The sequence below is a fragment of the Prinia subflava genome, chromosome 27 (assembly GCF_021018805.1).
Source record: "Prinia subflava isolate CZ2003 ecotype Zambia chromosome 27, Cam_Psub_1.2, whole genome shotgun sequence".
NCBI lineage: Eukaryota > Metazoa > Chordata > Aves > Passeriformes > Cisticolidae > Prinia > Prinia subflava.
Genome location: NC_086273.1, coordinates 1,100,376 through 1,171,125, shown reverse-complemented (window position 1 = coordinate 1,171,125; position 70,750 = coordinate 1,100,376). Strand labels below are relative to the sequence as shown.

Here is a 70,750-nt window from a genome sequence, read left to right as displayed (position 1 = left end):
TTTGCTGCCTTGATGACACCTCAGAGGTGGCAGCAACAGGTTTGCTTCCTTTGTGCCCTCCCAGATTTAGCAGCCTCAGCGTTGGTCTATTAGGTACACCAGAGAGGTGGCAGCCACAGCTTTGCTGCCTTGGTGACACCACAGAGGTGGCAGCCCTATCTTTGCTCCCTTTTTGACACCACAGAGGTGGCAGCACCAGCTTTCAACCCTTTGTGACCTGAGAGATTTTGCAGCCGCAGCTTTGGTCTATTTGTGACACCACAGAGGTGGCAGGCCTGGCTTTAGTCCCTTGGTGACACAACAGATGTGGCAGCCCAATGTTTGCTCCCTTTGTGACTCCACAGATTCTGCAGCCCCAGGTTTGCTCCCTTGGTGACACCAGAGAGGTGGCAGCCCCAGCTTTCTACCCTTTGTGACCTGAGAGATTTTGCAGCCCCAGCTTTGCTCTATTTGTGCCACCAGGGAGGTGGCAGCCACAGCTTTGAAGCCTTGGTGACCTCACAGAGGTGGCAGCCCCAGCTTCGCTCCCTAGGTTGACACCACAGTGGTGGCAGCAGCATCTCTGATTCCTCTGTGACACGACAGAGCTCCATGCCCCAGCTTTCAACCTTTTTTGACCTTACAGATTTGGCAGCCCCAGCTTTGGTCTATTTGAGACACCACAGAGGTGGTAGGCCTGGCTTTAGTCCCTTGGTGACACAACAGATGTGGTCGCCCAACATTTACTCCCTTTGTGACACCACAGATTTTGCAGCCCCAGGTTTGCTCCCTTTGTGACACCACAGATTTTGCAGCCCCAGATTTGGTCTATTTGTGACACCACAGAGGTGGCAGCCACAGCTTTGCTGCCTTGGTGACCTCACAGAGGTGGCAGCCCCAGCTTCGCTCCCTAGGTGACACCACATTGGTGGTACCACCATCTCTGATTCCTCTGTGACACGACAGAGCTCCATGCCCCAGCTTTCAACATTTTTTGACCTTACAGATTTGGCAGCCCCAGCTTTGGTCTATTTTTGACACCACAGAGGTGGCAGGCCCGGCATTTCACCGTGTGTGACACCACTGATGTGGCAGCCCCAGCTTTGGTCTATTTGTGACACCACAGAGGTGGCAGGCCTGGCTTTAGTCCCTTGGTGACACAACAGATGTGGTCGCCCAACATTTACTCCCTTTGTGACACCATAGATTTTGCAGCCCCAGGTTTGCTCCCTTTGTGACACCACAGATTTTGCAGCCCCAGCTTTGCTCCCTTTGTGACACCAGAGAGGTGGCAGCCACAGCTTTGAAGCCTTGGTGACCTCACAGAGGTGGCAGCCCCAGCTTCGCTCCTTAGGTGACACCACATTGGTGGTACCACCATTTCTGATTCCTCTGTGACATGAAAGAGCTCCATGCCCCAGCTTTCAACCTTTTTTGACCTTACAGATTTGGCAGCCCCAGATTTGATCTATTTGTGACACCACAGAGGTGGCAGGCCCGGCATTTCTCCGTGTGTGACACCACTGATGTGGCAGCCCCAACTTTGGTCTATTTGTGACACCACAGAGGTGGCAGCTGCACCCTTGCTCCCTTGGTGACACCACAATGGAGTGCAGCTCCATCTTTGATCCCTTCATGACACAACAGAGCTCCATTCCCCAGCTTTCAACCTTTTTTGACCTTACAGATTTGGCAGCCCCAGCTTTGGTCTATTTGTGACACCACAGAGGTGGCAGGCTCGGCATTTCTTTGTGTGTGACACCACAGAGGTGGCAGCCCCAATTTTGCTCCCTTGGTGACACTACAGAAGTGGCAGCCCCATCATTAATCCCTTTGTGACACGACGGAGCTGCATTCCCCAGCTTTCAACCCTTTGTGACACCACAGAGGTGGCAGTCCCAGCTTTGCTGCCTTTTTGACACCATAGAGGAGCCGGCCCAGGCTTTCCTCTTTTTGTGCTACAAACGAGAGGGCAGCCCCGACATTCCCTCCCACGACACTCCCCAAGGAAGCGTCCAGGGCTCTCTAAAGTCAACACAACTGAGCCTTACCGGACTGCCTTCACCCTGGGCTCATCTGGATTCCTCTGCACTCTGCTCGGAGAAGGACCCTTTGGCCAGCTCCACTCTCCCACACGCAAGTGTCACATGCAGTAACAGAGCTCTGCCCAGAGCTGACGCGGAAAATTCAAGAAACGAAACACCACAGCCCACCAAGAAACACACCACAAGGAACACCCAGCAGAGCTGCTCCCAACTTCAGGAATTTCACCTGTAAATACACAGCACCTGAGAATGCAAGCAATCAGCATTTATGAGGAACATGTGCAGCTAAAGGAGTTTGACGACAGCCTTTTCTCAAAAAGAAAAGAGCACTTTTGGCAGCCCTGTGAAAAAGGCCCCTTGGCAGGGAGCTGGAGAGCCCTTGAAAAGGGCTAGGCTCATTGACACTACAGCACTGGAATCCCCAGCAATCCTCCCATTTGGACACTGTAGTGGTGGCAGCCCCAGTTTTGCTGCCTTGATGACACCTCAGAGGTGGCAGCAACAGGTTGCTTCCTTTGTGCCCTCACAGATTTAGCAGCCTCAGCGTTGGTCTATTAGGTACACCAGAGAGGTGGCAGCCACAGCTTTGCTGCCTTGGTGACACCACAGAGGTGGCAGCCCTATCTTTGCTCCCTTTGTGACACCACAGAGGTGGCAGCACCAAGTTTGCTCCCTTTTTGACACCACAGAGGTGGCAGCACCAGCTTTCAACCCTTTGTGACCTGAGAGATTTTGCAGCCGCAGCTTTGGTCTATTTGTGACACCACAGAGGTGGCAGGCCTGGCTTTAGTCCCTTGGTGACACAACAGATGTGGCAGCCCAAGGTTTGCTCCCTTTGTGACTCCACAGATTCTGCAGCCCCAGGTTTGCTCCCTTGGTGACACCACAGAGGTGGCAGGCCCGGCATTTCTCCGTGTGTGACACCACTGATGTGGCAGCCCCAGCTTTGGTCTATTTGTGACACCACAGAGGTGGTAGGCCTGGCTTTAGTCCCTTGGTGACACAACAGATGTGGTCGCCCAACATTTACTCCCTTTGTGACACCACAGATTTTGCAGCCCCAGGTTTGCTCCCTTTGTGACACCACAGATTTTGCAGCCCCAGATTTGGTCTATTTGTGACACCACAGAGGTGGCAGCCACAGCTTTGCTGCTTTGGTGACCTCACAGAGGTGGCAGCCCCAGCTTCGCTCCCTAGGTGACACCACATTGGTGGTACCACCATCTCTGATTCCTCTGTGACACGACAGAGCTCCATGCCCCAGCTTTCAACATTTTTTGACCTTACAGATTTGGCAGCCCCAGCTTTGGTCTATTTTTGACACCACAGAGGTGGCAGGCCCGGAATTTCACCGTGTGTGACACCACTGATGTGGCAGCCCCCAGCTTTGGTCTATTTGTGACACCACAGAGGTGGCAGGCCTGGCTTTAGTCCCTTGGTGACACAACAGATGTGGTCGCCCAACATTTACTCCCTTTGTGACACCATAGATTTTGCAGCCCCAGGTTTGCTCCCTTTGTGACACCACAGATTTTGCAGCCCCAGCTTTGCTCCCTTTGTGACACCAGAGAGGTGGCAGCCACAGCTTTGAAGCCTTGGTGACCTCACAGAGGTGGCAGCCCCAGCTTCGCTCCTTAGGTGACACCACATTGGTGGTACCACCATTTCTGATTCCTCTGTGACACGACAGAGCTCCATTCCCCAGCTTTCAACCTTTTTTGACCTTACAGATTTGGCAGCCCCAGCTTTGGTCTATTTGTGACACCACAGAGGTGGCAGGCTCGGCATTTCTTTGTGTGTGACACCACAGAGGTGGCAGCCCCAACTTTGCTCCCTTGGTGACACCACAGAAGTGGCAGCCCCATCATTAATCCCTTTGTGACACGATGGAGCTGCATTCCCCAGCTTTCAACCCTTTGTGACACCACAGAGGTGGCAGTCCCAGCTTTGCTGCCTTTTTGACACCATAGAGGAGCCGGCCCAGGCTTTCCTCTTTTTGTGCTACAAACGAGAGGGCAGCCCAGACATTCCCTCCCACGACACTCCCCAAGGAAGCGTCCAGGGCTCTCTAAAGTCAACACAACTGAGCCTTACCTGACTGCCTTCACCCTGGGCTCATCTGGATTCCTCTGCACTCTGCTCGGAGAAGGACCCTTTGGCCAGCTCCACTCTCCCACATGCAAGTGTCACATGCAGTAACAGAGCTCTGCCCAGAGCTGACGCGGAAAATTCAAGAAACGAAACACCACAGCCCACCAAGAAACACACCACAAGGAACACCCAGCAGAGCTGCTCCCAACTTCAGGAATTTCACCTGTAAACACACAGCACCTGAGAATGCAAGCAATCAGCGTTTATGAGGAACATGTGCAGCTAAAGGAGTTTGACGACAGCCTTTTCTCAAAAAGAAAAGAGCACTTTTGGCAGCCCTGTGAAAAAGGCCCCTTGGCAGGGAGCTGGAGAGCCCTTGAAAAGGGCTAGGCTCATTGACACTACAGCACTGGAATCCCCAGCAATCCTCCCATTTGGACACTGTAGTGGTGGCAGCCCCAGTTTTGCTGCCTTGATGACACCTCAGAGGTGGCAGCAACAGGTTGCTTCCTTTGTGCCCTCACAGATTTAGCAGCCTCAGCGTTGGTCTATTAGGTACACCAGAGAGGTGGCAGCCACAGCTTTGCTGCCTTGGTGACACCACAGAGGTGGCAGCCCTATCTTTGCTCCCTTTTTGACACCACAGAGGTGGCAGCACCAGCTTTCAACCCTTTGTGACCTGAGAGATTTTGCAGCCGCAGCTTTGGTCTATTTGTGACACCACAGAGGTGGCAGGCCTGGCTTTAGTCCCTTGGTGACACAACAGATGTGGCAGCCCAAGGTTTGCTCCCTTTGTGACTCCACAGATTCTGCAGCCCCAGGTTTGCTCCCTTGGTGACACCAGAGAGGTGGCAGCCCCAGCTTTCTACCCTAGGTTGACACCACAGTGGTGGCAGCAGCATCTCTGATTCCTCTGTGACACTACAGAGTTCCATGCCCCAGCTTTCAACCTTTTTTGACCTTACAGATTTGGCAGCCCCAGCTTTGGTCTATTTTTGACACCAAAGAGGTGGCAGGCCCGGAATTTCTCCGTGTGTGACACCACTGATGTGGCAGCCCCAGCTTTGGTCTATTTGTGACACCACAGAGGTGGTAGGCCTGGCTTTAGTCCCTTGGTGACACAACAGATGTGGTCGCCCAACATTTACTCCCTTTGTGACACCACAGATTTTGCAGCCCCAGGTTTGCTCCCTTTGTGACACCACAGATTTTGCAGCCCCAGATTTGGTCTATTTGTGACACCACAGAGGTGGCAGCCACAGCTTTGCTGCCTTGGTGACCTCACAGAGGTGGCAGCCCCAGCTTCGCTCCCTAGGTGACACCACATTGGTGGTACCACCATCTCTGATTCCTCTGTGACACGACAGAGCTCCATGCCCCAGCTTTCAACATTTTTTGACCTTACAGATTTGGCAGCCCCAGCTTTGGTCTATTTTTGACACCACAGAGGTGGCAGGCCCGGCATTTCACCGTGTGTGACACCACTGATGTGGCAGCCCCAGCTTTGGTCTATTTGTGACACCACAGAGGTGGCAGGCCTGGCTTTAGTCCCTTGGTGACACAACAGATGTGGTCGCCCAACATTTACTCCCTTTGTGACACCATAGATTTTGCAGCCCCAGGTTTGCTCCCTTTGTGACACCACAGATTTTGCAGCCCCAGCTTTGCTCCCTTTGTGACACCAGAGAGGTGGCAGCCACAGCTTTGAAGCCTTGGTGACCTAACAGAGGTGGCAGCCCCAGCTTCGCTCCTTAGGTGACACCACATTGGTGGTACCACCATTTCTGATTCCTCTGTGACATGACAGAGCTCCATGCCCCAGCTTTCAACCTTTTTTGACCTTACAGATTTGGCAGCCCCAGATTTGATCTATTTGTGACACCACAGAGGTGGCAGGCCCGGCATTTCTCCGTGTGTGACACCACTGATGTGGCAGCCCCAACTTTGGTCTATTTGTGACACCACAGAGGTGGCAGCTGCACCCTTGCTCCCTTGGTGACACCACAATGGAGTGCAGCTCCATCTTTGATCCCTTCATGACACAACAGAGCTCCATTCCCCAGCTTTCAACCTTTTTTGACCTTACAGATTTGGCAGCCCCAGCTTTGGTCTATTTGTGACACCACAGAGGTGGCAGGCTCGGCATTTCTTTGTGTGTGACACCACAGAGGTGGCAGCCCAAACTTTGCTCCCTTGGTGACACCACAGAAGTGGCAGCCCCATCATTAATCCCTTTGTGACACGATGGAGCTGCATTCCCCAGCTTTCAACCCTTTGTGACACCACAGAGGTGGCAGTCCCAGCTTTGCTGTCTTTTTGACACCATAGAGGAGCCGGCCCAGGCTTTCCTCTTTTTGTGCTACAAACGAGAGGGCAGCCCCGACATTCCCTCCCACGACACTCCCCAAGGAAGCGTCCAGGGCTCTCTAAAGTCAACACAACTGAGCCTTACCTGACTGCCTTCACCCTGGGCTCATCTAGATTCCTCTGCACTCTGCTCGGAGAAGGACCCTTTGGCCAGCTCCACTCTCCCACACGCAAGTGTCACATGCAGTAACAGAGCTCTGCCCAGAGCTGACGCGGAAAATTCAAGAAACGAAACACCACAGCCCACCAAGAAACACACCACAAGGAACACCCAGCAGAGCTGCTCCCAACTTCAGGAATTTCACCTGTAAACACACAGCACCTGAGAATGCAAGCAATCAGCGTTTATGAGGAACATGTGCAGCTAAAGGAGTTTGACGACAGCATTTTCTCAAAAAGAAAAGAGCACTTTTGGCAGCCCTGTGAAAAAGGCCCCTTGGCAGGGAGCTGGAGAGCCCTTGAAAAGGGCTAGGCTCATTGACACTACAGCACTGGAATCCCCAGCAATCCTCCCATTTGGACACTGTAGTGGTGGCAGCCCCAGTTTTGCTGCCTTGATGACACCTCAGAGGTGGCAGCAACAGGTTGCTTCCTTTGTGCCCTCACAGATTTAGCAGCCTCAGCGTTGGTCTATTAGGTACACCAGAGAGGTGGCAGCCACAGCTTTGCTGCCTTGGTGACACCACAGAGGTGGCAGCCCTATCTTTGCTCCCTTTTTGACACCACAGAGGTGGCAGATCCAGCTTTCAACCCTTTGTGACCTGAGAGATTTTGCAGCCGCAGCTTTGGTCTATTTGTGACACCACAGAGGTGGCAGGCCTGGCTTTAGTCCCTTGGTGACACAACAGATGTGGAAGCCCAACATTTGCTCCCTTTGTGACTCCACAGATTCTGCAGCCCCAGGTTTGCTCCCTTGGTGACACCAGAGAGGTGGCAGCCCCAGCTTTCTACCCTTTGTGACCTGAGAGATTTTGCAGCCCCAGCTTTGCTCTATTTGTGCCACCAGGGAGGTGGCAGCCACAGCTTTGAAGCCTTGGTGACCTCACAGAGGTGGCAGCCCCAGCTTTGCTTCCTAGGTTGACACCACAGTGGTGGCAGCAGCATCTTTGATTCCTCTGTGACACGACAACGCTCCATGCCCCAGCTTTCAACCTTTTTTTGACCTTACAGATTTGGCAGCCCCACCTTTGGTCTATTTGAGAAACCACAGAGGTGGCAGGCCCGGCATTTCTCCGTGTGTGACACCACTGATGTGGCAGCCCCAACTTTGGTCTATTTGTGACACCACAGAGGTGGCAGCTCCAGCCTTGCTCCATTGGTGACACCACAATGGAGTGCAGCTCCATCTTTGATCCCTTCATGATTTGACAGAGCTCCATTCCCCAGCTTTCAACCTTTTTTGACCTTACAGATTTGGCAGCCCCAGCTTTGGTCTATTTGTGACACCACAGAGGTGGCAGGCTCGGCATTTCTCTGTGTGTGACACCACAGAGGTGGCAGCCCAAACTTTGCTCCCTTGGTGACACCACAGAACTGGCAGCCCCATCATTAATCCCTTTGTGACACGACGGAGCTGCATTCCCCAGCTTTCAACCCTTTGTGACACCACAGAGGTGGCAGTCCCAGCTTTGCTGCCTTTTTGACACCACAGAGGAGCCGGCCCAGGCTTTCCTCTTTTTGTGCTACAAACGAGAGGGCAGCCCCGACATTCCCTCCCACGACACTCCCCAAGGAAGCGTCCAGGGCTCTCTAAAGTCAACACAACTGAGCCTTACCTGACTGCCTTCACCCTGGGCTCATCTGGATTCCTCTGCACTCTGCTCGGAGAAGGACCCTTTGGCCAGCTCCACTCTCCCACACGCAAGTGTCACATGCAGTAACAGAGCTCTGCCCAGAGCTGACGCGGAAAATTCAAGAAACGAAACACCACAGCCCACCAAGAAACACACCACAAGGAACACCCAGCAGAGCTGCTCCCAACTTCAGGAATTTCACCTGTAAACACCACAGCACCTGAGAATGCAAGCAATCAGCGTTTATGAGGAACATGTGCAGCTAAAGGAGTTTGATGACAGCCTTTTCTCAAAAAGAAAAGAGCACTTTTGGCAGCCCTGTGAAAAAGGCCCCTTGGCAGGGAGCTGGAGAGCCCTTGAAAAGGGCTAGGCTCATTGACACTACAGCACAGGAATCCCCAGCAATCCTCCCATTTGGACACTGTAGTGGTGGCAGCCCCAGTTTTGCTGCCTTGATGACACCTCAGAGGTGGCAGCAACAGGTTTGCTTCCTTTGTGCCCTCCCAGATTTAGCAGCCTCAGCGTTGGTCTATTAGGTACACCAGAGAGGTGGCAGCCACAGCTTTGCTGCCTTGGTGACACCACAGAGGTGGCAGCCCTATCTTTGCTCCCTTTTTGACACCACAGAGGTGGCAGCACCAGCTTTCAACCCTTTGTGACCTGAGAGATTTTGCAGCCGCAGCTTTGGTCTATTTGTGACACCACAGAGGTGGCAGGCCTGGCTTTAGTCCCTTGGTGACACAACAGATGTGGCAGCCCAAGGTTTGCTCCCTTTGTGACTCACAGATTCTGCAGCCCCAGGTTTGCTCCCTTGGTGACACCAGAGAGGTGGCAGCCCCAGCTTTCTACCCTTTGTGACCTGAGAGATTTTGCAGCCCCAGCTTTGCTCTATTTGTGCCACCAGGGAGGTGGCAGCCACAGCTTTGAAGCCTTGGTGACCTCACAGAGGTGGCAGCCCCAGCTTTGCTCCCTAGGTTGACACCACAGTGGTGGCAGCAGCATCTCTGATTCCTCTGTGACACGACAGAGCTCCATGCCCCAGCTTTCAACCTTTTTTGACCTTACAGATTTGGCAGCCCCAGCTTTGGTCTATTTGAGACACCACAGAGGTGGTAGGCCTGGCTTTAGTCCCTTGGTGACACAACAGATGTGGTCGCCCAACATTTACTCCCTTTGTGACACCACAGATTTTGCAGCCCCAGGTTTGCTCCCTTTGTGACACCACAGATTTTGCAGCCCCAGATTTGGTCTATTTGTGACACCAGAGAGGTGGCAGCCACAGCTTTGCTGCCTTGGTGACCTCACAGAGGTGGCAGCCCCAGCTTCGCTCCCTAGGTGACACCACATTGGTGGTACCACCATCTCTGATTCCTCTGTGACACGACAGAGCTCCATGCCCCAGCTTTCAACATTTTTTGACCTTACAGATTTGGCAGCCCCAGCTTTGGTCTATTTTTGACACCACAGAGGTGGCAGGCCCGGCATTTCACCGTGTGTGACACCACTGATGTGGCAGCCCCAGCTTTGGTCTATTTGTGACACCACAGAGGTGGCAGGCTGGCTTTAGTCCCTTGGTGACACAACAGATGTGGTCGCCCAACATTTACTCCCTTTGTGACACCATAGATTTTGCAGCCCCAGGTTTGCTCCCTTTGTGACACCACAGAGGTGGCAGCCCCAGCTTTGCTCCCTTTGTGACACCAGAGAGGTGGCAGCCACAGCTTTGAAGCCTTGGTGACCTCACAGAGGTGGCAGCCCCAGCTTCGCTCCTTAGGTGACACCACATTGGTGGTACCACCATTTCTGATTCCTCTGTGACATGAAAGAGCTCCATGCCCCAGCTTTCAACCTTTTTTGACCTTACAGATTTGGCAGCCCCAGATTTGATCTATTTGTGACACCACAGAGGTGGCAGGCCCGGCATTTCTCCGTGTGTGACACCACTGATGTGGCAGCCCCAACTTTGGTCTATTTGTGACACCACAGAGGTGGCAGCTGCACCCTTGCTCCCTTGGTGACACCACAATGGAGTGCAGCTCCATCTTTGATCCCTTCATGACACAACAGAGCTCCATTCCCCAGCTTTCAACCTTTTTTGACCTTACAGATTTGGCAGCCCCAGCTTTGGTCTATTTGTGACACCACAGAGGTGGCAGGCTCGGCATTTCTTTGTGTGTGACACCACAGAGGTGGCAGCCCCAATTTTGCTCCCTTGGTGACACTACAGAAGTGGCAGCCCCATCATTAATCCCTTTGTGACACGACGGAGCTGCATTCCCCAGCTTTCAACCCTTTGTGACACCACAGAGGTGGCAGTCCCAGCTTTGCTGCCTTTTTGACACCATAGAGGAGCCGGCCCAGGCTTTCCTCTTTTTGTGCTACAAACGAGAGGGCAGCCCCGATATTCCCTCCCACGACACTCCCCAAGGAAGCGTCCAGGGCTCTCTAAAGTCAACACAACTGAGCCTTACCGGACTGCCTTCACCCTGGGCTCATCTGGATTCCTCTGCACTCTGCTCGGAGAAGGACCCTTTGGCCAGCTCCACTCTCCCACACGCAAGTGTCACATGCAGTAACAGAGCTCTGCCCAGAGCTGACGCGGAAAATTCAAGAAACGAAACACCACAGCCCACCAAGAAACACACCACAAGGAACACCCAGCAGAGCTGCTCCCAACTTCAGGAATTTCACCTGTAAATACACAGCACCTGAGAATGCAAGCAATCAGCATTTATGAGGAACATGTGCAGCTAAAGGAGTTTGACGACAGCATTTTCTCAAAAAGAAAAGAGCACTTTTGGCAGCCCTGTGAAAAAGGCCCCTTGGCAGGGAGCTGGAGAGCCCTTGAAAAGGGCTAGGCTCATTGACACTACAGCACTGGAATCCCCAGCAATCCTCCCATTTGGACACTGTAGTGGTGGCAGCCCCAGTTTTGCTGCCTTGATGACACCTCAGAGGTGGCAGCAACAGGTTGCTTCCTTTGTGCCCTCACAGATTTAGCAGCCTCAGCGTTGGTCTATTAGGTACACCAGAGAGGTGGCAGCCACAGCTTTGCTGCCTTGGTGACACCACAGAGGTGGCAGCCCTATCTTTGCTCCCTTTGTGACACCACAGAGGTGGCAGCACCAAGTTTGCTCCCTTTTTGACACCACAGAGGTGGCAGCACCAGCTTTCAACCCTTTGTGACCTGAGAGATTTTGCAGCCGCAGCTTTGGTCTATTTGTGACACCACAGAGGTGGCAGGCCTGGCTTTAGTCCCTTGGTGACACAACAGATGTGGCAGCCCAAGGTTTGCTCCCTTTGTGACTCCACAGATTCTGCAGCCCCAGGTTTGCTCCCTTGGTGACACCACAGAGGTGGCAGGCCCGGAATTTCTCCGTGTGTGACACCACTGATGTGGCAGCCCCAGCTTTGGTCTATTTGTGACACCACAGAGGTGGTAGGCCTGGCTTTAGTCCCTTGGTGACACAACAGATTGTGGTCGCCCAAGGTTTGCTCCCTTTGTGACTCCACAGATTCTGCAGCCCCAGGTTTGCTCCTTGGTGACACCAGAGAGGTGGCAGCCCCAGCTTTCTACCCCAGGTTGACACCACAGTGGTGGCAGCAGCATCTCTGATTCCTCTGTGACACTACAGAGTTCCATGCCCCAGCTTTCAACCTTTTTTGACCTTACAGATTTTTCTGCCCCAGCTTTGGTCTATTTTTGACACCACAGAGGTGGCAGGCCCGGCATTTCTCCGTGTGTGACACCACTGATGTGGCAGCCCCAGCTTTGGTCTATTTGTGACACCACAGAGGTGGTAGGCCTGCTTTAGTCCCTTGGTGACACAACAGATGTGGTCGCCCAACATTTACTCCCTTTGTGACACCACAGATTTTGCAGCCCCAGGTTTGCTCCCTTTGTGACACCACAGATTTTGCAGCCCCAATTTTGGTCTATTTGTGACACCACAGAGGTGGCAGCCACAGCTTTGCTGCCTTGGTGACCTCACAGAGGTGGCAGCCCCAGCTTAGCTCCCTAGGTGACACCACATTGGTGGTACCCACCATCTCTGATTCCTCTGTGACACGACAGAGCTCCATGCCCCAGCTTTCAACATTTTTTGACCTTACAGATTTGGCAGCCCCAGCTTTGGTCTATTTTTGACACCACAGAGGTGGCAGGCCCGGCATTTCACCGTGTGTGACACCACTGATGTGGCAGCCCCAGCTTTGGTCTATTTGTGACACCACAGAGGTGGCAGGCCTGGCTTTAGTCCCTTGGTGACACAACAGATGTGGTCGCCCAACATTTACTCCCTTTGTGACACCATAGATTTTGCAGCCCCAGGTTTGCTCCCTTTGTGACACCACAGATTTTGCAGCCCCAGCTTTGCTCCCTTTGTGACACCAGAGAGGTGGCAGCCACAGCTTTGAAGCCTTGGTGACCTCACAGAGGTGGCAGCCCCAGCTTCGCTCCTTAGGTGACACCACATTGGTGGTACCACCATTTCTGATTCCTCTGTGACACGACAGAGCTCCATTCCCCAGCTTTCAACCTTTTTTGACCTTACAGATTTGGCAGCCCCAGCTTTGGTCTATTTGTGACACCACAGAGGTGGCAGGCTCGGCATTTCTTTGTGTGTGACACCACAGAGGTGGCAGCCCCAACTTTGCTCCCTTGGTGACACCACAGAAGTGGCAGACCCATCATTAATCCCTTTGTGACACGATGGAGCTGCATTCCCCAGCTTTCAACCCTTTGTGACACCACAGAGGTGGCAGTCCCAGCTTTGCTGCCTTTTTGACACCATAGAGGAGCCGGCCCAGGCTTTCCTCTTTTTGTGCTACAAACGAGAGGGCAGCCCAGACATTCCCTCCCACGACACTCCCCAAGGAAGCGTCCAGGGCTCTCTAAAGTCAACACAACTGAGCCTTACCTGACTGCCTTCACCCTGGGCTCATCTGGATTCTCTGCACTCTGCTCGGAGAAGGACCCTTTGGCCAGCTCCACTCTCCCACACGCAAGTGTCACATGCAGTAACAGAGCTCTGCCCAGAGCTGACGCGGAAATTCAAGAAACGAAACACCCACAGCCCACCAAGAAACACACCACAAGGAACACCAGCAGAGCTGCTCCCAACTTCAGGAATTTCACCTGTAAACTCACAGCACCTGAGAATGCAAGCAATCAGCGTTTATGAGGAACATGTGCAGCTAAAGGAGTTTGACGACAGCATTTTCTCAAAAGAAAAGAGCACTTTTGGCAGCCCTGTGAAAAAGGCCCCTTGGCAGGGAGCTGGAGAGCCCTTGAAAAGGGCTAGGCTCATTGACACTACAGCACTGGAATCCCCAGCAATCCTCCCATTTGGACACTGTAGTGGTGGCAGCCCCAGTTTTGCTGCCTTGATGACACCTCAGAGGTGGCAGCAACAGGTTGCTTCCTTTGTGCCCTCACAGATTTAGCAGCCTCAGCGTTGGTCTATTAGGTACACCAGAGAGGTGGCAGCCACAGCTTTGCTGCCTTGGTGACACCACAGAGGTGGCAGCCCTATCTTTGCTCCCTTTGTGACACCACAGAGGTGGCAGCACCAAGTTTGCTCCCTTTTTGACACCACAGAGGTGGCAGCACCAGCTTTCAACCCTTTGTGACCTGAGAGATTTTGCAGCCGCAGCTTTGGTCTATTTGTGACACCACAGAGGTGGCAGGCCTGGCTTTAGTCCCTTGGTGACACAACAGATGTGGCAGCCCAAGGTTTGCTCCCTTTGTGACTCCACAGATTCTGCAGCCCCAGGTTTGCTCCCTTGGTGACACCAGAGAGGTGGCAGCCCCAGCTTTCTACCCTAGGTTGACACCACAGTGGTGGCAGCAGCATCTCTGATTCCTCTGTGACACTACAGAGTTCCATGCCCCAGCTTTCAACCTTTTTTGACCTTACAGATTTTTCTGCCCCAGCTTTGGTCTATTTTTGACACCACAGAGGTGGCAGGCCGGCATTTCTCCGTGTGTGACACCCACTGATGTGGCAGCCCCAGCTTTGGTCTATTTGTGACACCACAGAGGTGGTAGGCCTGGCTTTAGTCCTTGGTGACACAACAGATGTGGTCGCCCAACATTTACTCCCTTTGTGACACCACAGATTTTGCAGCCCCAGGTTTGCTCCCTTTGTGACACCACAGATTTTGCAGCCCCAATTTTGGTCTATTTGTGACACCACAGAGGTGGCAGCCACAGCTTTGCTGCCTTGGTGACCTCACAGAGGTGGCAGCCCCAGCTTAGCTCCCTAGGTGACACCACATTGGTGGTACCACCATCTCTGATTCCTCTGTGACACGACAGAGCTCCATGCCCCAGCTTTCAACATTTTTTGACCTTACAGATTTGGCAGCCCCAGCTTTGGTCTATTTTTGACACCACAGAGGTGGCAGGCCCGGCATTTCACCGTGTGTGACACCACTGATGTGGCAGCCCCAGCTTTGGTCTATTTGTGACACCACAGAGTGGCAGGCCTGGCTTTAGTCCCTTGGTGACACAACAGATGTGGTCGCCCAACATTTACTCCCTTTGTGACACCATAGATTTTGCAGCCCCAGGTTTGCTCCCTTGTGACACCACAGATTTTGCAGCCCCAGCTTTGCTCCCTTTGTGACACCAGAGAGGTGGCAGCCACAGCTTTGAAGCCTTGGTGACCTCACAGAGGTGGCAGCCCCAGCTTCGCTCCTTAGGTGACACCACATTGGTGGTACCACCATTTCTGATTCCTCTGTGACACGACAGAGCTCCATTCCCCAGCTTTCAACCTTTTTGACCTTACAGATTTGGCAGCCCCTCCCCACTTGTCTTTGTGACACCACAGAGGTGGCAGGCTCGGCATTTCTTTGTGTGTGACACCACAGAGGTGGCAGCCACAGCTTTGCTGCCTTGGTGACCTCACAGAGGTGGCAGCCCCAGCTTAGCTCCCTAGGTGACACCACATTGGTGGTACCACCATCTCTGATTCCTCTGTGACACGACAGAGCTCCATGCCCCAGCTTTCAACATTTTTTGACCTTACAGATTTGGCAGCCCCAGCTTTGGTCTTTTTTGACACCACAGAGGTGGCAGGCCCGGCATTTCACCGTGTGTGACACCACTGATGTGGCAGCCCCAGCTTTGGTCTATTTGTGACACCACAGAGGTGGCAGGCCTGGCTTTAGTCCCTTGGTGACACAACAGATGTGGTCGCCCAACATTTACTCCCTTTGTGACACCATAGATTTTGCAGCCCCAGGTTTGCTCCCTTTGTGACACCACAGATTTTGCAGCCCCAGCTTTGCTCCCTTTGTGACACCAGAGAGGTGCAGCCACAGCTTTGAAGCCTTGGTGACCTCACAGAGGTGGCAGCCCCAGCTTCGCTCCTTAGGTGACACCACATTGGTGGTATTGGTGGTACCACCATTTCTGATTCCTCTGTGACACGACAGAGCTCCATTCCCCAGCTTTCAACCTTTTTTGACCTTACAGATTTGGCAGCCCCAGCTTTGGTCTATTTGTGACACCACAGAGGTGGCAGGCTCGGCATTTCTTTGTGTGTGACACCACAGAGGTGGCAGCCCCAACTTTGCTCCCTTGGTGACACCACAGAAGTGGCAGCCCCATCATTAATCCCTTTGTGACACGATGGAGCTGCATTCCCCAGCTTTCAACCCTTTGTGACACCACAGAGGTGGCAGTCCCAGCTTTGCTGCCTTTTTGACACCATAGAGGAGCCGGCCCAGGCTTTCCTCTTTTTGTGCTACAAACGAGAGGGCAGCCCAGACATTCCCTCCCACGACACTCCCCAAGGAAGCGTCCAGGGCTCTCTAAAGTCAACACAACTGAGCCTTACCTGACTGCCTTCACCCTGGGCTCATCTGGATTCCTCTGCACTCTGCTCGGAGAAGGACCCTTTGGCCAGCTCCACTCTCCCACATGCAAGTGTCACATGCAGTAACAGAGCTCTGCCCAGAGCTGACGCGGAAAATTCAAGAAACGAAACACCACAGCCCACCAAGAAACACACCACAAGGAACACCCAGCAGAGCTGCTCCCAACTTCAGGAATTTCACCTGTAAACACACAGCACCTGAGAATGCAAGCAATCAGCGTTTATGAGGAACATGTGCAGCTAAAGGAGTTTGACGACAGCCTTTTCTCAAAAAGAAAAGAGCACTTTTGGCAGCCCTGTGAAAAAGGCCCCTTGGCAGGGAGCTGGAGAGCCCTTGAAAGGGCTAGGCTCATTGACACTACAGCACTGGAATCCCCAGCAATCCTCCCATTTGGACACTGTAGTGGTGGCAGCCCCAGTTTTGCTGCCTTGATGACACCTCAGAGGTGGCAGCAACAGGTTGCTTCCTTTGTGCCCTCACAGATTTAGCAGCCTCAGCGTTGGTCTATTAGGTACACCAGAGAGGTGGCAGCCACAGCTTTGCTGCCTTGGTGACACCACAGAGGTGGCAGCCCTATCTTTGCTCCCTTTTTGACACCACAGAGGTGGCAGCACCAGCTTTCAACCCTTTGTGACCTGAGAGATTTTGCAGCCGCAGCTTTGGTCTATTTGTGACACCACAGAGGTGGCAGGCCTGGCTTTAGTCCCTTGGTGACACAACAGATGTGGCAGCCCAAGGTTTGCTCCCTTTGTGACTCCACAGATTCTGCAGCCCCCAGGTTTGCTCCCTTGGTGACACCAGAGAGGTGGCAGCCCCAGCTTTCTACCCTAGGTTGACACCACAGTGGTGGCAGCAGCATCTCTGATTCCTCTGTGACACTACAGAGTTCCATGCCCCAGCTTTCAACCTTTTTTGACCTTACAGATTTGGCAGCCCCAGCTTTGGTCTATTTTTGACACCAAAGAGGTGGCAGGCCCGGAATTTCTCCGTGTGTGACACCACTGATGTGGCAGCCCCAGCTTTGGTCTATTTGTGACACCACAGAGGTGGTAGGCCTGGCTTTAGTCCCTTGGTGACACAACAGATGTGGTCGCCCAACATTTACTCCCTTTGTGACACCACAGATTTTGCAGCCCCCAGGTTTGCTCCCTTTGTGACACCACAGATTTTGCAGCCCCAGATTTGGTCTATTTGTGACACCACAGAGGTGGCAGCCACAGCTTTGCTGCCTTGGTGACCTCACAGAGGTGGCAGCCCCAGCTTCGCTCCCTAGGTGACACCACATTGGTGGTACCACCATCTCTGATTCCTCTGTGACACGACAGAGCTCCATGCCCCAGCTTTCAACATTTTTTGACCTTACAGATTTGGCAGCCCCAGCTTTGGTCTATTTTGACACCACAGAGGTGGCAGGCCCGGCATTTCACCGTGTGTGACACCACTGATGTGGCAGCCCCAGCTTTGGTCTATTTGTGACACCACAGAGGTGGCAGGCCTGGCTTTAGTCCCTTGGTGACACAACAGATGTGGTCGCCCAACATTTACTCCCTTTGTGACACCATAGATTTTGCAGCCCCAGGTTTGCTCCCTTTGTGACACCACAGATTTTGCAGCCCCAGCTTTGCTCCCTTTGTGACACCCAGAGAGGTGGCAGCCACAGCTTTGAAGCCTTGGTGACCTAACAGAGGTGGCAGCCCCAGCTTCGCTCCTTAGGTGACACCACATTGGTGGTACCACCATTTCTGATTCCTCTGTGAAATGACAGAGCTCCATGCCCCAGCTTTCAACCTTTTTTGACCTTACAGATTTGGCAGCCCCAGATTTGATCTATTTGTGACACCACAGAGGTGGCAGGCCCGGCATTTCTCCGTGTGTGACACCACTGATGTGGCAGCCCCAACTTTGGTCTATTTGTGACACCACAGAGGTGGCAGCTGCACCCTTGCTCCCTTGGTGACACCACAATGGAGTGCAGCTCCATCTTTGATCCCTTCATGACACAACAGAGCTCCATTCCCCAGCTTTCAACCTTTTTTGACCTTACAGATTTGGCAGCCCCAGCTTTGGTCTATTTGTGACACCACAGAGGTGGCAGGCTCGGCATTTCTTTGTGTGTGACACCACAGAAGGTGGCAGCCCAAACTTTGCTCCCTTGGTGACACCACAGAAGTGGCAGCCCCATCATTAATCCCTTTGTGACACGATGGAGCTGCATTCCCCAGCTTTCAACCCTTTGTGACACCACAGAGGTGGCAGTCCCAGCTTTGCTGTCTTTTTGACACCATAGAGGAGCCGGCCAGGCTTTCCTCTTTTTGTGCTACAAACGAGAGGGCAGCCCCGACATTCCCTCCCACGACACTCCCCAAGGAAGCGTCCAGGGCTCTCTAAAGTCAACACAACTGAGCCTTACCTGACTGCCTTCACCCTGGGCTCATCTAGATTCCTCTGCACTCTGCTCGGAGAAGGACCCTTTGGCCAGCTCCACTCTCCCACACGCAAGTGTCACATGCAGTAACAGAGCTCTGCCCAGAGCTGACGCGGAAAATTCAAGAAACGAAACACCACAGCCCACCAAGAAACACACCACAAGGAACACCCAGCAGAGCTGCTCCCAACTTCAGGAATTTCACCTGTAAACACACAGCACCTGAGAATGCAAGCAATCAGCGTTTATGAGGAACATGTGCAGCTAAAGGAGTTTGACGACAGCATTTTCTCAAAAAAGAAAAGAGCACTTTTGGCAGCCCTGTGAAAAAGGCCCCTTGGCAGGGAGCTGGAGAGCCCTTGAAAAGGCTAGGCTCATTGACACTACAGCACTGGAATCCCCAGCAATCCTCCCATTTGGACACTGTAGTGGTGGCAGCCCCAGTTTTGCTGTCCTTGATGACACCTCAGAGGTGGCAGCAACAGGTTGCTTCCTTTGTGCCCTCACAGATTTAGCAGCCTCAGCGTTGGTCTATTAGGTTACACCAGAGAGGTGGCAGCCACAGCTTTGCTGCCTTGGTGACACCACAGAGGTGGCAGCCCTATCTTTGCTCCCTTTTTGACACCACAGAGGTGGCAGATCCAGCTTTCAACCCTTTGTGACCTGAGAGATTTTGCAGCCGCAGCTTTGGTCTATTTGTGACACCACAGAGGTGGCAGGCCTGGCTTTAGTCCCTTGGTGACACAACAGATGTGGAAGCCCAACATTTGCTCCCTTTGTGACTCCACAGATTCTGCAGCCCAGGTTTGCTCCCTTGTGACACCAGAGAGGTGGCAGCCCCAGCTTTCTACCCTTTGTGACCTGAGAGATTTTGCAGCCCCAGCTTTGCTCTATTTGTGCCACCAGGGAGGTGGCAGCCACAGCTTTGAAGCCTTGGTGACCTCACAGAGGTGGCAGCCCCAGCTTTGCTTCCTAGGTTGACACCACAGTGGTGGCAGCAGCATCTTTGATTCCTCTGTGACACGACAACGCTCCATGCCCCAGCTTTCAACCTTTTTTGACCTTACAGATTTGGCAGCCCCACCTTTGGTCTATTTGAGAAACCACAGAGGTGGCAGGCCCGGCATTTCTCCGTGTGTGACACCACTGATGTGGCAGCCCCAACTTTGGTCTATTTGTGACACCACAGAGGTGGCAGCTCCAGCCTTGCTCCATTGGTGACACCACAATGGAGTGCAGCTCCATCTTTGATCCCTTCATGATTTGACAGAGCTCCATTCCCCAGCTTTCAACCTTTTTTGACCTTACAGATTTGGCAGCCCCAGCTTTGGTCTATTTGTGACACCACAGAGGTGGCAGGCTCGGCATTTCTCTGTGTGTGACACCACAGAGGTGGCAGCCCAAACTTTGCTCCCTTGGTGACACCACAGAACTGGCAGCCCCATCATTAATCCCTTTGTGACACGACGGAGCTGCATTCCCCAGCTTTCAACCCTTTGTGACACCACAGAGGTGGCAGTCCCAGCTTTGCTGCCTTTTTGACACCACAGAGGAGCCGGCCCAGGCTTTCCTCTTTTTGTGCTACAAACGAGAGGGCAGCCCCGACATTCCCTCCCACGACACTCCCCAAGGAAGCGTCCAGGGCTCTCTAAAGTCAACACAACTGAGCCTTACCTGACTGCCTTCACCCTGGGCTCATCTGGATTCCTCTGCACTCTGCTCGGAGAAGGACCCTTTGGCCAGCTCCACTCTCCCACACGCAAGTGTCACATGCAGTAACAGAGCTCTGCCCAGAGCTGACGCGGAAAATTCAAGAAACGAAACACCACAGCCCACCAAGAAACACACCACAAGGAACACCCAGCAGAGCTGCTCCCAACTTCAGGAATTTCACCTGTAAACACACAGCACCTGAGAATGCAAGCAATCAGCGTTTATGAGGAAACATGTGCAGCTAAAGGAGTTTGATGACAGCCTTTTCTCAAAAAGAAAAGAGCACTTTTGGCAGCCCTGTGAAAAAGGCCCCTTGGCAGGGAGCTGGAGAGCCCTTGAAAAGGGCTAGGCTCATTGACACTACAGCACAGGAATCCCCAGCAATCCTCCCATTTGGACACTGTAGTGGTGGCAGCCCCAGTTTTGCTGCCTTGATGACACCTCAGAGGTGGCAGCAACAGGTTTGCTTCCTTTGTGCCCTCCCAGATTTAGCAGCCTCAGCGTTGGTCTATTAGGTACACCAGAGAGGTGGCAGCCACAGCTTTGCTGCCTTGGTGACACCACAGAGGTGGCAGCCCTATCTTTGCTCCCTTTTTGACACCACAGAGGTGGCAGCACCAGCTTTCAACCCTTTGTGACCTGAGAGATTTTGCAGCCGCAGCTTTGGTCTATTTGTGACACCACAGAGGTGGCAGGCCTGGCTTTAGTCCCTTGGTGACACAACAGATGTGGCAGCCCAATGTTTGCTCCCTTTGTGACTCCACAGATTCTGCAGCCCCAGGTTTGCTCCCTTGGTGACACCAGAGAGGTGGCAGCCCCAGCTTTCTACCCTTTGTGACCTGAGAGATTTTGCAGCCCCAGCTTTGCTCTATTTGTGCCACCAGGGAGGTGGCAGCCACAGCTTTGAAGCCTTGGTGACCTCACAGAGGTGGCAGCCCCAGCTTTGCTCCCTAGGTTGACACCACAGTGGTGGCAGCAGCATCTCTGATTCCTCTGTGACACGACAGAGCTCCATGCCCCAGCTTTCAACCTTTTTTGACCTTACAGATTTGGCAGCCCCAGCTTTGGTCTATTTGAGACACCACAGAGGTGGTAGGCCTGGCTTTAGTCCCTTGGTGACACAACAGATGTGGTCGCCCAACATTTACTCCCTTTGTGACACCACAGATTTTGCAGCCCCAGGTTTGCTCCCTTTGTGACACCACAGATTTTGCAGCCCCAGATTTGGTCTATTTGTGACACCAGAGAGGTGGCAGCCACAGCTTTGCTGCCTTGGTGACCTCACAGAGGTGGCAGCCCCAGCTTCGCTCCCTAGGTGACACCACATTGGTGGTACCACCATCTCTGATTCCTCTGTGACACGACAGAGCTCCATGCCCCAGCTTTCAACATTTTTTGACCTTACAGATTTGGCAGCCCCAGCTTTGGTCTATTTTTGACACCACAGAGGTGGCAGGCCCGGCATTTCACCGTGTGTGACACCACTGATGTGGCAGCCCCAGCTTTGGTCTATTTGTGACACCACAGAGGTGGCAGGCCTGGCTTTAGTCCCTTGGTGACACAACAGATGTGGTCGCCCAACATTTACTCCCTTTGTGACACCATAGATTTTGCAGCCCCAGGTTTGCTCCCTTTGTGACACCACAGAGGTGGCAGCCCCAGCTTTGCTCCCTTTGTGACACCAGAGAGGTGGCAGCCACAGCTTTGAAGCCTTGGTGACCTCACAGAGGTGGCAGCCCCAGCTTCGCTCCTTAGGTGACACCACATTGGTGGTACCACCATTTCTGATTCCTCTGTGACATGAAAGAGCTCCATGCCCCAGCTTTCAACCTTTTTTGACCTTACAGATTTGGCAGCCCCAGATTTGATCTATTTGTGACACCACAGAGGTGGCAGGCCCGGCATTTCTCCGTGTGTGACACCACTGATGTGGCAGCCCCAACTTTGGTCTATTTGTGACACCACAGAGGTGGCAGCTGCACCCTTGCTCCCTTGGTGACACCACAATGGAGTGCAGCTCCATCTTTGATCCCTTCATGACACAACAGAGCTCCATTCCCCAGCTTTCAACCTTTTTTGACCTTACAGATTTGGCAGCCCCAGCTTTGGTCTATTTGTGACACCACAGAGGTGGCAGGCTCGGCATTTCTTTGTGTGTGACACCACAGAGGTGGCAGCCCCAATTTTGCTCCCTTGGTGACACTACAGAAGTGGCAGCCCCATCATTAATCCCTTTGTGACACGACGGAGCTGCATTCCCCAGCTTTCAACCCTTTGTGACACCACAGAGGTGGCAGTCCCAGCTTTGCTGCCTTTTTGACACCATAGAGGAGCCGGCCCAGGCTTTCCTCTTTTTGTGCTACAAACGAGAGGGCAGCCCCGATATTCCCTCCCACGACACTCCCCAAGGAAGCGTCCAGGGCTCTCTAAAGTCAACACAACTGAGCCTTACCGGACTGCCTTCACCCTGGGCTCATCTGGATTCCTCTGCACTCTGCTCGGAGAAGGACCCTTTGGCCAGCTCCACTCTCCCACACGCAAGTGTCACATGCAGTAACAGAGCTCTGCCCAGAGCTGACGCGGAAAATTCAAGAAACGAAACACCACAGCCCACCAAGAAACACACCACAAGGAACACCCAGCAGAGCTGCTCCCAACTTCAGGAATTTCACCTGTAAATACACAGCACCTGAGAATGCAAGCAATCAGCATTTATGAGGAACATGTGCAGCTAAAGGAGTTTGACGACAGCATTTTCTCAAAAAGAAAAGAGCACTTTTGGCAGCCCTGTGAAAAAGGCCCCTTGGCAGGGAGCTGGAGAGCCCTTGAAAAGGGCTAGGCTCATTGACACTACAGCACTGGAATCCCCAGCAATCCTCCCATTTGGACACTGTAGTGGTGGCAGCCCCAGTTTTGCTGCCTTGATGACACCTCAGAGGTGGCAGCAACAGGTTGCTTCCTTTGTGCCCTCACAGATTTAGCAGCCTCAGCGTTGGTCTATTAGGTACACCAGAGAGGTGGCAGCCACAGCTTTGCTGCCTTGGTGACACCACAGAGGTGGCAGCCCTATCTTTGCTCCCTTTGTGACACCACAGAGGTGGCAGCACCAAGTTTGCTCCCTTTTTGACACCACAGAGGTGGCAGCACCAGCTTTCAACCCTTTGTGACCTGAGAGATTTTGCAGCCGCAGCTTTGGTCTATTTGTGACACCACAGAGGTGGCAGGCCTGGCTTTAGTCCCTTGGTGACACAACAGATGTGGCAGCCCAAGGTTTGCTCCCTTTGTGACTCCACAGATTCTGCAGCCCCAGGTTTGCTCCCTTGGTGACACCACAGAGGTGGCAGGCCCGGAATTTCTCCGTGTGTGACACCACTGATGTGGCAGCCCCAGCTTTGGTCTATTTGTGACACCACAGAGGTGGTAGGCCTGGCTTTAGTCCCTTGGTGACACAACAGATGTGGTCGCCCAAGGTTTGCTCCCTTTGTGACTCCACAGATTCTGCAGCCCCAGGTTTGCTCCCTTGGTGACACCAGAGAGGTGGCAGCCCCAGCTTTCTACCCCAGGTTGACACCACAGTGGTGGCAGCAGCATCTCTGATTCCTCTGTGACACTACAGAGTTCCATGCCCCAGCTTTCAACCTTTTTTGACCTTACAGATTTTTCTGCCCCAGCTTTGGTCTATTTTTGACACCACAGAGGTGGCAGGCCCGGCATTTCTCCGTGTGTGACACCACTGATGTGGCAGCCCCAGCTTTGGTCTATTTGTGACACCACAGAGGTGGTAGGCCTGGCTTTAGTCCCTTGGTGACACAACAGATGTGGTCGCCCAACATTTACTCCCTTTGTGACACCACAGATTTTGCAGCCCCAGGTTTGCTCCCTTTGTGACACCACAGATTTTGCAGCCCCAATTTTGGTCTATTTGTGACACCACAGAGGTGGCAGCCACAGCTTTGCTGCCTTGGTGACCTCACAGAGGTGGCAGCCCCAGCTTAGCTCCCTAGGTGACACCACATTGGTGGTACCACCATCTCTGATTCCTCTGTGACACGACAGAGCTCCATGCCCCAGCTTTCAACATTTTTTGACCTTACAGATTTGGCAGCCCCAGCTTTGGTCTATTTTTGACACCACAGAGGTGGCAGGCCCGGCATTTCACCGTGTGTGACACCACTGATGTGGCAGCCCCAGCTTTGGTCTATTTGTGACACCACAGAGGTGGCAGGCCTGGCTTTAGTCCCTTGGTGACACAACAGATGTGGTCGCCCAACATTTACTCCCTTTGTGACACCATAGATTTTGCAGCCCCAGGTTTGCTCCCTTTGTGACACCACAGATTTTGCAGCCCCAGCTTTGCTCCCTTTGTGACACCAGAGAGGTGGCAGCCACAGCTTTGAAGCCTTGGTGACCTCACAGAGGTGGCAGCCCCAGCTTCGCTCCTTAGGTGACACCACATTGGTGGTACCACCATTTCTGATTCCTCTGTGACACGACAGAGCTCCATTCCCCAGCTTTCAACCTTTTTTGACCTTACAGATTTGGCAGCCCCAGCTTTGGTCTATTTGTGACACCACAGAGGTGGCAGGCTCGGCATTTCTTTGTGTGTGACACCACAGAGGTGGCAGCCCCAACTTTGCTCCCTTGGTGACACCACAGAAGTGGCAGACCCATCATTAATCCCTTTGTGACACGATGGAGCTGCATTCCCCAGCTTTCAACCCTTTGTGACACCACAGAGGTGGCAGTCCCAGCTTTGCTGCCTTTTTGACACCATAGAGGAGCCGGCCCAGGCTTTCCTCTTTTTGTGCTACAAACGAGAGGGCAGCCCAGACATTCCCTCCCACGACACTCCCCAAGGAAGCGTCCAGGGCTCTCTAAAGTCAACACAACTGAGCCTTACCTGACTGCCTTCACCCTGGGCTCATCTGGATTCCTCTGCACTCTGCTCGGAGAAGGACCCTTTGGCCAGCTCCACTCTCCCACACGCAAGTGTCACATGCAGTAACAGAGCTCTGCCCAGAGCTGACGCGGAAAATTCAAGAAACGAAACACCACAGCCCACCAAGAAACACACCACAAGGAACACCCAGCAGAGCTGCTCCCAACTTCAGGAATTTCACCTGTAAACTCACAGCACCTGAGAATGCAAGCAATCAGCGTTTATGAGGAACATGTGCAGCTAAAGGAGTTTGACGACAGCATTTTCTCAAAAAGAAAAGAGCACTTTTGGCAGCCCTGTGAAAAAGGCCCCTTGGCAGGGAGCTGGAGAGCCCTTGAAAAGGGCTAGGCTCATTGACACTACAGCACTGGAATCCCCAGCAATCCTCCCATTTGGACACTGTAGTGGTGGCAGCCCCAGTTTTGCTGCCTTGATGACACCTCAGAGGTGGCAGCAACAGGTTGCTTCCTTTGTGCCCTCACAGATTTAGCAGCCTCAGCGTTGGTCTATTAGGTACACCAGAGAGGTGGCAGCCACAGCTTTGCTGCCTTGGTGACACCACAGAGGTGGCAGCCCTATCTTTGCTCCCTTTGTGACACCACAGAGGTGGCAGCACCAAGTTTGCTCCCTTTTTGACACCACAGAGGTGGCAGCACCAGCTTTCAACCCTTTGTGACCTGAGAGATTTTGCAGCCGCAGCTTTGGTCTATTTGTGACACCACAGAGGTGGCAGGCCTGGCTTTAGTCCCTTGGTGACACAACAGATGTGGCAGCCCAAGGTTTGCTCCCTTTGTGACTCCACAGATTCTGCAGCCCCAGGTTTGCTCCCTTGGTGACACCAGAGAGGTGGCAGCCCCAGCTTTCTACCCTAGGTTGACACCACAGTGGTGGCAGCAGCATCTCTGATTCCTCTGTGACACTACAGAGTTCCATGCCCCAGCTTTCAACCTTTTTTGACCTTACAGATTTTTCTGCCCCAGCTTTGGTCTATTTTTGACACCACAGAGGTGGCAGGCCCGGCATTTCTCCGTGTGTGACACCACTGATGTGGCAGCCCCAGCTTTGGTCTATTTGTGACACCACAGAGGTGGTAGGCCTGGCTTTAGTCCCTTGGTGACACAACAGATGTGGTCGCCCAACATTTACTCCCTTTGTGACACCACAGATTTTGCAGCCCCAGGTTTGCTCCCTTTGTGACACCACAGATTTTGCAGCCCCAATTTTGGTCTATTTGTGACACCACAGAGGTGGCAGCCACAGCTTTGCTGCCTTGGTGACCTCACAGAGGTGGCAGCCCCAGCTTCGCTCCCTAGGTGACACCACATTGGTGGTACCACCATCTCTGATTCCTCTGTGACACGACAGAGCTCCATGCCCCAGCTTTCAACATTTTTTGACCTTACAGATTTGGCAGCCCCAGCTTTGGTCTATTTTTGACACCACAGAGGTGGCAGGCCCGGCATTTCACCGTGTGTGACACCACTGATGTGGCAGCCCCAGCTTTGGTCTATTTGTGACACCACAGAGGTGGCAGGCCTGGCTTTAGTCCCTTGGTGACACAACAGATGTGGTCGCCCAACATTTACTCCCTTTGTGACACCATAGATTTTGCAGCCCCAGGTTTGCTCCCTTTGTGACACCACAGATTTTGCAGCCCCAGCTTTGCTCCCTTTGTGACACCAGAGAGGTGGCAGCCACAGCTTTGAAGCCTTGGTGACCTCACAGAGGTGGCAGCCCCAGCTTCGCTCCTTAGGTGACACCACATTGGTGGTACCACCATTTCTGATTCCTCTGTGACACGACAGAGCTCCATTCCCCAGCTTTCAACCTTTTTTGACCTTACAGATTTGGCAGCCCCAGCTTTGGTCTATTTGTGACACCACAGAGGTGGCAGGCTCGGCATTTCTTTGTGTGTGACACCACAGAGGTGGCAGCCCCAACTTTGCTCCCTTGGTGACACCACAGAAGTGGCAGCCCCATCATTAATCCCTTTGTGACACGATGGAGCTGCATTCCCCAGCTTTCAACCCTTTGTGACACCACAGAGGTGGCAGTCCCAGCTTTGCTGCCTTTTTGACACCATAGAGGAGCCGGCCCAGGCTTTCCTCTTTTTGTGCTACAAACGAGAGGGCAGCCCAGACATTCCCTCCCACGACACTCCCCAAGGAAGCGTCCAGGGCTCTCTAAAGTCAACACAACTGAGCCTTACCTGACTGCCTTCACCCTGGGCTCATCTGGATTCCTCTGCACTCTGCTCGGAGAAGGACCCTTTGGCCAGCTCCACTCTCCCACACGCAAGTGTCACATGCAGTAACAGAGCTCTGCCCAGAGCTGACGCGGAAAATTCAAGAAACGAAACACCACAGCCCACCAAGAAACACACCACAAGGAACACCCAGCAGAGCTGCTCCCAACTTCAGGAATTTCACCTGTAAACACACAGCACCTGAGAATGCAAGCAATCAGCGTTTATGAGGAACATGTGCAGCTAAAGGAGTTTGACGACAGCATTTTCTCAAAAAGAAAAGAGCACTTTTGGCAGCCCTGTGAAAAAGGCCCCTTGGCAGGGAGCTGGAGAGCCCTTGAAAAGGGCTAGGCTCATTGACACTACAGCACTGGAATCCCCAGCAATCCTCCCATTTGGACACTGTAGTGGTGGCAGCCCCAGTTTTGCTGCCTTGATGACACCTCAGAGGTGGCAGCAACAGGTTGCTTCCTTTGTGCCCTCACAGATTTAGCAGCCTCAGCGTTGGTCTATTAGGTACACCAGAGAGGTGGCAGCCACAGCTTTGCTGCCTTGGTGACACCACAGAGGTGGCAGCCCTATCTTTGCTCCCTTTGTGACACCACAGAGGTGGCAGCACCAAGTTTGCTCCCTTTTTGACACCACAGAGGTGGCAGCACCAGCTTTCAACCCTTTGTGACCTGAGAGATTTTGCAGCCGCAGCTTTGGTCTATTTGTGACACCACAGAGGTGGCAGGCCTGGCTTTAGTCCCTTGGTGACACAACAGATGTGGCAGCCCAAGGTTTGCTCCCTTTGTGACTCCACAGATTCTGCAGCCCCAGGTTTGCTCCCTTGGTGACACCAGAGAGGTGGCAGCCCCAGCTTTCTACCCTAGGTTGACACCACAGTGGTGGCAGCAGCATCTCTGATTCCTCTGTGACACTACAGAGTTCCATGCCCCAGCTTTCAACCTTTTTTGACCTTACAGATTTGGCAGCCCCAGCTTTGGTCTATTTTTGACACCACAGAGGTGGCAGGCCCGGAATTTCTCCGTGTGTGACACCACTGATGTGGCAGCCCCAGCTTTGGTCTATTTGTGACACCACAGAGGTGGTAGGCCTGGCTTTAGTCCCTTGGTGACACAACAGATGTGGTCGCCCAACATTTACTCCCTTTGTGACACCACAGATTTTGCAGCCCCAGGTTTGCTCCCTTTGTGACACCACAGATTTTGCAGCCCCAGATTTGGTCTATTTGTGACACCACAGAGGTGGCAGCCACAGCTTTGCTGCCTTGGTGACCTCACAGAGGTGGCAGCCCCAGCTTCGCTCCCTAGGTGACACCACATTGGTGGTACCACCATCTCTGATTCCTCTGTGACACGACAGAGCTCCATGCCCCAGCTTTCAACATTTTTTGACCTTACAGATTTGGCAGCCCCAGCTTTGGTCTATTTTTGACACCACAGAGGTGGCAGGCCCGGCATTTCACCGTGTGTGACACCACTGATGTGGCAGCCCCAGCTTTGGTCTATTTGTGACACCACAGAGGTGGCAGGCCTGGCTTTAGTCCCTTGGTGACACAACAGATGTGGTCGCCCAACATTTACTCCCTTTGTGACACCATAGATTTTGCAGCCCCAGGTTTGCTCCCTTTGTGACACCACAGATTTTGCAGCCCCAGCTTTGCTCCCTTTGTGACACCAGAGAGGTGGCAGCCACAGCTTTGAAGCCTTGGTGACCTCACAGAGGTGGCAGCCCCAGCTTCGCTCCTTAGGTGACACCACATTGGTGGTACCACCATTTCTGATTCCTCTGTGACATGACAGAGCTCCATGCCCCAGCTTTCAACCTTTTTTGACCTTACAGATTTGGCAGCCCCAGATTTGATCTATTTGTGACACCACAGATTTTGCAGCCCCAGGTTTGCTCCCTTTGTGACACCACTGATGTGGCAGCCCCAACTTTGGTCTATTTGTGACACCACAGAGGTGGCAGCCACAGCTTTGCTGCCTTGGTGACCTCACAGAGGTGGCAGCCCCAGCTTCGCTCCCTAGGTGACACCACATTGGTGGTACCACCATCTCTGATTCCTCTGTGACACGACAGAGCTCCATGCCCCAGCTTTCAACATTTTTTGACCTTACAGATTTGGCAGCCCCAGCTTTGGTCTATTTTTGACACCACAGAGGTGGCAGGCCTGGCATTTCACCGTGTGTGACACCACTGATGTGGCAGCCCCAACTTTGGTCTATTTGTGACACCACAGAGGTGGCAGCTGCACCCTTGCTCCCTTGGTGACACCACAATGGAGTGCAGCTCCATCTTTGATCCCTTCATGACACGACAGAGCTCCATTCCCCAGCTTTCAACCTTTTTTGACCTTACAGATTTGGCAGCCCCAGCTTTGGTCTATTTGTGACACCACAGAGGTGGCAGGCTCGGCATTTCTCTGTGTGTGACACCACAGAGGTAGCAGCCCCATCATTAATCCCTTTGTGACACCACAGAAGTGGCAGCCCCATCATTAATCCCTTTGTGACACGATGGAGCTGCATTCCCCAGCTTTCAACCCTTTGTGACACCACAGAGGTGGCAGTCCCAGCTTTGCTGCCTTTTTGACACCATAGAGGAGCCGGCCCAGGCTTTCCTCTTTTTGTGCTACAAACGAGAGGGCAGCCCCGACATTCCCTCCCACGACACTCCCCAAGGAAGCGTCCAGGGCTCTCTAAAGTCAACACAACTGAGCCTTACCTGACTGCCTTCACCCTGGGCTCATCTGGATTCCTCTGCACTCTGCTCGGAGAAGGACCCTTTGGCCAGCTCCACTCTCCCACACGCAAGTGTCACATGCAGTAACAGAGCTCTGCCCAGAGCTGACGCGGAAAATTCAAGAAACGAAACACCACAGCCCACCAAGAAACACACCACAAGGAACACCCAGCAGAGCTGCTCCCAACTTCAGGAATTTCACCTGTAAATACACAGCACCTGAGAATGCAAGCAATCAGCATTTATGAGGAACATGTGCAGCTAAAGGAGTTTGACAACAGCCTTTTCTCAAAAAGAAAAGAGCACTTTTGGCAGCCCTGTGAAAAAGGCCCCTTGGCAGGGAGCTGGAGAGCCCTTGAAAAGGGCTAGGCTCATTGACACTACAGCACTGGAATCCCCAGCAATCCTCCCATTTGGACACCGTAGTGGTGGCAGCCCCAGTTTTGCTGCCTTGATGACACCTCAGAGGTGGCAGCAACAGGTTTGCTTCCTTTGTGCCCTCACGGATTTAGCAGCCTCAGCGTTTGGTTTTGTTTTTCCCTGGTAGCTTCAGTCGGTGTCTCGGCTGCCTTTGTTGGTCCTGGTTAGGGGTGCACTTACGTACCCCCCTGTCCAAGCAACTCCGGCAAGACTCCCGGGCACAGGCAACACTTAGCAAGCTTAGTTATAGTGATATTCAGCTCTTAGCAGTGATCAGCTCTTTAGCAGTGATTCTCAGCTCATAAGCTTGCTAAGGTGCCTTGGCAGACGCAGGGAGAGAGAGGAGAAGCGCTGTATGGAGTTCTACAGATGAATCTTTATTAGCTTCTTCGGTGAAGGGTTCTAGGGACAGCGGCTTCTACTGAGCTGGGGGAAAGTGGGGTTTTTATAGGGTACAGAGGTTTTGAAAAGGTGTCCAATGGTATGGTTCAGGGTACAAAGTGACCTATTGTCTTACAGGGAGATAAGCGAGGGTCCAAGCGCGGGAGAAGGGTTATTTTGGCCTAGTCACCATGACTAGGCATTTCTGCCCTTAAGCAACTGACCGCCACGGGAGCCTACCAGGCTTCCCGGCTGCAACAGTTTGTCACCCTGGTTTTGAAGACCTTTTTAAGCCTTTCTTATATTCTTCATATTGGAGTCAGAAATTTCACCTTATCACATTTTCTACTATAAACACTGGCCATGTTTTGCTAACTGTCTTTTATTGTTTACATATTTCTAGGTAGGAGGAGAAATGTGATTGACAGTTAGCTCAACCAACGTGGATTGAGAGGTGGAATTCCATCCTCCAATCCACGGGCACCATGGGAAATGTATAAAACTGGGTTTTGTAAATAAACTTGCCCCTTTTTCTTGCTTCGCTCCCCAGCGTGTCCTCGTGTGGTTCTTCCTGTGTCCACTGTGACATCTGGTGACCCTGACGTGTGTGGTAGGACTGTCTGGGTGAGCTCTGTCGGGTCCTTCACTCTTTGCTTAGGCTCTGTGGCTCTGTAGTGCCTTTCACTCCTTCCCTAGGCTCTGTGGCTCTGTTTGGCGGGTTTACCCCCTCTTTTCTGCTGCACAATGCCTTTTGATATGGTCTTGAAAGAGGACTCCATAGCTTTGGATGTCTGGAAGTCTATTATGGAACGAAAGCACGTTCCTGTTTCCTGGGCAGAACTTCAGGGTTTGTTTGAATGGGCCCGGGGGAGTGGCTTCTTTAGCGATCCGGCGGACGCATTTTCTGGGGAGGTGTGGGGCAGCTTGGGGGAGTGCCTCATGGATCTTCTCTCTTCTTTCCTCATGCTGGAGGCAGCCAGGTTGTTGGTTGTGTGGCGAAAGATTGATCTCTTTTTCCGGGAAATGGATCCCGCTAGCTCGGAGATCTCGGCAGATTCTCTGAGCGACCCTCCCTCTCCGGTGGTAGGTGGGGGGCCGCAAAGGGACGCGGCCGCGGTGTCGGACGTGGGATCTCCGTCCGAGCTCGACCCCCTGTCTCCGAGGTCAGAGGATTCTTTTCCTCCCCCTCCAGCTGATGCGCTGGAAGATTTGCTCCTCTCCGATTCGGATTTCGAATTTTTGGGGAACAAAGGAAGCCTGAGCCGACCCCGGCCGCTCGAACAGCGAGAGGGCGGGGCCCCGCAGTCGTCACGGCCGGCCCCGCCCACTCATGCGCCACAGCGCCGGAGAGTGGGGATGGAAGAGCCTTCCATTCAGGCCTTCCCAGCACTGACGGGCGGGGAGGAACCCGCGGCGCGGGCCCCGCCCCTTGTAGAGCATGATTCTATTACCATGCTCTGCCCGAAATGCGGAACTTCCACGACGTATCCTCTGGATACGTCAAGGGTGGAGCCACCCCCCGCGCAGCCCCACTTGGGCGCCGAGGGTGGCTCCTTGGGCGCCTCTGCGCCTGCGCCGACTCTGCAGAGCGTGCAGGGGGCGGGCGCCGCTGGAGGCGGGGCCTGTATCGGCTCTTCGCCGGCCCCCATCCTGTTGGGTGGGCAGTCCGTGCATTCCCTGTCGGGGGGCCTGCCGCCTGCTATTGGCCGGAGGAGCCTCGGTGAAACCTTACTCGGCGGGATCCCGGACCGAGCGGCGGCTGGCTCGGGCAAGGGCGGAGCGGCGCCGATCCCCGCTCCCTTCCTGGGTCCCCCCCCCACTGCACCGGCCGCGCCTGCGGTGCTGAGCACGGCGCGCGGAGAGGGTGCAGTCCCGCGAACCGCGCCTGCGCTGTTGATCGCGGCGCGAGACGGGGACACAGCCCCGCGGGCAGCGCCGGTGCCCGCCCCCCGTCCCCCCCCCCCGCGCTGAGTGCACAGGCGCCCTTGAGCACGGCGCACAGTGGAGCGAAAGCTCCGCCAGCCGCACCCGTCCCAGCACATTGTAATCAGCCTGCATGGGACTCGGGGGTTCTATCGGAACCTACACCTACTGAAGAGCCCTATACCCGTGCTGCGGCGGGCACAGGCACCGCCGGGGCTGCGGAAGCGCCAGCGGGCCCGCCCCCGCAGCCTCCCACCGGCGCTGCGCCTGCGATGGGAGCAGGCGCTACAGTTTTTAATTTCAGCGCTGGTGGGCACGCAGCTGGGGTCCGGCCGGCCCTTCCCAGGGCCAAGAGACCCTGCGCTCTGGGATCCTCCACCTGGACACTCCCTCCCTGTAATGTCACAGTGCGGCCAAAGGACCAGCAGCGATTTTGGGGGGAAGTTAGAGTCAAGATGGAGGAAGTGGAGGAATGCATGTGTACACATCGTCCTCCGGAGTCTGAAAAGATTAGCTCTACTGCTGTTGTTTCTGACGCCGCTGGACCTCCGGTGTCTGGCATTCAGCTGGCCCCCAGCCAAGTGTCTGCCTCTGTCCCTGTGGACCCCACGGGACGGGATGTGGCAGGTCCTGCCACCCTACCAGGAGGTCTCCAGGCTTCCCCTGTCATAACAGGTGTTACCCATAACACCCACCAGCATTTGCATTGGAAAGCCTTGATGGAGCTTCGTGATAAGGTGGGGAAATATGGCCTGGGGTCTAGTGAAGTGATGCAGATGCTCAGGTTTTTCAACGGTCATCTTTTAACACCTTACGACATCCGGAGTCTAGCTCGGGCTCTGTTTCCACCTGTCGAATATGAAATTTTCGAATCAAAATGGAGTCAATTAGCAAACAGCACAGTGGAGCAAAATGCCACATTAGGCCCAACTGATGTCAGGCGCACGGTTGATACCAATAAGCTGCTGGGCATTGGAAATTATGCCGATGCCAATGGACAAGTTGGGTTTGCGCCCTTGGTGCTTGAGCAGTGCCAGCAGGTAGGCATGGCAGCTCTGGTTCAGACCATAGCAATGGCTGCTCCAGAGGAATCGTTTGCCACAATTGTTCAAGGAGCTGATGAGCCATTCCTGCATTTTGCAGGAAGGCTGACTGCTGCAGTGGAAAAGCAGGTCGGTGATCCTGAGCATAGGAAGGTATTACTTAAGCACCTGGGCCAAGGCAACTGCAATACTGATTGCAGGAGGATCATCGACACACTTCCTGGTGATCCGTCCATCGCTCAGATGGCAGAGGCCTGTGCAAAGATAAGCACATGTAGCCGCAAGTTTGTTGCCTTGGCTGATGCTGTGCAGTCACCTGTGGCTATGGCTGTACAACCAGCCATGGCCCCTGTGATGCAGCCTGCTTGGATGGGCCCTCAGGGCAGGCTGCAACAGCAGGGCAGTCCCAAAACCAGGAAAAAACAGGGGAAGAAAGTGCAAAAAACCACGGCCCCCTTGTTTCTGTGCGCTCGATGTGGAAAACCAAATCACTATGCAAATAATTGCAGGGCGACGGTGCATACCAATGGCCATCCCCTTCTGGTGTCGGGAAACACGAAACGCAGTGCGAAGCAGAGACGCGCTCAGACACAAGTGTCTCTGCCCCCACCCGAACCGATGGAGGTCTGCTTAGCAGGCTTGCAGCCAGCACCCGCGGCTCAGCGGGTGTTGACGTCTGCACAGCAGAATCTGTCCTCATAAATTCGGACAAGATACACAGGGTCCCCTTGGATGCCTTTGGTCCTTTGGGTGATGGCATGAGTGCTTTCCTCATGGGGAGGGTCTAGTGCTGGGTCTTCCTGCCTCATCAGCCGCACAAGACGGCAACTGCGTTGTTTGAATTGATTGCGCACTTGATAATCAAGTGTCGACAACGCTGCTTACAATTGATGGGTGCAGATCCCTCAAAGATCATACTCCCGGTTCAGAGGGAGGAATTTGATTGGAGCTATGCAAACAACGTTTCGCTACAAAGTGCTCTAGAGGGTTTTTCAGGGCAGATCACTTATCATCTGCCCAGCCACAAGCTATTGCAAGTGGCAAAAGATACTCGATTTTCATTACGACCCAAAAATAGCCAAGAGCCAGTGCAAGGACCCACCGTCTTCACTGACGGTTCAGGCAAAACAGGAAAAGCCATTATTACCTGGAAGGATGGATCTGAATGGCAGATTTTGGAAGGCCATGAGGACGGGTCAGCCCAACTGGTTGAACTAAAGGCTGCCGTCATGGCATTCGAAAAATTCTCTCAGACACCCTTCAGTCTGGTCACGGACTCAGCTTATGTTGCCGACATTGCACGGCGATTAGGGTATTCAGTTTTGAAGGAAGTCAGTAACCCTGCCTTGTTTCATCTGCTGAAGACCTTGTGGTGTGCAATTCAGTCCAGGGTTCATCCCTATTACGTTCTGCACGTTCGAAGTCACACAAATTTGCCAGGCTTCGTAGCGGAAGGTAATGCAAGGGCTGACAAGCTGGCTAACCCAGCATGGGTTGCTCCTCAGCCTGACACACTCGCACAGGCCAAGGCATCGCATGGGTTCTTCCACCAAAATGCGCATAAGCTGCAGAAGCAGTTTCACCTGATGGCCACTGAGGCTCGTGACATTGTCGACTCTTGTGACGACTGTCACGCTCTTGGTGTGCCGTTGCCGGCAGGGGTTAACCCCAGGGGCCTTAAGGCCTTGGAGCTTTGGCAGACCGATGTCACCCAGGTCGCCGAGTTTGGCCGGCTCAAGTATGTGCATGTCACGGTGGACACATTCTCCTCTGCGATGTGGGCTTCGGCTCACACTGGAGAGAAAGCCCGCGATTTCATTGCCCACTGGAGGCAGGCCTTTGCTGTACTAGGCATACCTTCCGTCGTGAAAACTGACAATGGCCCTGCTTATGCCTCTCAACAGGTACGGCAGTTCCTACAGGCATGGGGTGTGACTCACAACTTTGGCATCCCTCATTCTCCAACAGGACAAGCAATTGTAGAGCGTGCTCATGGTACTCTCAAGCATGTCCTCCAGAAGCAAAAACGGGGAATGCAGGGTGAAACACCACACAGTCGCTTGGCCAAAGCATTGTACACCATCAATTACCTTACAGTTCCGCAGAACTCAAGTAACCCTGTGATTGTAAACCACCTCCTCTCATTGCAGGCTTCAGATGACACGCATCAGCCTCGAGCGAAGGTTCGGGTCCGGAATTTAGTTACCAAACAATGGGAAGGACCCTATGACCTGATCGTTATGGGGCGTGGGTATGCATGCATGTCCACAGATACTGGGGCACGCAGGGTACCTTCAAAGTGTGTCCGTCCTGACCTGCGACAGCAGAGGCAGAATCCGGCCGATAGGCGAGATGGAGGCCGTGACCAGACGGAAGGTCATCAAATGGATGAATCCTTGGGCGATGACTCGGACGCAGATGACGCGAGTGATCGCTCTGATGATTCCTCCATGGATAATCATTGAACTCTGTACAGTTTTTTCCATTGTAAAAATTGTTCATTTTTCTTTTTCTCCTTTTTCTTTTTTTAAAGATAAAAAGGGTGAGATGTCACCCTGGTTTTGAAGACCTTTTTAAGCCTTCTCTTATATTCTTCATATTGGAGTCAGAAATTTCACCTTATCACATTTTCTACTATAAACACTGGCCATGTTTTGCTAACTGTCTTCTATTGTTTACATATTTCTAGGTAGGAGGAGAAATGTGATTGACAGTTAGCTCAACCAACGTGGATTGAGAGGTGGAATTCCATCCTCCAATCCACGGGCACCATGGGAAATGTATAAAACTGGGTTTTGTAAATAAACTCGCCCTTTTTTTCCTGCTTCGCTCACCAGCGTGTCCTCGTGTGGTTCTTCCCGTGTCCACTGTGACACTTTACCATGCCCAGAAAGCCCTGGGAGGTCTCCATGGAGCCCCTGTCTGTGCCTGTGACATTCCAGCTCTTGGACAGCCTGGAGACTCCTGGAAAGTCCCACTGGAACCCCTCTGAGGGCCTGGGTCAACTCGGTTCCTAAACAGGAAACATCACCAGGGCCCATTGCTGTGGTCAGTTTCCATGGCAACCACCACCAGCCCCTGTTGCTATGGTCAGTTTCCATGGCAATCACCACAGCCCCTGTTGCCATGGTCAGTTTCCATGGCAACCACCACCAGCCCCTGTTGCCATGCTCAGTCCCTTGGCAGCCCCATGCAGACCCCATGCCAGGGGTGGTTGCCATGGACACCAGCTCAGCCCTGCAGCCAGAGTCTGTTGCCATGGCAACCATTGGCAGTCCCATTCCCATTCCCATGGCATCCCAGAACCACAGAATTGGCTGAGTTGGGAGGGACCCCTCAGGATCCTCCAGTCCAACTCCTGGCCCTGCTCAGGACACCCCAACAATCCCAGCCTGGCCTGGCAGCGCTGTCCAAACGCTGCTGGAGCTCAGAGAGCCCTGGAGCTGGGACCCTTCCCTGGGAGCCTGTTCAGTGCCCCAGCAGCCTCTGGGGGAAAAACCTTCTCCTCACATCCAACCCAAACCTGCCCCGACTCAGCTCCAGCCATTCCCTGCACTCTTGTCCCTGGGCACCAGAGGGAAGAGGCTCCCACAGCCCCAGCCAGGGACCCGCTCCCAAGGCTCTTTGCCAGGGCAGCCAGGGCTGGCACCAGCTGGGATGCTTGGTTTCCATGGGCTGGGCTTTAGGAATGGGATTCCCCAATGTCCTGCTCCCGCTAAAACTGTGCTGCCGCTTGCTGCCCTCCAGCCTCCCCCTGAAAGTACAAAAGGCAAAGATGCCAGGCTGGGAGAAGAACAATTTACTGGGGACAGCAACAAGATAAGGAACAAATAGGAACAGAAACAATATTGATAAACAGAAGGGTAAGACAAACAATATACAGGCAAAACTACAACAACAAAAACAACTGGTTCTTCCTTCCCACTTATTTCCTTCTTTCTGGAAAGGAGACCCTTCTTCTTGGGGGAGAGAGAGAGTTCTTTTCCTGCCCCTGGAAATGACCTGAGATGGGATCAAACACAGTCACAGGGCCATGGCCAGACCATCACGCTCTTCAATCCCACCTCACATTATTGCCAGGGGCAGGGAGAGGAACAGGTGTCTACCCAGCATGGATCACACGAAATGTGAGTCAGCAGGGCTCTTCCCAATGTGGGTCCTCTGATGGCGGGTGAGCAGATGAAGCACATGAAGCTCTTCCCACAGCCAGGGCACTCGCAGGGCTTCCCTCACCGGTGCCTCCGTAGGTGTTGGGTCAAGTTAGAGCTCTGGGTGAAGCTCTTCCCACACTGGGGACACTTGTAGGGCCTCTCCCCAGTGTGGATGCGCCGGTGCCTGATGAGGTTGGAGTTGTGCTTGAAACCCTTCCCACAGTCGGGACAGCGGAATGGCCTCTCACCTGTGTGAATGCGCTGGTGCATGAGGAGAGTGGAGCTGGTCTGAAAGATCTTTCCACACTGGGGACACTCATAGGGCCTCTCCCCAGTGTGGATCATTTGGTGGGTGATCAGTTGGGACCTCTGGTTGAAGCCCTTCCCACATTCCCCACACCTATATGGCCTTTCCTCAGCGTGGATATTCTGGTGGCAGATGAGGCTGGAGCGCCGGCTGAAGCTCTTCCCACATTGCCCACACCCATGGGGTCGTTCCCTGGTGTGGATCCTCTGGTGGCAGATCAGGTTGGAGCTCTGGCTGAAGCTCATCCCACATGCTCCACACTCATGGGGCCTCTCTCTGGTGTGGATGTGCCGGTAGGTTTTGAGGTGGGAGATTCTCTTGAAGCCCTTTCCACACTCGGGGCACCAGAAGGGCCTCTCCCCGGTGTAGGACCTCTGGTGGCGGATCAGGAGGGAGTTGCAGCTGAAGCCCTTCCCACATTCCCCACACTCAAAGGACCATTCCCCAATGTGGATCATTTGGTGCTGGATCAGGCTGTTGCTCCTCCTGAAGCCCTTCCCACACTCCAAGCACTTGTAGGGTTTCTCCCCATTGTGAAGCTCCTCATGGACCACCAGCCCAGAGCCCTGGCTGAAGCTCTGTCCACCTCCTTGGAACAGGGTGGGTCTTTCCTCCTTGGAGCACCCTGGGATGGGTTTGGAGCCCCTCCTCCTGAGGGATCTCCTGGGCTTTTTCTTCCGGTTGGATGCCTGCACTGTGGAGTCACTCACAATGGCCTCTTCCATGAGGTTCTGCTGCGGGGATTTGTCCTCCCTGGTCTCCATCCTCAGCTCCTTCTCTGGGAGAGGAAGGACAAGGACAGGATGGGATTTGCCTCTGTGCCAGAGGGAAGGGGAAGGAGATCCCCCCAGTGCAGCCCCAGCAGGACGGCGTCGGCAGCGGGGTTGTCCTGCAGCCGGAGGCCATGGTGGGCTGGGAGATGGAGCAGGGGAGAGGGGGAAAGGGACAGTGACTTCCTCCTCACCTGCCTGGCTTTCCCGGGACAGCTTTCTCTTCCTTGCAGCCTTGTTCTCCATCTGGCCAAGGTTTGGGAATGAGAAATCCTGCTTTGGGTAAAAATACAATGTATGAGCACATTGGGTTAGGGGCTTTGTCCTGCCCAAGTCCATCTCTAGAAGTCACTGGGCTTCTGGTGCCCTTATAGACCTCCAAAAGAAAACAATTCCTTGCCCCAAAATACACAAATGACCAAGATTCAGCAAAAACAACCAACCATCAGTTTCCCCTCTCTGGTGTCTGCAATTTGACGTCCTGGACATCACCCCCTGTCAGGGTTGCTGCAGATCAAGTTTGTATTAGTGTTTCCCCTCTCTGGGCTGCTGTGGTTCCTGGGAATCAAGGAGGTTGCCTTTCTCTGGGCTCACCCACAGGTGTCCCAGGGCTCAGCACTGTCTGGGGTCCCCGTTTCAGGGTCCTGGGGTATCCATGGGTCCCCCTTGTCCATGCTCCCAACATGTCCAGGCTTCTGGAACAGCCCCAGCTCTCGCACTGCCCGTTTCTGCCACCCCCATTCCTGTGTTTCCCTCCCAGCCCTGCTGGTACCAGGCGATCCCCAGGTGCCTCTGGGCTGGCAGTGCAGCCCCTGAGCTGGGCAGAGCAAGTCTCACCACGGGGGGACCCTGCATCCTCCGCTCCCTGGGCAGCCGCGCCCAGCCCCGGGCACAGAGCTCTGCCAGCCCCCACCGCCCCCTCCCCAGGGCCCCCGGGGACCCCCGCAGCCGGGGCTGGCTCTGAGCGAGGCGGCCCCCGAGCCCGGCTGCGTAGCCAGGGGGGCACGGGGAGCCCGAAGCCTCTGTGCCAACGCTTCCCCCGCTCTCCCTCAGCCTTTGCCCGGCCCAGCCCGGCCAGAGCCTGGATGATCCCCTCGCAGCCCGGCCACACACACCCGCCTGAGCCAGGGGCCCACGGGCCGCCGAGCGCTCCCTGGGACGCCCGGGCCTGGCCCTGAGCACAGAGCTCTGCCCGGGGGGCTCCCGGCCCAAGGCGGCGGCTCCGGGCCCGGGCGGCCGCTCCCGGCTCCCACAGCCCGACTGGGGCCGCCCTGCGGGGCACATTTCACATAAAAAACATTGCCTGTATCCACCCACAAAACACTAAAATCCCAACCAGCCATCACCCCACCACAAAAAATAATGCGAAAACCAAACCCAAAACCCAACCACTTCCACCCTGTCCTCCTGTGCCTTCCCAGGGACCCCAACCCCACGGGAATGGCCCCGGATCTGGACAAAAGCTGCTCCCCTGGAGGCACTTTGAACATCCACCCGCGGCCCGGCCCTGGCACACGGCTCCCGGCAGCTGCCCCGCTGTCCCAGCCGGGCCTTTGCAGCAGGGAGGCTCTGCGGGACCCCCGGGCTGTGCCCCCTCCCAGGCCCTGCCCGTCCCGGGGCTGACCTTCAGCCCGGGCTCTCTCGCTGTCCCGGCTCCTGCAGAGTCCCCGCTCACAGTTCCTTGGCCCCCTGGGCTCTCCTCTGGGGCTCGGAGAACAGCCGGCAATGGAACCTTGGCCTGAAAAGGAACCATGTTGGTGCTCCCTAGCCAGGCCAGAACCGAAACTTTGTTCTTTTGGCCTGGGTGCAGAGACCCCCTGGGGTGTTTCCTGCACAGAGTTCCAGCCCTCAGCTTTTGCTGAAGGAGCTGCCTACAAATGTCACACTGCCAGGCCCTGTCCTTGCTGTCACCTGCTGTGGCTGGGCATGAACAGAGCTCCTGCCCGTCCATTTCCAGCTGCTGTGCAACCAAAGCTGAGGGATCTGGAGCTGCCTGAAGGCAAAAACTGCAACATGAGCCTCTCTCCAGGGGGAAATCTCCCCCTGCTAGTCCAGCCCGTGGCAATGCTTCCATTCTCTGCTGCTGCTGGGGCACTGGCGGGTCTGGCTGAGCAGGAAAGGTGACCCTGAGCCAGGAGATTTCCTCGGCTGCAGCAAAGCCTGGGCACGCAAAGACCTTCCTGGCACTTTGCCCTGGGCCAGCAGGGATTGTGCCACCAGAGCTGACCCGAAATTTCTTCTCCCAGGCAGTGTTAGGACATGGAATATGGAGAAGCCAGAGCTGACTGTCAGCTTTGCACAGTCCTCCAGAAGGATCCTGTGTGTGAAGCAGCCTGAGAACAGGGTTTGTGTGTCAGGGCAGGGGAATTCAGAGCCCTTTTCTCTCCTTGATATTGAGGGTCTGCACTTCCAAAGGCCCTGCAGCTGCCAAAGGGGCATTTTTCACCTAGATGAGAACAGTTCTACTGAAGCCTGTCCAAACCTGCTTTTCCTGCAAAAAAGCCCCAGGTCTTTTGTGTGTGCACATGTGAGAACTGAAAGATAAAACTACTTTGCCAGGGGAAAGTTATTTTTCTTGTTTCTTTTTCTCGTTTTTATTTCTGGGTGTTTTGGGTTTTTTGTGGGGTTGTTTTTGGTTGGGTTTTTTTTGGTTTTTTTTTTGTTTGTTTTTAGGGTTGTTGGTTTTTACTTTGTTTTGTTTTGGTTTGTTTTGTTTTTTGGTTTTTGGTTTTTTTTTGTGGTTGTTGTTTTTTGTTTTTGTTCTTTAGCTTTTTTATTTCTTGTTTTTTTGGGAGTCTTTTTCTTTTTCATTGGGGGTGGGTCTTTTTGTTCTCGTATGGGGTTTTTTGGGTTTTCTATCTGTTTTCTTTTCTTTTTTTTTTTTTAAATTAACTCCCTCTGGCAGCTCTGGGCAGAGCTCTGTAACTGCATCTGACACTCAGCTGTGGCACTGTGGAGGTGGCCAAGGGGACCTTCCCTGAGCTCTCTGCAGAGGAATCCACATCAGCCCAGGCCGGGGTGGTCAGTGGCCGGTCAGCTCTGTCCAGTGGACGTGGCTCTGGACACTTCCCTTGGAGCATTTCCATGGAGGGAATGCTGGGGCTGCCACCACTGTGGTGTCACAGAAAGGGGAACGCTGGGGCTGCCACCCCTGTGGTGTCACAGAATCACAGAATCACTGGGTTGGAAGAGACCTTCAAGGTCATCGAGACCAACCCACGTCCAAATGCCTCAACTAAACCACGGCACCGAGTGCCACATCCAGTCTTTTTGCAAATACATCCAGGGATGGTGACTCCACCACCTCCCCAGGCAGGCCATTCCAGTACTTTATTATTCTTTCTGTGAAAAACTTTACCCAATATCCAACCTGTATTTCCCTTGGCACAGCTTAAGGCTGGCTCCTCTTATTCTGTCAGTTGCTGCCTGGAGAAAGAGACCAACCCCACCTGACCACAGACACCTTTCAGGGAGTTGTAGAGAGTGATAAGGTCAGCCCTGAGTCTCCTTTTCTTCAGGCTAAACAACCCCAGCTCCGTCAGCCATTCCTCACAGGGCTTGTGTTCCAAGCCCCTCACCAGCCTCGTTCCCTCTCTGGACGTGCTCAAATGTCCCAACGTCCTTCCTAAACTGAGGGGCCAGAGCTGGACACAGCACTCGAGGTGTGGCCTCACCAGTGCCGAGTACAGGGAGAGAATGACCTCCCTGCTCCTGCTGCCCACACCATTCCTGACCCAGGACAGGAGCCATTGGCCTTCCTGGCTACCAGGGCACACTGCTGACTCATGTTCAGTCACTGTCACCAGTGCCCCCAGGTCCCTTTCTGCCTGGCCACTGTCCAGCCACACTGTCCCCAGCCTGGAGTGCTGCAGGGGTTATTGTGGCTAAAATGCAGGACTTGGCACTTGGAATTGTTAAACTTCATCCCATGTGACTCTGCCCATCTATCCAACTATTCCAGGTCTCTCTGTAGAGCCCTCTTCCCTTCCAGCAGATTGACACACGCTCCCAGCTTAGTCATCTGCAAATTTACCAATGAAAGACTCAATCCCCTCATCCATGCCATCAATAAAAATATTGAACAGAGCTGGCCCCAGCACAGACCCGTGAGGAACACCACTGCTCCCTGGCCACCAGCTGCATGCAGCACCATCACCACCACTCTGTGGGCCCGGCCATGCAGCCAGTTCCTAACCCAGCAAAGAGTGCTCCTGTCCAAGCCGTGGGCTGCCAGCTTTTCAGGAGTGTGCTGAGGGACACAGGGCCAAAGGCCTTGCTGAAGTGCAAACAGACAACATCCACAGCCTTTCCTGCATCCACCAGGCAGGTCACCTGCTCATTAAAGGAGAGCAGGTTGGTCAAACACGACCGACTCCCTTTACCCCTCCTAAACCCACGCTGGCTGGGTCTGACAGCCTGGCCATCCTGTAGGTGCTGCATGATGACACTCAGTATAAACTGCTCCATTCCTTTACTGGGTACTGAGGTCAGGCTCACTGGCCTATAATTACCAGGAGCCTCCTTCCCACCCTTCTTGTGAATGGGTGTCCCATTGGTCAGTTTCCAGTCCTCTGGAACCTCACCAGTGAGACAGGACTGTTGGTGGATGATGGAGAGAGGCTTCACAAGCTCATCTGAGAGCTCCCTCATCACCCTGGGGTGGATCCCATCTGGGCCCAGAGATTTATGAACATCCAAGGGGCTCAGCAGTTCTCTGACTGCCTCCTCCTGGATAACAGGGGGACCATCCTGCTCCCTGATACCATCAACCAACCCAAGAGGACAGTTGTCCTGAAGGCAAGTTTTCTTTCCACTAAAATCTGAGACAAAGAAGGCATTAAGCACTCCCCCCTCTCCCTATCTGCAGTTTCTAAGTTCCCTCCCTCATACAATAAGGAGCAAAGGTTGGTCTTACCCTTCCTTCTACCATTAATGTAGTTGTAAAAAAATTTTTTGATTTTCCTTTACAAAAATCACCATTTTAAATTCAAACTGAGCTTTGGCCTCTGTAGTTTTTTCCTACATGCCCTAGCAGTCCCCGTAAATACTTCCTGAGAGACCTGACACTCCTTCCAAAGACGGAAGATCTTCTTTTTATTCGTAAGTTCCTCCCAAATCTCATCACACATCCAGGCTGGATGTTTGCCTCATTTACTTGTCTTTTGGCCATAAGGACAGTCTGTTCCTGTGCCCTCAAGATCTCTGTTTTGAAGCTCACCCACTGTTGCCATGAATTTTCCTGGTTTGCTGAGCGTTCATATTAAAGGAGAAACGTGCAGTTTCTCACGCTGGTGAATTGTAAACACAGGACCATGTTTTGTAAATATTGGCAATGTTATGAATTCTTTCTCCAAGAGAAGGGGAGGTTGAATGACAGCCTCCTGGACCAATGTGACAGGAGAGGTGGCGATACCCTTCTCCAATCCATGGTCACCTTGCCACAGATATATAATGGAAAAATAAACTAAGGGCAGGGTCTTCTGCCCTGCTGCTGTTGATGCACCCAGATCTGTGTCCCCAGTCTGTTTTCCTGGTTGGGCCTCCACGGTGATAACTGGCGCCCAACGTGGTCAAGTTGCAAGCTAGTGAGGAAAGAAAAAAGAAGAAAAAAATCTGCCTTCTACGGCTGCAAAAAGAAGAAACCCACGATGTTCTCAGAAGAACGATTGATGATGGAACTGCTCCACTCCTTTTTGTTGTCCTGTGACGCTGACTTGACCAGGAAACACGTGAGAGAACTGTTTAGCTGGGGAAAGAAACTTGGAATTTTTTATAGTGCTGAAAAAGCACTCTCAATCGATCCATGGAAAACCCTGGCGGAAAAACTTTTTTTATCCGTTCTGAACGGAAATATGAGAGCTAGCGCTCTCTTAGGGACCTGGGGAACAGTCTTCCCACTTCTAAAAGAGGCTGGAGAGGACTTTGAAGTTGATTCTGGGCTTTCGACAGGAAGCAGGACTGGCTCCCCTGCGAGCTCCGTCGCTTCTGACGAGGATTGCTCTGATGCAGGGTTAGAGCCGATGCAGGAGACCCCCACCCCCATGTCGGGGGTTGGGCGCGCCCAGCGGGGTTTTTGGAAGAGCGGGGAAGCTTTTTTCGGTCCGCTCCCCGCGCGGTTGGCCGGGCGGGGAGCTGGGGTGCCAAGGGGGCGGAGCGCTCGGCATCGGGTCCCACGCCGAGCGCGGGGGATCGCCCACGCCGCCCCGGGCCGCCGTGCCGCGGCAACTCCCCCGCTGCCCGCCACCGCTGCGGGGTCCGCCCTGCAGCTGCCGCGCGGAGTTGCGCCGCCTCGGGCCCCCTGCGGGGAGCCGGGGGGGCCGCCGTGCGCGCCGCCCCTGGCGCTGCCGGCGCCGCCCTTTGCCGCCGCCTCCCCGGCCCGCCCCGCCCCGCCGCGACCTGCTCCGCGCAAGATTCGGCAGGCGAGCCCAGCGGGGACGGCCCCTCCCTGCCCCGGCCCGCCGCCGCGCCAAATGCTGTGCGCGGGGTCGCCGCCGCCGCCCACCGCGCCGCGCCCCGCCCCACGCGTCCGGTGCCGGTCCGGCGCCGCGGGGGGAGGGCTGGGCGCAACGCTGCCCGCCGCTGCGGGGCCCCCCGTGCCGTGCGACCCCCCAGCGCCACCGCGCGGCACTGCCGCGCGTCCCCTCCCTGCCGCTCGGGGAATGCCCCCCCGCACCGAGCGGGAGGGGCTCTCAGCTGCCGCTGCTGCCGCCGACCTGGCCACCGACCCATCGGCTGGCCAGGCAGGAGCTGAAAGCTGTGGCCGATCGGCCACGCCTCCCTGCCCAGCGCGACAATCGCCCCCCCACCCAGAGAGGAGTCTGAGCGAGTCACTGTCCCCCGCCCACCCCCCCTACGGGGCCGGGTCGGCTGTGGGAGATGATAACGGGGAAAAAGCGTTTTCTGAGGTGCACGCTTTTCCTGTCGTGAAATCGGATGAGGTTTTTAGTCCTGCATCCCAGGTGAATCAGGCTGCTGAGATAACAGAGCTGCTGCCTGAAGATGCAGCTTTGCCCGAGCCAGTTCAGGGACCTGTGGTTTTGGTTCCACAGCATCATAGCCATGATGACCCATCATGGGCAGTCCCGTTTCCCTTATCAAGGGACGTGGCAGAAAATAATACAAGCTTCACTGAGGCAATTCAATGGATCAGTGCAGAATTTGAGAATCTGATCTTTCCTTATGTAATAAGAGGTTTTGCAACAGTGATGCTTGAACCTCAACAGGTTTTTACCTTTGAAAGAAATTGGAAATTCCTAGCTGGACAAATGGCTGTCGTAAATAGACACCTGCCTCGAGACAATCCCTTGTTTGGGGTCGGAGTTGACCTACTTATGGGGAGGAGTCAATATGCTTGCCCTGATGTGCAAGCTGGCCTTTCTCGCACTGTCTTAGATTCGTGCAGATACATAGGGATATCTGCATTGATAAAAACCAAGTTATCCTTCTCCCCAAAGCAAGACTTCTCAGATATAGCACAGAAGCCAGGTGAACCTTTTCATCGACTTATAGTGCGTCTGATGGATTTTTTAGAGATGAGAGTCCAGGATAGCACTTTAAGAATGATCATTTTGGAGCAATTAGCAAGAAGCCATGCTAATTCTGCTTGCCAGAGGCTCCTGGAAACCATTCCAGAGACTTCTACTGTCCTGGAGATGGTCCAGACCTGTGCAGTTCTAAACACCTGTGATTCTATGGTGATTACCCCAACAGTTGCTTCACAGCCGGCAGAAAAGAGGCAGAATGATGGACATGAGACACAGGCAGATATTCAGCCTAGTGGAGAACAGGAAAAGGAGGCACAGAAAGTGACTCCCTTGTTTTTCTGCGCACAAGGTGTGGGTCCAGACCATACTGCAGAAACTTGCAAAGCAGTGGGTCATGCCGAGCCCACGCCAAGCCCGAAAACTCGGAGGCGAAGAAAAAGACGAAGACGTCAGGGGGACAAAACAGTTTCCCAAGCTCTAGAACAAGAGCAAAATTCTCTGGCTGGTGTACAGCCATCATCTCAAGTGTAGGAAGTGTTGATGTTGCCACATAGCTATGGTCAGTTTTCCTTGGACCTTGCAGTGGGTTTCTACGTCCACATCCTATGTTGCATGCATTCTTTGAGAAAAAGTCAATTGCTCAATTTGTGTTTTCTAAGTTCTCTATCCTCAGGTTCTGCGATCCATGCTAAGAAGGCGGCCGCTGAAAGTCTGCTGAGCTGCCTCAGGTGCATTGGACTGATCCCGTTTAACCTTGTGCATCCTGTGCCACCCTAGTGCCACCCATCAGAGAAGCCTCTTCGAGATCTGATTGACATGGACACGGACTGGCATCTTCTCTTTTCCTACATGGCCTCCATAGAGACTTTGGATCCTGTGGAGCTGCTGGACAAGGACTGACTGAAGCAGTGTGATGCTGAGAGCCAGCGGACTGTTAATCATGGACTCAGAGGAATTGTTTGCTGTGGTTCAGTTTTATGTATGGTAGCCATTGTGACCTCTGTGGGGAAAGGGCACGTTGTTTGGGGGTTGTGGTTTTGGGACAGAACTTTTGGGGTTCAGAAATTTTGAATTGAGTAGTTAAATTTTTCTTGGAATGCTCCTGCCTTTTGCACCGAATATGCCCTTGTATCTTATAAAAATTTAAATATATGAGGGTGTTGGTTGAATTATGTTAGACTATGCTCGAGATATTTTGAGCAGATTATTGCAAGGGGTTCAGGGTGAAACCCTGGGTAGCAAAGGCAGAATCAGACCAACATGTAGCCCTCACACCGTCACCTAAATGAAGGTCGGTGAACTTTATACAGGTTTTTTTTTCTTTCTTTTTTCCTGTCATAGAATTGTTCATTTTTCTTTTTTTGTTTTCTTTTTTAATATACTTAAAAGGGTGAGATGTTGCCATGAATTTTCCTGGTTTGCTGAGCGTTCATATTAAAGGAGAAACGTGCAGTTTCTCACGCTGGTGAATTGTAAACACAGGACCATGTTTTGTAAATATTGGCAATGTTATGAATTCTTTCTCCAAGAGAAGGGGAGGTTGAATGACAGCCTCCTGGACCAATGTGACAGGAGAGGTGGCGATACCCTTCTCCAATCCATGGTCACCTTGCCACAGATATATAATGGAAAAATAAACTAAGGGCAGGGTCTTCTGCCCTGCTGCTGTTGATGCACCCAGATCTGTGTCCCCAGTCTGTTTTCCTGGTTGGGCCTCCACGGTGATAACCCACCTTTCCTGAACTTCTTTGTTTTTAAGGGCTGCTTCCCAAGGAACTCTCTGAGTAAGTCTCCTAAACAGGCCAAAGTCTATTTCTTGTGGAAGTCCAGTGTAAAAGATCACCCAGGGAATGGTCTCCGGTCTTCTCTGAACAGACGAATAAAAAAATACTCACTTGATTACGGACAAAAAGTAATGAGGTTCACTTTGAAATCTTCCTCCTTAAAGGAGCTCAAAACTTACTCCAAACAGCTGCACAGCTCTGGAGACCTGAAAACAATTGAAGGAAGAGAAAGAGCCCATGAAGGATTTCTGTATTTTAAGGAACTCCACATTGGATTTGGGGCTGAGTCCAGAACCCTCAGGCACTGAGAGAAGGTTGGAGAAGCTGCTCAAGGAGTCAGAAGCCAAACTCCAAGTCCCTTGGAGCATCAATGGGCCCCACTGAGGGCAGGGACTGCCCAAGGCTCCCCAGGGACTGCTGAGAGCAGATCCTTGAGGCCAGGAGTGCAGGGAGCCAAAGGCTGTGAGCAGGGAACTGCAATGCTGAGCAAGGCCTGGGCTGGCTGCAGAGAGCACAAAGGCCAAGCCCTGAGCCCAGGCTGGGACAGCAGGGCCTGTCCCTCACGGCTGCCTCGGGGCTCTTTGTGGGGCACTGGGATGGCAGGGGCAGCAAGGACAAATGTCATCAACCTGTGGGACACTGCAGATCCTGCTGGAACCAAGGGGCCGGGGTGACACTGTGGGAAGTTGTGGAACCAAGGGGTCACTGTGGCACTGCTGGGGCCCACGGAACCAAGGGGCCAGGGTGACTCTGTGGGGCCTCCTGGAAACAAGAGGCCACTGTGAGCCTGCAGGGCTGGAACACCCCAGAACACTGAAATGCTGGGGGCAACCAAAGGTTCCTTTACTTGACTCTGGAGCCCAGGAGAAACACCAACCAGATATTCTCAACATGGACAGAGGCAGAGAATATTCTTGGTAGGAGGGGCCCCACAAGGATCATCAAGGGCAGCTCTAAAGTGAATGGCCCACACAGGGATTGAACCCACAGCCTCGGTGATACCAGCACCGTGCTGTAACCAGCGGAGCTAAGAGAGCACAATGACACAACATTTTACTGGCAAAATACAGACAGTCAGGGAACTTAGCAAAGGGCTTAACACAACATGCAGTTCACCATAAAATTCTTATCATAGCATTAACTCCCTAAACTCCATTTAACATAGAAACCTTTTAACCCTTTAGATGACAAGGGCTAAAACAAAATTGTTCCCGGTAAGGTAAGTAGGATTAGAAGAAGAAGAAATGGAGAACACCAGCAAGACAGCAGATCTATAGAAGGACGGGTTCCAGCGTCGCTCACACAGGAACCCCAGGAGAAGGCAGGAACCACACCACGGGCTGGCCTCGTGCTCCAGCTTTTAATGGCTATGGGCCTCCATGGGCCGGCCCCTTGGGTGGGACTTCCAGTTGGTTATCCAATCAGAGTCTACATAGGCAGCAACTGCTGCTACTTTGTGATTGATTAAAAGCTGACCCAATGACAGCTGGGGTAATGCTGTCTCTTCTGTGATTGATTGACAGCTCAGCCAATCAGAGCTGGGCTAGCACTGCCCTGGCAGTGTGATTGATTGACTGCTCGGCCAATCACAGCTGGGTTACCACACCGGCTGTGCACTGTGGTGCCCCATGGACTCAAGGAGACCATTGTGAAACCTGGGGTTCCCCAGGAACCAAGGGTCCCTGGTGACCTTGTGCAGCCCGTGGTGTCACGGAGGAGCCGTTGTGACACAGCGAGGGCGCGTGGAGCCCAGGGGCCATTGTGACACATCAGGGCTCTGTGGAACCACAAAGCCATTGTGACACTGCAAGGCCTGATGGAAGCTGGGACCATTGTGACACTGCAGAAGCAAAAGGGAACATTGTTACCCTCCAGGGCCTCCTGGAACCAAGGAGAGCATTGTGACCCTGTGGGGTCCCACCAAACCAAGGGAACATGGAACAGCTCTGGCTGGCTGGGCCTGCTGGGGCCCACCTGACACGTGTGGCTGCCCTGGGCATGTCGAGGGCTGCTTCTCCTCTGGCCCTGGAGCACTGGGGCTCTGGGCTTTCCTTCCTGTGGGAGAGAACTGTCCTTCTCCTGCAGGGGCCCATGGCCAAAGCTGGGATTCCTCCTCCACATTTGCTTCTATGCAAAGATTGTTCCCAGATTCAATCTGTCAGGAGAGACAGATCTGGCTGCCTTGGCCACCCGGGGGCCACCTCTCCTCTACTTTTGAAACACTGGGACCATGTGCTTTTCCTTCTTATGGGAAAAAGAAAAGCTATTTCAACCAGGCACTCATGGCCAATGTTGGGAATCTGCCTCCAGAATTCCCTTTATCCAAGCATAGCTCCTGGACAAAAGCTGCCAGGACTGAGAAGTCTGGCTGGCCTTGGCTTTCTGAGGAGTGGCACTCATGTGCCTGTGAAACACTGGGGTTCTGTGCTTTCCTTGCTAATGAGGAGAACTCTTCTTCCTGTCCAGGCACCCACAGCCAAATTTCCACCTAGGACAACCCCTAGACAAAAGGTGCCAGGAGAGACAGGTCTGTCTGACTTGGCCTAAGCGTGGCCACCTCTCATTTTCTTCCAAAGCACTGGGACCTTGTGCTTTTTTTCTTACAGGAAAAAAACATCTGTCTTGACTAGGTGCCCATGGAGACACAGTTGGACACAAAAGAATCACGCGACTCACAGATGTCCCAGCAGGAAAGAACGGGCAGAACTTTACTTTCTTTCATATTTATACATTTTTGGCACAAGGTGTGGATTGGAGGATAGGATCACGACCCCTCTGGTTTGACCCACACTGGTCAAGCAGCGAGTCAATGAATTCTTCTCCTCCTCCAGAAAGGAATGTAAATAAAAAACTACCATTAGGTAAACAAATCTATTTTTTATTAAGAGATCGATAGAACCGAGAGAATCTTGACTCCAAGAAAGTAAACATCAGAAGTCTAAAAAATTTCCAAAAGAACAGGGCAACACCCATGGCTGAAATTGGGATCTCACCTCTAAAATTCCTTACATCCAAGGATTGCTCCCAAGTGAAAGCTGCCAGGACAGACAGGTCTGGCTGCCCTTGGCTTCTTGGGGGCTGCCTCTCACCTGCTTTCCAAGCACTGAGGCCCAGTGCTTTCCTTTCTATGGGAAAAACTATCTTTCTTTTCAGATTTTCTCAGGTCAAAATTGAGATTCCTCCTCCCAAATTCCATCTATCCAAGGATTCCCCCATGACAAAAGCTGCCAGGACACACAGGTCTGGCTGGCTTGGCCTCCTAGCAGCCACCTCTCTCCTCTTCTGCCTTTGAAACACTTGGGCTCTCTGCTTTCCTTCCAAAGAATTGTCATTCTTATCAATGCAAAAATGGCCAAAATTGTGATTCCACCACCAAAATTCCCTATATCCCAGGGCTGTTTTCAGACAAAAGCTACCAGGACAGAGAGGTCTGACTGGCCATGGCCTCTAATGGCCCTTTCATCTTGCCCTCAAACACTGGTGTTCCGTGCTTTCCTTCCCGCGGAAAAGAACCGTCCTTCCCCTCCAGGTGTCCATGTCTGAAATTGGGATTCTACCTCTAAAATTCTGGATATCCCAGAGCTGGTCCCAGGCAAAATCTGCCAGTATTGTCAAGTCTGGCTGCCCTTGGCCTCTGGTGACTGCCCCTGCCACCCTGGGGCTCGGTTCTTCCCTTCCTGTGGAGATCACTGTGACACTGTGGGGACCTCATGGAACCAAGGGGATCCTTGTGGCACCCCTGGAGCCCATGAAACCAAGGGGCCACAGTGACACAGCGGGGCTCCATGGAACCCAGAGACCATTGTGACTCTGGGGGGCCTTATGGAACCATGGAAAGCATTCAGAGCCTTCAGGGCCCCGTGTAACCAAGGGGACATGATGGCACCTCAGGGCCTCATGGAAGCAAGGGACCATTGGGACACTGTGGGGGCCCCTGGAACCGAGGGAACATGGAACAGATCTGGCTGGCTTGGCCTCCCAGGGGCCACCTGACAGGGCTGTCTGATCTTGAAATGTCAAGGGCAGCCTCTCCTCAGCTCCTGGAGCACTGGGGCTCTGTGCTTTCATTTCTGTGGAAAAGATCTGTCCTTCTTTTGAGATGTCCAATGTCAAAATTGGTACGTCCCCTAGAAAATTTCCTACATGCAAGAGTATGTCCAAGAAAAAAACCACAGCCCTCAGCTGGCCTTGGCCTTTGGTGGTCACTTTGAATCTGCCCAGGAAACACTGGGGCTCTGGTCCTTCCTTCCTATGGAAAACAAATGGTCTTCTCATCCAGGGGCTATGGCCAAAATTAAAATTTGGCCTCCTAAATTCTCTATAACCAAGGATTACTCCCAGACAAAAGCAGCCAGGACAAACAGGTCAAGCTGGCCCAGTCCTCTGGGGATTTTCTTGGACTGTGAAACAAAGTCTTCAATTGCAAACTGCCCTGAAGAGGGGCCAGGGATCTCCCAAGGTGTAGTTTGGAGGCCTCAGGCACATTAGCACTAGACAGGGACAAAGGAGCTCGGTGCTTGGTGGGAAGGACGCTGAGGAGAGTGGAGGAGAGCCATGGGAGTGTTTAAAGAGTGGTCTCAGAGATGGTGGATCCTTTTCACCTAGTGGAAAACAGCCAGAGAAAGAAAGAATTAATGCCAAGGGCAGCTGAGTTGGTCTAGACTGGACACCAGGAGAAAGGAATTTCTCTTCCAGGGCAGGCCTGTGGTGCAACACATCCCCCAGAAGGACTCTGGAGCAGCCCAAGTCTCTGTGTGCCCAGGCAAAGGCAGGCCGGATGCAGAGCTGTCAGCAAAGGAAGCTGGAGCATGTCCAGAGAAGGGCAACAAGGCTGGTGAGGGGTCTGGAACACAAGTCCTGTGAGAAGCAGCTGAGGGAGCTGGGGTTGTTTATCCTGGAGAAGAGGAGGCTCAGGGGAGACAAGGCAGTGTCAGGGCACAGCTTGGACTTGATGATGTCCAAGGTCTTTTCCAACCTTGCTGATTCTGGAATTCCCTGAAACCATCCTTGCAGCAGATTCAGGATGAGCCCTGGGCCTCCTCTTCTGAAGGTGCAGCAGCCCAGGTCCCTCAGCTTCTCCTCACAGCCCCAGAGCCCATCCTGTCAGTCCTGCAGAGCCTCTGCAGCCCCTCCTCATTGCCCAGAGCAGGGAGCCCCACAGCCAGACACAGCAGGGCAGATGTGCCCCCCTGGCCTGTGGTGCCTCTGGCAAGGGAGCAGCAGAAGGCACTGCAGGAGCCTGCAGACAATTCCTGAAGCACTTGGAGAATGATCCTGCTCCCCAAGGGACGTTCCCATGGTGCCAGCTTAAGGAACTGAAACGGGGACTTGGGCTAGAGAGGAAAGGGCAACCAGGGTGTCTTGGTTTTGGAAGAAAGGTGTCTGCCAGGGAAAGCTGGAGTTTCCCTTCGAATGGAGAATGTAAACTCCCCACCCTTCAGATTATTATAATTTTGCAATTAAGGGGTTTCAGGAAATGATTTGGGAATAGCAATAACAGTTCTTTACTAGGAATACTAAAAATACCAATGTAGTAGTACAAAAAAACAAGCAAAGAAGCAGAAATCCAAGAAACCCTGAAAGGGTCAGAAATACGACCTGACACCTTGTTTCTCAGGGTGTTGGAAGCAGTTCAAATAAATCCTCCTGTAGAAACAAATGTGGTTCTGTTGAAGTAGAGATGATCCTGTAGAAAGGGTCCAGTGGAGGCGAGATGGATCCAGTCTTTCTCTGGAATCCAGTGGAAAACAGGATGGTGTTCCTGAATCTCAGGGTTTTTTAGGTAGGAATGGTTTTCTCCCCCCTCTGGGTTAAGCATCTCCCAATGGGATGATGTAATGTTTTCAGTCATGTGCTGAGCCTTAATTGCCCATTACCAGAAGATATTCCCCCTGGAGGGAGGACAGGTTAGGGAAGAGATAAGGAACATTGCTCCACTGGGTTTTAACAGCTGGCCCATTATCAGAAGGCACCCGCCCCCTCCCCCCTGGAGTTATGAGGCATGGGTCCTACACGAGATAAAGAAAACATCTCCCCAAGCAGTTTCAAGAGATGGAAAAAGAGAATAAACATTGTTGCATAACCCAGGACACAGGCATGGGCTGTTTGCAAGGGAGGGAAGAGAGGTGGACAAGAGGAAGAAATTTGTAGCAGGAAGAACATAGAAAGCCAAAGTGAAGCAAAGGAAATGCTCAGGGCAGTTTAGGGGTGGCTGCCAGGCAGCCCTGGCTCTGAGCAACAACGTCTGCAGGGGCACAGGAAACTCCCAGCTGATGGGAACAAACTTTCTGGCTGACTGCAGAGGCCACCACAAACCTGAGTGGTTTCCCTGCTGTCCCGCAGCCCTTGCTGGCCCCAGGGGCTGATGGCATTTGTGCTCCCTCAGGTTCATCTCCCCACACCAACACCATGGGGGTGCTCACGCCTGCTCTGGGCAGTGCAAACAGAGGCTCCTGAGGCAGTGCTGCCATGGCTGTGCCTGCAAGGATGCGGCACCTGTGTGAGCTGGGGGAGAGGCCAGGGCGGCAGAGGGGGGATGTTGTTGGCAGGTGCATGAGGCCGCTGTGGGACGCTGCCCTGGGGTGTTCAGCGCAGTGGGGATGGATCAGCCCCTGCTCTGCTGCTCCTTCCCGTCTCCCCCAGGGACCTTGCAGAGCCCCAGCCATGCTGTTTGCCCCCAGCCTGCCCACAGCCAGCCTGGGGCTGTTCCCGGGGCTTTTCTGTGCTGAGCATTGGCCTGGGCGTGTTCTGGAGAGAGCCTGGGCAAGAAGCCTGGGGTCCTGTCTTAGGTTGCAATGTAAGATGGAACTAAAAGTATGTAATCAATTACCGTCTGTTAAATATAGGTGGGGCAGTGTTCTTTATCTTTTCTATGACCCCTCTCCAAGGGGTGGTTTCTTCTGTTAATGAGCCAATTGTTAAAACCAGGCAGGGCAGTTTTCTTTATCTCTTCCACAACACATTCTCCCTTCAGGGAGATATCTTCTGTTAATGGGCCGTTGAGTCTCCCTGCATGACTGATTAAATTACATCATCCCATTGTGAGATGCTCCACCCTCAGGGAGGAGCCAGGCATTCCTACCTGGATATAATCTGAGATGGGAAACACCAGAAGCAGCCTGTTTCCACTGGATTCCCAGAGGAAAACCAGACCCATCTACACCACCACTGGGTATTCAGAGAAAAATTCAGCCTTCTACAAGGTCATTGCTTCAACAAAACCACATCTGTGACTCCAGGAGGACTGCAGCCACCATTTGATTGGACTGCTACCAACAGCCAGAGTAAGCAGGTGTCAGGTTCTATTCTGACTCTCTCTGCATTTTGTTTTTTGGTTTGTTTGTTTGTTTTTACTGCTGCATTTTCATTTAAATTTTTAATTATTTAGTTTACGCTGCAATAAAGAGGAAGATGCCCCAGGATTGCCAGGCAGGTGTTATAACACAGGTGAGGAGGAAGTCACTGCCTCTTTCCCCCTCTCCCCTGCTCCATCTCCCAGCCCAGCATGGCCCCCGGCTGCATGACACCCCGCTGCCGACACCGTCCTGCTGGGGCTGCACTGGGGGGATCTCCTTCCCCTTCCCTCTGGCACAGAGGCAAATCCCATCCTCTCCTTGTCCTTCCTCTCCCAGACAAGGAGCTGAGGATGGAGACCAGGGAGGAGAAATCCCCAGAGAAGAACCTCATGGAAGAGGCCATTTTGAGTGGATCCACAGAAGAGGAATCCAGCAGGAAGGAAAAGCACCAGAGATGTCACATTAAGAAGGGCTCCAGACCCATCCAAGGATGCTCTGATGAGGAAATACCCACTCTATTCCAGGGACGTGGTAAGAGATCCAGCCAGAGCTCAGACCTCATGGCCCATGAACAGCGTCATGACAAAGAGAGGCGCTATGAGTGCTTGCAGTGTGGGAAGAGCTTTAGCCAGAACTCCTCCCTGATCCGCCACCACAGGATCCACACTGGGGAACGGCCCTACCAGTGTGGGGAATGTGGGAAGGGCTGCAGAGACAGCTCCAACCTGATTGTCCACATGAGGATCCATAATGGGGAGAGGCCCTATGAGTGTGGGGAATGTGGGAAGAGCTTCAGCCACCGCTCCAGCCTCATCTGCCACCAGAACATCCACGCTGAGGAAAGGCCATGCAAGTGTGGGGAATGTGGGGAGGGCTTCAACCAGAGGTCCCAACTGATCACCCACCAAATGATCCACACTGGGGAGAGGCCCTACGAGTGTTCCCAGTGTGGGGAGAGGTTTCAGACCAGCTCCAAGCTTCTTGTGCACCAGCAGATTCACACAGATGAGAGGCCCTTCCGCTGTCCCGACTGTGGGAAGGGCTTCAAGTACAACTCCAACATCGTCACCCACCGGCGCATCCACACTGGGGAGAGGCCCTACGAGTGTCCCCAGTGTGGGAAGAGCTTCACCCAGAGCTCTAACTTGACCCAACACCTACGGAGACACCGGTAAGGAAAGCCCTGCGAGTGCCCTGACTGTGGGAAGATATTCATGTATGACTGCAACCTCATCCCCCATCAGAGGACCCACATTGGGAAGAGCTCTTCTGACCAACATTTCCCGTGATCCATGATGGGAAAACACCTGCCCGTGGCAATGAATTAGGTTGGATTGAACAAGGTGAGTGTCTGTCAATGGACTCATTATTGTATTTGATCTCATCTCAGGTCCTTGCCAGGGCCAGGACAGGGACTCTCTCTGTCCCCCAGGGAGAAGGGTGTCCTTTCCAGGCAGAGGAAAACCAGTTGGTGTTGTTGTAGTTTTCCCTATATATCGTTTGTGTTATCCCTTCTGTTCTCAATATTGTTTCTGTTCCTATTTGTTCCTTATCCTGTTGCTGTTCCCAGTAAATTGTTCTTCTCCCAGCCTGGCATCTTGGCCTTTTGTACTTTCAGGGGAAGGCTGGAGGGCAGTGAGCAGCAGCACGGTTTTAGCAGGAGCAGGAAATTGGGGAATCCCATTCCTAAAGCCCAGCCCATGGAAACCGAGCATCCCAGCTGGTGCCAGCCCTGGCTGCCCTGGCAAAGAGCCTTGGGAGCAGGTCCCTGGCTGGGGCTGTGGGAGCCTCTTCCCTCTGGTGCCCAGGGACAAGAGTGCAGGGACAGCTGGAGCTGAGTCGGGGCAGGTTTGGGTTGGATTTGAGGAGAAGGTTTTTCCCCCAGAGGCTGCTGGGGCACTGAACAGGCTCCCAGGGAAGGGTCCCAGCTCCAGGGCTCTCTGAGCTCCAGTAGCGTTTGGACAGCGCTGCCAGGCCCAGGCTGGGATTGTTGGGGTGTCCTGAGCAGGGCCAGTAGCTGGACTGGAAGATGCTGAGGGGTCCCTCCCAGCTCAGCCAATTCTGTGGTTCTGGGATCCCATGGTCCTGGGAATGGGATGGAAAATGGTTGCCATGGCAACGGACTCTGGCTGCAGGGCTGAGCTGGTGTCCATGGCAACCACCCCGGCATGGGGTCTGCATGGAGATGCCAAGGCAGCTCCATGGATCCTTGTGGCACCCCTGGAGCCCATGAAACCAAGGGGCCACAGTGACACAGCAGGGCTCCATGGAACCCAGAGACCATTGTGACTCTGGGGGGCCTTATGGAACCATGGAGACCATTCAGAGCCTTCAGGGCCCCGTGTGACCAAGGGGACATGATGGCACCTCAGGGCCTCATGGAAGCAAGGGACCATTGGGACACTGTGGGGGCCCCTGGAACCGAGGGAACATGGAACAGGTCTGGCTGGCTTGGCCTCCCAGGGGCCACCTGACAGGGCTGTCTGATCTTGAAATGTCAAGGGCAGCCTCTCCTCAGCTCCTGGAGCACTGGGGCTCCATACTTTCCTTGCTATGGAAAAGACCTTCCATCTTTTCATATGTCCTATGGTACTCTCCAAAAAAATTATCCTATTTGAAAGGGTATCTCCCAGAAAAAAAACCTGCACTGGCCTTGGCCTTTGGTGGACACCTTGCATCTTCCTGGGAAGCACTGGGGCTCTGTTCCTTCCTTCCTATTGAAAAGAACCAACCTTCTTGTCCAGGAACCATGGGCAAAATTAGAATTTGGCCTCCCATATTCGATATATCCAATGATTACTTCCAGACAAAATCAGCCAGGACAGAAATGTCAAGTTGGCCCTGTCCTCTGGTGATTTTTCTCACACTATGAGCAGAATGTTTTCAATTGTAAACACCTTGGAGATGGCCCAGGGATCTCCCAAGGTGGGGTTTGGAGGCCTTAGGCACATGAGCACTAGACAGGGACAAAGGAGCTCTGTGCTCCTTGGGATGGAGACTGAGGACAGTGGAGGAGAGCCATGAGAGTGTTTAAAGAGATGGTTTCAGAGATGGTGGATCCTTTTCACCTAGTGGAAAACAGCCAGAGAAAGAAAGAATTATTGCCAGGTGCAGCTGGGGAGGCCCAGACTGGACACCAGGAGAAAGGAATTTCCCTCCCAGGGCAGGGCTGTGGTGCAGCACATCCCCCAGAAGGAGTCTGGAGGAGCCCAAGGCTCTGTGTGCCCGGGCAGAGGCAGGCAGGATGCAGTGCTGTCAGCAAAGGAAGGGGCCAGCCAGGTGGGGCAGCCGGGGGATGAGGACAGCCTGCAGGGACAGAGGCACAGAGCAAAGCCCTGGCCTTGGGGCCCTCCAGATCTGCTCCTGCTGCAGGCCCAGGGCCCATCCCAAAGCTGGGGCAGTGTAAGAGTCGGTCTGATGATCCCTCATCTGCCTCATGACTGTCAGAAGCCATGACCCCCAGGGGCCCTGGGCCACAGCACAGGAGTTCTGGCCTGATTCAGGTGGTAGCCAGGTTTCTCCCTGCAGGTACACCCACTGGACCGAGACGTCCCCTCAGAAAGAATGGACGCTGTTACAGTTCCTGGGCCGTGTTTGCCGGGCTGTGTTTGCTCTGTACCTGCTGCAAAGCCCAGACTTGCTTGTCCCAAACCTGCCTGATCTGAATGGTTGCACCTGATTCCCAGAGACACGAGCCTCCTCACAATGACTCTTGGCTCCCCCCACATTGGCTGGGTGCCCCCCAGCCTCTGCCTGCATTGATCGGGTGCCCCCTGCTTCTGAAATGACTAAAAAGCTTCCCCCTGAAGAGAGAACCTCTGAGACCTCCCTGACGGACAAGACAGATCTATTGGCGTGCGCTACGAGGACTGCAAAGGTGGTCTATTGCTTTCCAGCGTCAGGAGGACTCATGTCTGTTTATTGGTAGCTATGACCCCCCCTTTTCCTCTTTTCTCTCTCTCTTTCTTTCCCTTCTATCGCATAATTGAGTGTCTCACTAAAGATACAAGTGATTTTACTTAAACTAAGTTCTCATTGGCTCTTTTTGCACTTTGAAATCAAAACAAACCATCACAACTGCCCATCGGATCATACCAGCCAGCTCCCACCTGGGCCTTGGGGCAGCAGGGACAGCACCCCAGGAAAGGCCTGCGTCTGGCCAGCTCCGGCCTGCAGATCAGCAAAAGCTTCCTCCTCTGCAGGGGCTTTGGCCACTCACCACGCTCCCCAAGGAGTGCTCACAGCCCCAAGGCTGCCGCAGCTCCAGGAGCCTTTGCACACTGCTGCCAGGGATGCCCAGCCTGCCACTGCCTGCACTCCATCCTCCCTCTGCCTCCCTGCCAGCCAAGCCCCTTGTGCACTTCTCACCCTTTGCCTCAGCCTTTGTGTCCACTGCAGGTGCTGACAGAGCTGTCGGCGATGGCGCAGCAGCAGGGCAGCCCCAGCCTTGCGCTCTCTGTGACACCACAGCCATGGAAGGCCCAGCCTTCCCTCCCTGGAGACGCCCCAAGGCCAGCGGCCACAGCTGCGGCCCGGCACCACAATGCAGCGGCCCAGCTCTGGCCTCCTGTGCATTCCTCTGCACACAGCTCCCAGAAGGTCCCTTTGGCCACCTCCACAGTGCCACAGGCAATGATGGAGAGCAGCTGGGGGAGATCATTGCCCAGCTCCCTCATCCCCCTAGGGTGGATCCCATCTGATCCCATACACCTGTGGGCATCTGAGTGGCTCAGCAGGTGACCAGCTGCTTTTTCCTTGATGACAGGGGGCTGTTCTGCTCTGTGACCCCATCCACCAGCTCAGGAGGACATTTGTCCTGAGGACAACCTGTCTTAATGTTGAAAACTGAGCAAAGAAAGTGCTCATGACCTCAGCTTTCTCCTCATCTCTAGCTACTGTATTCCCAATTGCATTCAATAAAGAGTGCAGGTTGTCCTTGCCCCACCTTTCTCCATTTATGTATTTGTTAAAACATTTTTATTAGCTTTCACAGAAATGGCTAGGTTAAGCTCTTCTTAAGCTTTCACATCTCTAATTTTCATTCTCATGACCTAATGACATCCTTAAATATTTCCTGAGCAGCCTTCCGTTTATTTCAAAGGTGGTGCACCCTCTTTTTCGCCCTGAGTTCCTGCTAAAGCTCCCTGCCTATCCAGACCAGTCGTTCTCCTTGCCAGCTCACCTTTTGGCACATAGGCACAGTCTTGTGTCTTCAAGATTTTTTCTTGAAGTATGTCAGTTCTTCCAGGACTCCTTTGTTTAAGGCCTCCTTCCCTGAAAAAACCAGTACCTAATTCAGTAGTCTCCAAATCAACATCCTGAACAGGCCAAAGTCTGCCCTCTGGGAGTCCAGTGCAGAAGTTTTGTTGATGCCCCCTCCTTGTTTAAGTGAATATTGCAAACTCGATTATTTCATGGTCACTGTACCCCAGATGGTCTCTGAGCACTACATCCCCCAGCAGCCCTTCTCTGTGTGTGAACAGCAGGAAACAGAGTTTTCTTGGGAGTGGCAAGAGAAGGAAAGCTCCCCAAAGTGCAGCTGGGAAGGGTCAGCCTGGAGGGGAGTAGAAAGAAAAGTCCCTGCCAGGGTAGAATGTTGGTGCAGGAGGTGTCCCAGCGTGAGTCTGGGCCATGGCCTGGCTGTGTGTGCCAGGAGCCGGCAGCGCTGGGTGCAGGGAGCCCAGGGAGGGCCCAGAAATGCTGGGCTGAGAAATGCTGGGGGCACAGCGAGATGGGTGAGTGCAGCCAGCCAGGGCACAGGAGCAGCACGCACAGGGGGCACAGCCTGCAGGAGAGATGGCCCAGGGCTGGGCAGGGCTGACAGGGCCACAGGCACCCAGGCCTTTGTCCCCTGGGCTCTGGCAGCGCCTCTGCAGCCCCACAGAAGGAACTTTGCTTTCAGGGGCTGCACTTTGGTCCTCCCTGGCCCCTTCCTGAGGAGGCTGGCAGGGGTTGCAGTTCTGTGACATTTGTCCTTGCTGCCCCTCCCATCCCACTGCCCCACAAAGAGCCCCGAGGCACCCGTGGGGACAGGCCCTGCTGTCCCAGGCCTGGGCTCAGGGCTTGGCCTTTCTGCTTCCTCCAGCCAAGTTAGGCCTTGCTCAGCATTGCAGCTCCTGCTGCTGTGCCCCAGGCTCGCTCGCCCGGCGTTGGAAAGGGACTTGAGGGACCTCGGTCCCCTCGGGCGGCGCATGGGAGAAAACAACAAACTCCTCTGGAGGGTGGAGAACAAACTTTTAGTTGCAAACTTCAGAGAATGAGGTACTTGGGAAATCTTAAATGAGAATGGAACTTCATTAAATCACTGCACACAGTACTGACTGAGCAAACTCTAACCTGTCCAAGTTCTCCAGATTTTGGGCAGAGGAAGTCAGGAGAAGAGAGAGAGGCAGAGAGAGATCCACAGTTGCCTTTGGATCCAACATCATCTCAGCTGCTCTGAGCACTGGGGCTGTGGGATGTGTCAGTGTCACAGCCGTGTCACAGCCTCACCTGCTCTGGTCCCTCTCACAGGTGGGGTTTTTGGGGTGCCAGGGGCTTGGCAGACACTTTGGGGCCGGCCCAGAGGCTGCAGTGGCTGGGTCACTTCCACAATTGGGGCAGTGACCACTCCACCTATCTACACAGAACTTGCCCTGGCCTCCAAACACACCCTGGAGATGTCTGGGGCCATTCATCATTTCTCTGCTCTCCAGCACCGAGGCAATGGACTCTGGCTGCAGCTCTGTGCTCGTGCCCAAGGCAACCACCCCTGGCAATGGGGCTCCATGGAGCTGCTCTCAGGAACATCCCCCAAGAGTTGGGGAGTGCCCCAAAACCGCCTCAGAAATGTGAGGTACCCAAAATCTCTACAAGAACTTGGAATATCAAAAACTCCCTCAGTAATGGGCTCTCCCTCCCTTCACCATCCCAAAGCTTTGGCTGTCCCATTCCAGACCCCAACCCACCTCCTCAGTCCTAACCCCAAGCCATCCCCCCCCAATGCTGGACATCAAGACCCGCTTCTCCAGCCCTATTTCCCCCATTTTACACCTCCCAATCCCAATCCCACCCCATGCAATGCCTACCTCACCCCTCCTGATTTGCAACCCACTTCACCCAATCCCCTTGCAACCTCATCCCACCCTGACAGGCTGTGGAATCAAGGAATTTTGGGGTAGGATTGAGTAGTTTTCAGTGGCATTGAGTGGTTTTGAGATGACAGAGCAAACCCTCTTGTCTCTTTGAGAGCCAAGACATGGAGAAAACTGCACCAAATATCCCCAAAACCCCATGAATGCTCCAAAGTCTCTCCCTGAATCCTACATGCCCTTGAAACACTAATAAAAAGTAGGGCTTTAAAAACCTTTGATGAATTTGTGGATTTCCCCCCCAGTTTTCTGTCTTATAAAGGGAGGAAGATGAATCAAAATAATATTTGGGACCACCAAACCAAAAGCCCACCAGCCCACTGTCTTCTCAAGGCACATCTCTGGGAATGTGGGTCACCAGGTTGCTGCCCAGTGTGGGTCCTCTGAAGCTGGATGAAGTTGGAGCAGGGCAGGAAGCTCTTCCTGCAGTCATGGCACTCACAGGGGTTCCCTTTGTGGTGGCTTTGTTTGTGTCTGTTAAAGTGAGAGCTCCTGCAGAAGCTCATCCCACCAATGGGACACTCATTGGGCTGTTCCTTGGTGTGGATCCTCTGGTGGCAGATCAGGTTGGAGCTCCTGCTGAAGCTCATCCCACAATTGGGACACTCATTGGGCTGTTCCTTGGTGTGGATCCTCTGGTGGCAGATCAGGTTGGAGCTCCTGCTGAAGCTCATCCCACAATTGGGACACTGGTTGGGCTGTTCCTTGGTGTGGATCCTCTGGTGGCAGATCAGGTTGGAGCTCCTGCTGAAGCTCATCCCACAATTGGGACACTGGTTGGGCTGTTCCTTGGTGTGGATCCTCTGGTGGCAGATCAGGTTGGAGCTCCTGCAGAAGCTCATCCCACAATTGGGACACTGGTTGGGCTGTTCCTTGGTGTGGATCCTCTGGTGGCGGATCAGGGGGGAGCTCCTGCTGAAGCCCATCCCACATTCCCCACACTGGGAGGGCCTCTCCCCATTGTGCATGCGCTGGTGGGTGATGAAGTGCGAGTTGTGCTTGAAGCCCTTCCTTCATTTGGGGCAGTGCTAAGGGGCTCTCCTCTGTGTGAATCTGCTGGTGTTCAAGGAGATCTGAGTAGGTCTGAAACCTTTTCCCACACTCGGGACACTCACAGAGCCCCTCCCTTGTGTGGATGCATTGGTGGGTGATCATTTGGGACCTCTGGTTGAAGCCCTTCCCACATTCTCCACACTTGTATGGCCTTTCCTCAGCATGGATGTTCTGGTGGCGGATCAAGTGGGAGCGCCAGCTAAAGCTCTTTCCACATTCACCACACTTGTAGGGCTGTTCTCCGGTGTGGGTGCTCTGGTTGGCGGATCAGGCTGGAGCTCTGGCGGAAGCTCTTCCCACGTTCCCCACATTGGAAGGGCCTCTCCCCAGTGTGGATGCGCTGGTGAACGCGGAGCTCTGAGCTGGTCCAAAACCTCTTCCCACACTGGGGACACTCGTAGGTCCTCTCGCCAGTGTGAGTCATTTGGTGGGTGATCAGTTGGGACTTCCAGTTGAAGCCCTTCCCACATTCCCCACACTTGTATGGCCTTTCCTCAGCGTGGATGTTCTGATGGCAGATCAAGTTGTAGCACAACTTGAAGCTCTTCCTACATTCCCCACACTCATAGGGCCGTTCCCTGGTGTGGGTCCTCTGGTGGCGGATCAGGCTGGAACTCTGGCTGAAGTTCATCCCACATTCCCCACACTGGTAGGGTCTCTCCCCATTGTGGCTTTTCTGGTGGCAGATGAGGCTGGAGCTCTGGCTGAAGCTCTTCCCACATTCCAAACATTTCTACGGCTTCTCCCCATCATGAAGCTCGTCATGGACCCCCAGATCTGATCTCTGGCTGGAGCTCTGTCCTTCTTCCTGGCACATGGTGGGTCTTTCCTCCTCAGAGGACCCTGGGATGAGTCTGCAGCCCCTGCTCCTGTGGGATCTCCACGGCTTATCTTCCCCATTGGATTCCTGTGCAGTGGATCCAGTCAAAATGGCCTCTTCCATTTCGATGTTTCACTGTCAGGATTTGACCTCCCTGGTCTCCATCCTCAGCTCCTTGTCTGGGGGAGGAAGGACAAGGACAGGATGGGATTTGCCTCTGTGCCAGAGGGAAGGGGAAGGAGATCCCCCCAGTGCAGCCCCAGCAGGACGGCGTCGGCAGCGGGGTTGTCCTGCTGCCAGGGGCCATGCTGGGCTGGAAGATGGAGCAGGGGAGAGGGGGAAAGAGGCAGTGACTTCCTCCTTACCTGTCTGGCTTTCCTGGGACATCTTCCTCTTCATGGCAGCCTAAACTAAAAAATTAAAAATTGAACTAAAAATGTGGGACCAAAAACACCCCAAAAAACCACAGAGTCAGAATACAACCTGACACCCGGTGTTGGTAGCAGTCCAATCAAATGGTGGCTGCAGTCCTCCTGGAGTCACAGATGTGGTTTTGATCGTGTAGAATGGTATAAGTTTCCTCTGGAGGTCCTGTGGTGGTGTAGATAGGTCTGGTCTTCCTCTGGGAATCCAGTGGAAACAGGCTGCTTCTGGTGTTTCTCATCTCAGATTATATCCAGGTGGGAATGCTTGGCTCCTCCCTGTGGGTGGAGCATCTCACAATGGGATGATGAAATTTTATCAGTCATGCAGTGTGACTCAATGGCCCATTAGCAGAAGATATCCCCCTGAAGGGAGGATGTGTTGTGGAAGAGATAAAGAAAACTGCCCTGCCTGGTTTTAACAATTGACCCATTACCAGAAGATAACCCCCTGGAGTTATGAGGGAGGGGTCATGGAAGAGATAAAGAACACTGCCCCTATATTTAACAGATGGTAATTGATTACATACTTTTAGTTCCATCTTACATTGCAACCTAAGACAGGACCCCAGGCTCCTTGCCCAGGCTCTCTCCAGAACACGCCCAGGCCAATGCTCAGCACAGAAAAGCCCCAGGAACAGCCCCAGGCTGGCCGTGGGCAGGCTGGGGGCAAACAGCATGGCTGGGGCTCTGCAAGGTCCCTGGGGGAGATGGGAAGGTGTCGGAGTCTAGAACATCCCTCTGGCCACCCTGGAGGGTTTGGAGACCGGACAGGGGGGTCTGGGATCTGTACAGGGGGGTCAGTTAGACCCACACAGGTCCCAGGAAGACACTGACTCTGATTCCTGTCCATGGGAGTGAACACTCACATGCAGGAAGAATCACAAATCCTAAGAATTTGAAATAAGTAGTGGATGGTTTGTTGTAGAATATAAATATAGAAATTAGGATTCTTAGCATATGGGGCTGAAGAGACAAAATGGAGGAATTGGGGAGTGGCCCCTGTCTTCCTTGTTCTTGTTCTTGTCCCCCATCTTGTGCTGAGTTGGGTTTTAGAGATTGGTTTAGAGTAGAACTGACATGTTAGTGTAGGTAATAGGTATTGGTAAAATTTTGTAAATAAAAAATACGTCTCGGACAGTGGTTGGGTCAAGGGGACTGTACATAAGGTACGGGGCTCTCTGATCCGCCCAGTCTGCCGCATGTCCTGCTCTGCGGAGACACCTTGCAGAGCTGAGAAAGAACTAAGATAAGGTACCCTGCCAGGGAGGCCTGGCAGAGTTGAAAAAGGACTGAGATAATGAAGAATAAACAACTTTGGAAATGTGCACCGGCGGACTCAGTTTGTCGTCTCTACCTCTGGTGTGTAACACTTAGGGCAAAGAGAAGACTGAAAACCTTATTACCTCTGGGAACAGCAACCCAGGGGAAACTCCTGGGGAACAGCAACCTTGGGAGACCCTTATTACCTTGGGGAACACCAACCCCAAGGAGAATCTCAGGGAAACAATAACCCTGAGAGGAAGGAGCAGCAGAGCAGGGGCAAATCCATCCCCACTGCGCTGGACACCCCAGGCCAGCGTCCCACAGTGGCCTCATGCACCTGCCAACAACATCCACCCTCTGCAGCCCTGGCCTCTCCCCCAGCTCACACAGGTGCCACATCCTTGCAGGCACAGCCATGGCAGCACTGCCTCAGGAGCCTCTGTTTGCACTGCCCAGAGCAGGCGTGAGCACCCCCATGGTGTTGGTGTGGGGAGATGAACCTGAGGGAGCACAAATGCCATCAGCCCCTGGGGCCAGCAAGGGCTGCGGGACAGCAGGGAAATCACTCAGGTTTGTGGTGGCCTCTGCAGTCAGCCAGAAAGTTTGTTCCCATCAGCTGGGAGTTTCCTGTGCCCCTGCAGACGTTGTTGCTCAGAGCCAGGGCTGCCTGGCAGCCACCCCTAAACTGCCCTGAGCATTTCCTTTGCTTCACTTTGGCTTTCTATGTTCTTCCTGCTACAAATTTCTTCCTCTTGCCCACCTCTCTTCCCTCCCTTGCAAATAGCCCATGCCTGTGTCCTGGGTTATGCAACAATGTTTATTCTCTTTTTCCATCTCTTGAAACTGCTTGGGGAGATGTTTTCTTTATCTCTTGTAGGACCCATTCCTCATAACTCCAGGGGGGAGGGGGCGGGTGCCTTCTGATAATGGACCAGCTGTTAAAACCCAGTGGAGCAATGTTCCTTATCTCTTCCACAACTTGTCCTCCCTCCAGGGGGAATATCTTCTGGTAATGGGCAATTAAGGCTCACCACATGACAGAAACCATTACATCATCCCATTGGGAGATGCTTAACCCAGAGGGGGGAGAAAACCATTCCTACCTAAAAAACCCTGAGATTCAGGAACACCAGGTATCCTGTTTTCCACTGGATTCCAGAGAAAGACTGGACCCATCTCACCTCCACTGGAGCATTTCTTCAGGATCATCTCTACTCCAACAGAACCACATTTGTTTCTCCAGAAGTTTTTTTTGGACTTCTCCCAACACCCTGACCAACAAGGTGTCTGCTCGTTTTCTGACCCTTTCAGGGTTTCTCAGATTTTTGCTTCTTTGCTTGTTGTTTTGTACTACTACATTTGTATTTTTATTATTCCTAGTAAAGAACTGTTATTGCTATTCCCAAATCATTTCCTGAAAGCCCTTAATTGCAAAATTATAATAATTCGAAGGGAGGGGGGTTTACGTTCTCCATTCAAAGAGAAACTCCAGCTTTCCCTGGCAGACACCTTTCTTCCAAAACCAAGACACCCTGGTTGCCCTTTCCTCTCTAGCCCAAGTCCCTGTTTCAGTTTCGTAAGCTGGCACCATGTGAATGTCCCTTGGGGAGCAGGATCATCCTCCAAATGTTGCAGGAATTGTCTGCTGGCTCCTGCAGGGCCTCCTGCTGCTCCCTTGCCAGAGGCACCACAGGCCAGGGGGCACATCTGGCCTGCTGTGTCTGGCTGTGGGGCTCCCTACTCTGGGCAATGAGGAGGGGCTGCAGAGGCTCTGCAGGACTGACAGGATGGGCTTTGGGGCTGTGAGGAGAAGCTGAGGGACCTGGGCTGCTGCACCTTCTGAAGGGCTCATCCTGCAACTGCTGCAAGGGTGGTTTCAGAGAATCACAGGATCAGCAAGGTTGGAAAAGACCTTGGACCTCATCAAGTCCAACCTGTGCCCTGACACCACCTTGTCTCCCCTGAGCCTTCTCCAGGAAAAATACTCCCAGCTCCGTCAGCTGCTCCTCACAGCACTTGTGCTCCAGACCCCTCACCAGCCTTGTTGCCCTTCTCTTGACACACTCCAGCCCCTCCCTGCCCTTCCTAATTTGGGGGCCCCAGAACTGGACACAGCACTCGACGAGCTGCCCAAGCAGTGCCCAGCACAGGGGAAGAATCCCTGCCCTGCTCCTGCTGGCCACACTGTTCCTGATCCATTGCAGTACAAGGGGTGGGATGGAGGAAATGGTGGGGAGAAATTGATGAGAACGTTTTATTGATATCAGTCATGAAGGGTCTTGATTTTCATTTTTATTCAAACTGCATTAGAAGGTTCTTGGGGTCATTATGAATTGGACATTGCTGAAATCAATCTATAAACAGGAAAGCATGACAAAATAGTCTTCTCTGCAGTGTTTTCAATATAGTATATTCACTGTGAATACACTTCTGAAATCTGTCTCATTGACCACAGAAGATCTGAAAACTGAAGTCATTGCTTCAACAAAAGCACGTCTGTGACTCCAGGAGGACTGCAGCCACCATTTGATTGGACTGCTACCAACACCCTGAGTAACCGGTTGTCAGGTCGTATTCTGACTCTGTCAGCGTTCTTCTTTTTTACTACTGCATTTTCAGTTTAATTTTCCTACTAATGAACTGGTATACCTATTCCCGTAACTTTGCCTGGGAGCCCGTTACTTTCAAGCTTATAACTCAGAGGGAGGGGGGTTTATATTTTCCATTTGAAGAGAGGCTCCTGCCTTCCTTAGCAGACACCTGTCTTGCCAAACCAAGACAGGGAGCTCAGCCCAGATATCCTGGGGGTCCTTGGGTTGAGTTTTTCTGGAGGGGGATGTTTGGAGAATGAAGAACAAAGCTGAGTGCAAAATGTCCCTTGGGGGACATTGGGGGGTCCCAGTGGTGGCTGGCGGCAGAGCAGCCTGGAGGGGCAGAGCTCTGTGAGAGGGGCAGGGGAGACTCCTTGCACCCCGAAGTAAAGAATAAGGGGAGAAGGGAACCCCAGGACACCAAAATTCCTCAGCATCCCTAAGTGGGGAGACCAAAGAGGAGGGAACTTTTCATTTTCCTGGGAGTCTCAGCAGCCTGGAGAAGGCAGGGACTGAGTAGATGGGGGATGCCCAATACAAGAGTGACCCCTGGCAGCTGGGACAGGGGGGAAGGCCTGAACACCAAAGGGGAGAGCCCAGAGACAGGGAACTCCTGAGAAACATTTGCAGGGCTGAATCTTGGTGTTAGGCAAGTTTTTATAGACCCCTGAAGGCTGGTGACGTTTAGAGATGGACTTGGGCAGATGGACCTTCAAACTCAATGAGCTCATCCCACATTTTTTCCCCAAACCAGGATTTCTGATGGCCAAACCTTGGCCAGATGGAGAATGAGGCTATGAGGAAGAGGAAGATGCCCCGGGAGCGTAAAGCAGGTGAGGAAGAAGTTGTCGGAGTCTAGAACATCCCTCTGGCCACCCTGGAGGGTTTGGAGACCGGACAGGGGGGTCTGGGATCTGTACAGGGGGGTCAGTTAGACCCACACAGATCCCAGGAGGACACTGACTCTGATCCCTGGCCATGGGAGTGAATGCCCACATTGTATGAAGAATCACAAGCTGAGAAAATTCAAAATAAGTAGTATTTAGTTTATCATAGAATGTAAATGTAGAATCTAGGATTCTCAGTATATGGGGTTGAAGAGGCAAGATGGAGGAATTGGGGAGTGGCCCCTGTGCTCCTTGTTCTTGCTCTCATCCCCCATTTTCTGCTGAGTTGGATCTCGAGGATTGGTTTAGAGTAGAAATGACATGTTAACATAGGTAGTAAGTATTGGTGTGATTCTGTAAATAAAAAATACGTTTTGGATGGTGGTTGGATCAGGGGAATGGCACAAAAGGTCCAGGACCTTCTGATCTGCCCCAATCCGCCGTGTGTCCGGCTCTGCTGGGGAGGCCTTGCAGAGCTGAGAAAGAACTAAGATAAGGTACCCTGCCAGGTAGGCCTGGCAGAGCTGAGAAAGAACTGAGATAATGAAGAATAAACAACCTTGGAAACATGCACTGGTGGACTCAGCTTGTCTTCTCTACCTCCAGTGTGAAACACTTAGGGCAAAGAGAAGAAGAAAAACCTTATTACGTCTGGGAACAGCAACCCCGAGGAGAATATCAGGGAAAAGCAACCTTGGGAGAAAACATTATTACCTCAGGGAACAGCAACCCCGAGGAGAATCTCAGGGAAAAGCAACCTTGAGAGCAACCCTCACTGGGACACCACT

At 53.4% G+C, this 70,750-nt stretch overlaps 2 protein-coding genes and 1 pseudogene across 2 annotated transcripts; 1 reads left to right on the top strand and 2 right to left on the bottom strand.

The window, feature by feature from the left end:
• Positions 1 to 37,817: 37,817 nt before the first annotated feature.
• Positions 37,818 to 39,748, bottom strand: LOC134562407 (zinc finger protein 391-like). Its single transcript, XM_063419795.1, has one exon. The coding sequence runs from the start codon at positions 39,567 to 39,569 to the stop codon at positions 38,232 to 38,234; it is 1,338 nt and encodes a 445-aa protein (XP_063275865.1). The 5' UTR covers positions 39,570 to 39,748; the 3' UTR covers positions 37,818 to 38,231.
• A 16,591-nt stretch (positions 39,749 to 56,339) lies between these two features.
• On the top strand, positions 56,340 to 57,027 carry LOC134562450 (zinc finger protein 586-like). Its single transcript, XM_063419844.1, has one exon. The coding sequence runs from the start codon at positions 56,354 to 56,356 to the stop codon at positions 56,966 to 56,968; it is 615 nt and encodes a 204-aa protein (XP_063275914.1). The 5' UTR covers positions 56,340 to 56,353; the 3' UTR covers positions 56,969 to 57,027.
• A 3,495-nt stretch (positions 57,028 to 60,522) lies between these two features.
• LOC134562300 (zinc finger protein 239-like) lies at positions 60,523 to 64,728 on the bottom strand (annotated as a pseudogene).
• Positions 64,729 to 70,750: the final 6,022 nt, after the last annotated feature.

Bases quoted from the DNA above. Each gene is read 5' to 3' on its own strand.
- LOC134562407 (XM_063419795.1), bottom strand. From the start codon at position 39,569: ATGGACTTGGGCAGGACAAAGCCCCTAACCCAATGTGCTCATACATTG.
- LOC134562450 (XM_063419844.1), top strand. From the start codon at position 56,354: ATGGCCCATGAACAGCGTCATGACAAAGAGAGGCGCTATGAGTGCTTG.